Source organism: Coptis chinensis, chromosome 4 (genome assembly GCF_015680905.1).
Source record: "Coptis chinensis isolate HL-2020 chromosome 4, ASM1568090v1, whole genome shotgun sequence".
Classification (NCBI taxonomy): Eukaryota; Viridiplantae; Streptophyta; class Magnoliopsida; order Ranunculales; family Ranunculaceae; genus Coptis; species Coptis chinensis.
Window position 1 is genome coordinate 84166592 of NC_141459.1, and position 72089 is coordinate 84238680.

At 37.7% G+C, this 72089-nt stretch overlaps 2 protein-coding genes, 1 long non-coding RNA gene and 1 other non-coding gene across 5 annotated transcripts; 2 read left to right on the forward strand and 2 right to left on the reverse strand.

Annotated features, from left to right (window-relative positions):
* Nucleotides 1–21107: 21107 nt before the first annotated feature.
* Nucleotides 21108–28112, forward strand: LOC147505222 (eukaryotic translation initiation factor 3 subunit D-like). Its single transcript, XM_086557817.1, has 2 exons — nucleotides 21108–22965; nucleotides 27865–28112. The coding sequence occupies exon 1, from the start codon at nucleotides 21269–21271 to the stop codon at nucleotides 22961–22963; it is 1695 nt and encodes a 564-aa protein (XP_086413943.1). The 5' UTR covers nucleotides 21108–21268; the 3' UTR covers nucleotides 22964–22965; nucleotides 27865–28112.
* Nucleotides 28113–29075: 963 nt separating this feature from the next.
* On the reverse strand, nucleotides 29076–29234 carry LOC147505223 (U1 spliceosomal RNA). Its single transcript, XR_015194036.1, has one exon. It is a non-coding gene; the product is annotated as a U1 spliceosomal RNA (small nuclear RNA).
* A 22276-nt stretch (nucleotides 29235–51510) lies between these two features.
* LOC147505224 (uncharacterized) lies at nucleotides 51511–53480 on the forward strand. Of its 2 annotated transcripts, XR_015220560.1 has the most exons (4): nucleotides 51511–51767; nucleotides 51914–52096; nucleotides 52710–52808; nucleotides 52897–53480. It is a non-coding gene; the product is annotated as an uncharacterized LOC147505224 (long non-coding RNA). The 2 variants fall into 2 exon arrangements; XR_015220559.1 differs by lacking the exons at nucleotides 51511–51767; nucleotides 51914–52096 and having other exon boundaries at nucleotides 52434–52808.
* Nucleotides 53481–59524: 6044 nt separating this feature from the next.
* On the reverse strand, nucleotides 59525–62621 carry LOC147505225 (serine/threonine/tyrosine-protein kinase HT1-like). The gene is made up of 4 exons (XM_086557818.1): nucleotides 62484–62621; nucleotides 61439–62403; nucleotides 60433–60888; nucleotides 59525–59889 (listed from the first exon to the last, which is right to left on the reverse strand). Exons 2-4 carry the CDS (start codon nucleotides 62162–62164, stop codon nucleotides 59662–59664), a joined length of 1410 nt encoding a protein of 469 aa, XP_086413944.1. The 5' UTR covers nucleotides 62165–62403; nucleotides 62484–62621; the 3' UTR covers nucleotides 59525–59661.
* Nucleotides 62622–72089: the final 9468 nt, after the last annotated feature.

Below are 72089 nucleotides of genomic sequence, written 5' to 3' on the forward strand. Positions count from 1 at the left end.
TTGTAACCTAATCTTATTTGTGAAGTTTTGTAATGAAGAGGACTTTTGTTTAATGTTAAATTCTTATTGGTTTTAATTTTCTGCGATATTTAAAGCGTTATGGGTTTTGGAAGTTGAGAGTCGTCACACCTCTTGAAAATCGAAGAGTCGGGAACAAATATTGTTTTTTCAGATGCATTGCCGAAATTCGAGTGTGTAATGATTCGATTCGGGACCATAAAATTTCATTAATTAAGCGCAATAATTAAATATTTGCATATTAAATTAAGGAGGTTCTAATGTATTATTATTATTACTATTACTATTACTATTACTATTATTTTTTTAGTTATACATAGCTTCATGTTTTAATTAAAGAAAATTAAAAATATATATATATATATATATATATATATATATTCATAAATTGGGGCAAATCACAAAACACTGAATAAAGCTCTAAATGATCGGGACAAATTTGGGGGTTTGGAGCGAAAGGCTACAAGCCATTTGTTCCCTTTTAGAATAACGTAATCTCATATTAAAATATTTGCTTTTTATAGTAGGGCCCGGTAATATGTATAAGTTAGCAAGAAAACTGTATACTAGCCAAAGTAAAACGTGTTGTTGACTTCACTGTCACGAGAAACGGATTCAAAATTTTGGTTCCGTTTTGAATGAACATGTGGCACTTTTGTATTCGTCCATAAGCAAACTACGCATTGCGAAATTGCAGCAAAAATGCGCCTCCTTAAATTGTTCAAGCGTACCAATTCTTTTAAAGATCTACTCTTATTGTCTATGGTCTTCAATTCTTCCTCCAAACAAATAATTTTCTTGCTGACGGTGTGCTAGCTTCTCCCTTCTTATTTGGTCCGCATCAACCTCCATACACCATAAGAAAATTGTTTGAAATACATGGCTAACACAATAGAAAATATTTAATACAAAAAGTGCAAAAAGAAAAAAAGAAGCTTACTCTAATTTCATCCTTAGAAGCTAAACTCTTAGGGCATCACCAATGGGGCCTGGATACGGGCCTCTATCTCCAGATTTAACGGACTTTAGCAAAAAACTGTTTCCAACGCAGCCCCTAAATGGACCTCCAATTTAACCATCCTGGATATTTGTCTTCATTTCTACATATGTTTATAAAGAACCTGAAGCCCAAAACTTTGCACATGACTTCACTTAAGTCAGCACGTGACTTCACTTTTTGATTTTTCAGTCTTCTTTCACATGTTATAAAGGAGCAGTCATCTTCTCCGTTGGAACACCCATGATATAGAGTTTTAGGTCCTCCTTATTGACCTCCAAAACGCTGACGTGGCCCTCCAAAATGCTGACGTGGTCCTGGGTTTTAAAGGCCTGCATTGGTGATGCCCTTAAAATATAAATAATCTGAAGCCCGGAAATAGTGAACCTTTGCTGCTTCTTTATCAGTATCAACAGCTCTCTCCCTAGTTCCCTCAAGTTCTTCTATTTTTCTAAGGTGCTTGTTTTCCTCAACTACTGTTTTGCACTCGTGTAGGACTCGACTACGCAAGGTACAAATCTGACCAACATCAACAAGATTAGTACAGCAACAAACTTAACAATGCAATCAAGTATATTGATAATCCGTTAAGTTAAGCTTACTAAATGATTTGGCTCTTGCTCCGACGAACATAAATCGACACCTTTCTCTAGGTTTAAAATACGACCCCTCCGTAACTTCCCCTGAGCCTGTTGTTGAGGTCTTACATCTTCCCTCTTCCACTTCAAAGTTTTCCTTAGTCTTTTGTCCATCCAAATTAAAGGCTCAAGCTGATATATTATGTCAGTTCGTTCAACTTGCCAAAACAATTTGAATTGAAACAAATTATAAGGCCTGATTTGTTTATTACATTTCCTTCCACCGGAATCTCTGTAAAGAACATAGCACAACATATAAGCAACTTTCTACTCATTTAATTGTCTAAAAAAGCAGAAGTAACTGCATCCAAATGACCTGTTTACCTTTGTCATCTCTATGGCTTCACAAATCTGAAATCGGGCTTGATTTTTTTTTAGAACTTCCCATTCAGCTTGATCAATTTTGGACTTCAGGTTTTGCTCTTCATACGCTGGAGACTTCACAAAGTAAAATTGATGGATTGGCTTAGGAATAGGCCATTCATCAACAAGATCACTCGAAATTGTATTAGTGCTCAAACTTATAGTCGTATCTCCATGAACCAGGTCATCCATTCTATTGTGAATACACAATAAATAGATCAATCCTACACAAAGATCGATCATTCTCACTAGACAAGACTTCAACACCCTCCAAGTAATATCCCAACACTTCTCAATATCAAATAACAAACATATAAAGTAAAGATAATAATGCAAAAGAGAACCAACCACAAGACAAGGATATATCGTGGTTCGGCAATTTGCCTACGTCCACACTGGCGAGTTCTAAGCTTTACTAGATGTCCAGAGTAATAGATTACAAAAGCTCTCAATTCACTCACAAAGAATAAACACTCAACTCACTAAGAATTTCTCTCTTGCAATTTCTCTCTTTCTTTCTTTTTGGTTAGGTTAAGTTTTTACAGAAAAAAACTTATATTTATACTGTTTCTAAAAACTTCCGAAACAGTCGAATTCGTGTTGAAAAACGGTGGGAGCTGAGCGCACTTGGGCCAGCAAAAGTCGAAAGCACGGGTGCCTAAAGTCTTCGAAGTCGCCAAAGAGATGGCGCGGCGCGCTTTTGTCCAGCATACATACATAGGGCGGCGCTAACACCAAAGAGAGAAAAAACGTCTTTTTTCCCTACATTCTCCACCTCGGTGAGGTTTTAACACATAAAACCGAGCCGAACACATCCAGCAATAACACATCCATCCGGAACTTCATGAATCAACCGCCTCGAAGGGCTATGCCCACAAAGGGCTCTTTCAAGTATGTAGAATTTGGAGCAAGTCCAAACAGTGTTGGAACTTAACTCCGGTGACAACCTTTGTCAGCATATCAGCAAGATTGTCATGGGTGTCCACTTTCTCAAGTGCTACATCACCATCCTCAACAACATCCCGTATAAAGTGATAACGGACATCAATATGCTTGGTCCAAGCATGATGAACCTGGTTCTTCGCCAAATCAATAACACTCTAACTATCACAATACAAAGCAACACTGTTCTGCTCAATGCCCATATCATCCAGAAGACCTCGGAGCCATAATACCTCTTTCAGCGCCTGCTGCCATTTTGCCATATACTCGCCTCGATGTAGTAAATAGAGCAATCAGAACAGAACTGTAGCATAGACCTTTAACTAACCAAATTGCACCATGCATCATAAACACATAACCAGTAGTCGATCGTTGTCTATCTAGATCACCTGTATAATCTGAATCCACATACCTACTGACATAACAAGTGCCTCCACCATAAACTAATCCCACATCCAAGGTACCCTTCAAGTATCTCAATACCCATTTCACTGCTTCCCAGGATTTGTCATATACCTGCTTACAACACTAACTGCCTGTAAAATGTCTAGGCATGTGTACACCATAGCATACATCAAACTGCCCACTACACTTGCATAAGGAACATGAGTCATATGTTTTTGTGTTTTTGTTCCTCTACTGAACTAGGAGAGAACTTAGCTAAAAGCCTAAAATGCCCAGCTAAAGGTGTCGAAACCGACTTTGCATTCTCCATACCAAAACGAGAAATTACTTTATGAAGGTATTTCTTCTGAGATACAACTATCCGTTGCTTCTTCCTATCTCTATCAATCTCCATGCCCAATATCTTCTTGGCTCCTAAGTCTTTCATCTCACACTCAGAGCTAAGTTGAGCTTTCAACTTGTCTATCTCCACCATGCTTTTGGAAGCAATAAACATGTCATCCTCATAAAGTAGGAGATAGATGAAGTCATTACCACAAAGCCTATGAAAATAAACACAACAGTCATACTTACTTTGGGTGTACTCATGTTGCATCATGAATGTGTCAAAGCGCTTGTACCATTGCCTTGGAGATTGCTTTAAACCATATAGTGACCGATTCAACTTACACACATGATCTTCTTTCTTAGCAACAACAAAACCCTCAGGTTGTCTCATATAGATCTCTTCCTCCAAGTCCCCATTCAAGAAAGCAGTTTTCACATCAAGTTGCTCTAACTCCAAGTCGAAGTGAGCAACTAAACTCAATAACACACGAATGGAAGTATATTTGACCTAATGGGGAAAATACCTCATTATAGTCGACTTTCCTTCCTTCGTAAGAAACCCTTTGCTACCACTTCTTTGTCTTGTACCTCTTTGTCGGACTTCGGGAAGGACTGCGTGTCAATGGGTTTTGATAACCCGATAACCGATCCGAACCAAACCAATAAAAAACGGTTTGGGTTTTAATAATTTAGTTTGCCCTCTACTGACCCAATACCGAACCGAACCGATAAGATATTGGTTTGGTTTGGGTTTGCCCTCCACCGAACCGATATGAATCCGAACCGATAAGATAGCATTTTACTAATATTTATGATTAATTTTGTATATGTTTATCAATTGTGTGGTTAAAATTAATTAATTTAATTTAAAATTTAATTGATTTTATAGTTTTCGGTTCGGGTCGGTTCGGGTTCGGTTTGCAATATATCTTATCGGTTCGGTTTGATTTCAGATTAAACATAATATTATTGGTTCGGTTTGCTTTTGGGTTCCCAATTTTCTTATCGGTTCAGGTTTGGATTTTCCAAAACCCAACCCAAACCGATCCATTGACAACCCTAGGAATGACCTTTTTCTTTCTGAACGCACCCATTTATTGTCGATAGTCCTTTTGCCCTTTGGCAATAAAACTAGGTCCCATGTATAAAGTTTATCAAGAGATTTCATCTCTTCTTGCATAGCAACCAACCAATCTCTGTAATGAACATCTCTAACAGCTTCCTTGAAGCTATCTGGCTCATCATCTTCGATATTCAGTGCATATGCTACTAAATCCACCTGACCATAGTGTTTCACCGGTTTCTCGTGCCCATATTTGTGCACTTCTTTAACTTGTCTCTTTGGCCTAGGGTCAGCCACTACAAGTTGCGGATGCTCATGCTCTTCTTCCTGTTGTTGCGTGGTTCCATGATCTGGTACCTCATCATGAACCAACCAATACGTCATCTGGCTGCAGATCGGACAACTCAAGCTCGGTAAGCTTGAACTTATGGAGACTTCACCATTACGCCCCAATTCTTCAAAACTTCTTGAAAGATAACCACGAAGTCTCATCAAAGGTAACATCTCTGCTGACCAGGAACTTATGGTCTTCTAAACACCACAATCTATATCCATTTACCCCATTTGCGAAGCCTAAGAATATGACCTTCTTAGCTCTAGGATCTATCTTGCTCTCCCTCACATGGTAGTAAGCAGTAGATCCAAACACTCGCAAAATACTATAATCAGCTGGATTACCTGACCACACCTCATAAGGTGTCTTGCAATATATAGCTGGAACTGGTGATCTATTATACAGGTAACATGTCATGGACACTGCATCTGCCTAATACTTTTTGCCTAGACTAGCATTAGACAACAAACATCTTGCTCTTTCAAGCAAGGTTCTATTTATTCTCTTTGCCATTCCATTCTATTGAGGCGTGCACCGATTAATGCGGCAATTCTGCTGGCGTACAAAACTCTTGGAAAGGCCCATAGGTATACTCAGTGCCATTGTCAGACCGTAGAGTCTTCACCTTTCTATCTGTGCGATTCTTAACCCTTGCCTTCCACTTCTTAAATGTCTCAAACACTTCATCTTTCGTTTTCATCATATACACCCACACATAGTGAGTATGATCATTAATGAATGAGACATAATAGCGGTTACCTCCTTTAAAAGCCACTCTGGAGGGTCCCCAAACATCTGTATGCACATAATCAAGGATGCGTTGTCGTTATTGCTTACTTGAACTTGACTCTGCACTGCTTCCTATAGACACAATGCTCACTGAACCCCATACTTAGCTTCTTCATGTCCTTCAAGAACCCTTGTTTGCACAACTCAAACAAACTCTTTTCACTCATATGCCCTAGTCGCATATGCCACATCTTAGTGCACTCAAAATCATCACGACATGCACCCACTGCTACATCGCCTATCAACGTACTACCCATCAAAGTATACAAGGTTCCATGTCTTTGACCCTTCATAACAACTAAAGAGCCACTAACAATCTTTAGGACTCCACCTTCTCCCACAAACTGGTGGCCTTTGGAATCAAGGTACCAAGAGAAATAAGGTTCTTCTTTAGCTCATGAACATGTCTCACATCGGTTAAAGTCCTCACTACACTATCATGTATCTTGACCCGTATAGTTCCAATTCCTACCGTCTTACAAACAACGTCATTACCCATCAAAACGGAACCACCATCAATACTCTCATAAGAAGTAAACCACTTTCTATTCGGACACGTATGGTAGGAACATCCGGAATCAAGAATCTACCTTTCAGCCATATAGTCTTGTGTAGACACACAGAGACTCACATCGTCCCTTTCAGAGCCTGAAACAAAACTTGCCTCAACTTTAGCCTTACCTTTCTTCTTAGCATTATACTTGTTATCTTTATTCAGGTGAGGACAATTACTTGCGTAATGTCCATTTTCATCGCAATTGTAGCACTTCACATGTGTCAAAGGCTTCTTTGACTTGGACATAGACTTCTCATTGCTTGTAGAAGCCTTTTCATGCGACTTTAGCTTCCTCTTGCCACTTGCCCTACTTTGCATCATTGTTATTCTCTACACGTGTCTTCTTCATCAACTCATAAGAAAGAAGTGCACTATGAACTTCGTCAAGATCAACATCTTCTCTGTTCATAAATGTAGTCATTAGATGCTCACAGCTTTCTGGCAAATAGAATATTAAATATGCCGCTTAATCCTCATCATCCATCTTCATACCAACATTCAAATAATCGGTTAGGCGTCGACGAAACTCACTAACGTGCTCTCACATCATTGAACCATCCACCATCATGTACCGATAAAGACGCTTCTTAAAGGTACATCTTGTTAAATCATGCTCTTGGTTATATACATAGATAGATTCTAGTTTGAGCCAAATATCGGCAACGCTTATTTTCTCCCATCACACTATACATGACCTGGGAGTGTAAAAACCGTTGACCCATCATCCGATAAGGTACCCGGTCTTCACCCGCCACCCAAACCCAGACCGACTAAAAAAATAGACCCCCCCCCCACCACCATTTTTCGCAGCGGTCGGGCTATGGGTGTAAGTTCTATGCTCAAATCCGACCCATCAAGCCGCCTGACCCGCACCGTGTCAAAAGCCGTTGACCCGCACAATTTCAAAACTCTAACATATTTTGTTTATATTTTGTTTTAACTTTTGTAGGAATTTGGGAGATATGAACACAAACTTATGAGTTCAACATCAATTTCAAATATTCAAGTTTGAACATTTGGCAAATATCAAAAGTTCAAATTCAACTTTCAAATTTTGGAGAAAATGAATCATTCATCCTTGTATTAATTTCAAATTATTTTAGTTTATATTTATTATTTTGTACCATGGATCCTCACTCCCATCTTCATTTTATCATGCTATGGAAAATAATCAATTTACAAATGGTAAATCACGATAAAGAAGTTTCAAATTTGCAGATATGGTTTTGGGTTCAAGTTCAAGTTTTTTTTATATTTGTTTATTTTTTTATTGATTGATTCTATTTTTTTCTCTATGTTGTGAATTGGAAATATATTACTTGCAAAATTAGAAAGTTTTTTTTGGGTGAAATTGGGTTCAAATGATAATTTCCACCCGACCCGGATGACCCGCCCAAAACCCGCCCCGTAAGCTGACCCAACAGGCTGGGTGATGGTCCTAAGACATGACACTTCAACCCGCCTCCCCCCGCCCTGTCAGGGACCACTGGATTTGTATCCCCTAGACCCGCCCCGCCCCATCACTATTTGACCCGCAGTTGACCCGGCTCGCCCCGTATTACACCCCTAACATGACCTCATTAGCAAGACACAACCAGATTGATGAACAAGCCTGTAGATCGAACTCTTCCTAATCATTATTATTCATAGTCGCAGCCTTTGAATTAATCCCCTTTAAAGCCTTGTGCAAACCTTGTTGGATGAAGATGTCCCTTATTTGGACTCTCCAAATCCCAAAGTTATTCTTCCCATTAAATTTCTCTATTTCAAACTTAGCATTTGATATCTTGGGAGCCATTTTTCAAGTCACACACAATAACCCAAAAAAAAACAATTTCACTTCGGAATTTTATCGAACACCTTATCTGCACAAATTTCGAGCACTATGGTTCTTTACCAAAACTCAAAATCCTAGGTTGTAAATCTGGCTCCGATACTAATTGTTGTGAATATGACAATGCGGAAACAACGTTATCCACAACAAATAGATCAATCCTACACAAAAATTGATTATTCTCATTAGACAAGACTTCAACACCCTCAAAATAATATCCCAACACTTTTCAATATCAAATAACAAGCATACAAAGTAAAGATAATAATGCAAAAGAGAACCAACTACAAGACAAAGATATATCGTGATTCGGCAATTTGCCTACGTTCACTCTGGCGAGTTCCAAGCTTTACTAGATGTCTAGAGTAACAGATTACAAGAGCTCTCAATTCACTCATAAAGAATGAACACTCAACTCACTAAGAATTTCTCTCTTATAATCTCTCTCTTTCTTTCTTTTTGGTTAGGTTAAGTTTTCTGAAAAAAAACTTCGAAGCGATTGCATTTGTCTTTGAAAAATGGTAGAAGCGCTGGTAGGTATCTTAGCCCGGGCAAAAGTCGAGCACAGGAGTGCCTAAAGTACTGGAAGTCGCCAAAAAGATGAGCGCGTGTGCACCCTTGTCCAGGCATACATAGGGCGTGGGCACGCCTAACACCAAAGAGAGAGAAAACGTCTTTTTTCTCTACACATTCCTTTGCCACCAAAATTCATGGGCTCATCAGTGCGCGCTCCTTGATTTCGTTTTGCAGCTTCTTTCTCATCCAAGCAATTGTGTTCATTTACAGACATCGTTTTCAAACTATGTCCCCCGACCCTCGGCAAATAAGTAGAATCTGATAAAGCAAAGGGATCAAACAGTAGTATTGACAAAAAACTTGGCAACACTTAAAGACTACAAATTAAGAAACTAATCATAGAAGAGGAATATTTCATGTATTTGCATTAAGTTGAAGATAGTAACTGAAACAAAATGAATGGTCCATTTAAACAAACAAAGCCGTGGAGAGAAAGTAAGAAATGTAGGAGAGAGCAAGCTAGGAAGACTTTAATTTTGAGTACAATATTTGAGTAGAGCTAACTGCTAAGCTTGAGGTCTGCCGTTGGATTTGTTTGCTTCCTACGGCAAAGGCCGGATTTGTTTAGCTTGCTAGTCACACAACACAAATGGGCTGGGCCACTTAAAATATAAAACAAATGGACCAGGCCAATACTTAAATTCGAGACTAATCGGTCACTGTACGTTCTAAATTTGTAGCCGAAAACACGTTCTTAACTTGTTATGGTTTTTGTTTTGGAAGTATAAAACTAAACAATCTTCCACCACTAGCACTAACAATTGGGAATTTTCGATTACAGTGATATCGTTGTTGGCCAGTGAATGGTTTGTGGCAGCTTTGATTTGGCTACTGTCATTGTAAATTTTAGTTTACGAATTTTATTACTAGAACGTAAACAACTTTGTTACTAGTTACTACTACCGTGATATCGAGTTTTTAGTTCGTACCATTTAACCAGCTTTTACAGTTTTACTCGAGTTTTTTTTTTTTTTTTATTTCATCGAAAAAAAAAAATCAAAAAAAAAAAAGCTTTTACAGTTTTACTTTTTAAACAGCAACAAACTGTTCACTTGGCCTTTTTTATTATCCTATTTTTATTTTTTTATATGTAAATTTTGGTAAGTTGTATATTCCCGTTTTCTATTCAAGGGCTGCTTTGATTTGTTGCATCTTCCTTTTTATAAATTCGATCTATTATATTTAGGCAGTAGCAAGGTGTAGTTAAATATTTGTGTGCTTATAATTGAATTTGAACTGACCTCAAGCCCTCAGCCATTAGCTAGTACGACCCAGCTTCAAACAAACCTTCGAGCCCCGCATATGTTGCTCTTAGTTTTTTTTGTTCTTTCCAGTAAATGCAAGTAGCACTTGACCTCTATGGTCTCTTATATATATTACCCTCATATGCCATATCCATAACTTACTAGTGTTTTGGAACCATCGAAGTTTAGCTCGTCTGTTCCTGACTTCCTGCATTTTATTGGAATGATTGCTTCTTTTCTTTTCCTCCTTTTTTTTACACGCAAGGGACTTTCATTAGAAGAGCTAGAAAGAATGCTACAGAGTTTGAGGTGAGCATTACAACTATTTGGACCCTTTTATCAAACCTATTTAAAGTTTGGAAAGGAGTTTCAAATCTAGTAAAAAAGTCAGGTCTAGAGTCACTCCAAAAAGACACTCCTTTGTGTTTGAGCTTTAATTTCTTTGCAGCTGAGTCAGCTCTAAAGTCGCTTCCCTCCACCATTTTCGGATTGCATCATTGATCCTGCACCACCGGGATTTCATTTCCCGTGGAACTTTATTTCCCTTGAAAGCAATCACTGCTGTCACAGAGTCGCATTCAAGCCAAACGTTCACCCAGTTCATCTCTATTGCCTTTTTTAAGGATAAGATCATTATCCAACATTAGGCATCAAAATTGGTTGCATTTCCAACCCAATAAGCCAGTACACCAATCACTCAAGCTTCACTGTTTCTGAAAATTGCACCTGCGCCACTCCTACCAGGGTTCCGAATGGACAAGCCATCTGAATTTATCTTCCACCAATTCACTGGAGGAGTCCTCCATACAACTTTTTTTTATGGTGGGTGCACCTCGAGGTCTGCAGTTCACCCTAAAAGTTGTCAAGATGCTCAGATCAATTACTGAATTGTGCATGGTCCCCTTGGAGAGCATCCCAGCAACATCAATATCCAACAAAATGCTTCTTTGGATATTCTGCACCCTATACACCTTCTCAAGGATAACCTTGTTGCGCGTTTTCCAGACTTGTACCCAAAGATGTATAACTGCTGCATTCCATATATCGTTGATAATGGGACTTCAACAGTTTTTTTTTTTTTGCTTGGTAAGTTACTTGTGTAAATTAAAATTTAAAAAAAAATACTGTACATGGTGATGAGAAATTCAGGTTCCATGAAGGCACCCAAGTGCCCATATTCTAAGAAAATCTTAAATAGAAAGCATTCGGGTCCTCCCATTTATGTAGGCATGGGGTTCCCTTCATGCATATTCAAAATGTCTTTAGCCAATCTAGAACCCTGGTTTGAGCGGCAAAGTTCACTTCTCTCCAGCAGTGGATCAACAAGAAATAATGCAAATTTTTCTGGCAAACTTCCCATCTACCCACTAGTTCCCATGGAATTTTGCTTGTGCTGCTAGTTCCACTGCTGCTCTCGAGTCAGATTCCATCCATAAAGAGTTCCATCCCTTGCTTAAGGCAATTTCTACACTCTCTAGGATGGCCAAACATCCTACCATATAGTTCGTTGCTATACCAATTCCTTTGGCACAAGTTAGCAATAACTCTCCTTCTAGCATCCCTAAAGGTAGATCCCCATCCAGTCAGACCTGGATTCTCTTCGATGCACCATCGATATTTACTTTTATATTTGGAGAGGGAGGAAGTAACCACCTTTAGTACTTTAACTTTGGTGCACTTGTGTACTTCATGCAAACACCCCACCCCAAAAACTAAGTACCAGAGAATTTGCATTGTTCCTCGTAGTGGCCTTTGAAAGGTGTGAAGCACAACAAATTTGAGTTTTAATATATCTTACGCAGTAGTTAAAGGACACCCCGTCATTCTCAAAGTATACCTTGTTCCTGTGTAACCATAACCCAACCATAGTTACTACAGCTGAAGCGTCCCACATATGTTTTACAATGGGACTGCAGTTAGAAGCTTTCTGAATTTCCTCTTTAGAGTTCATGAACCCAACTGTAACGTTGAACTTTGCAGCTAACCAGTCCCATAATATCCTTCAACAGTTAGTTAAGAGCACTGTCGTATTGAATACACGACTATTATGAGCGTTAACATGCAAAATTTCCGCAATCCAGTTCCACGAATCTCTTCCATTTATCATGCAGTCCAAACTCGTGCAGCAGTGCAGGAAAATTATACAGCTCACTTTGGTGCCTCCTCCTAGTGAAGTAAGGGGTTGTCTTGCGTTGCTTCAGCGCCTTGTTATGTTTCCTAACCAATATGTAGTTTTAACCTCAGAGTATATGTACTTGTATGTATTCTATTGGTTTGGCTTGCAATAGATTATGCATTTATTTTCTGTTGTATTGTGTTTGTATCTGCTTCAACGGTAATGCCTTAACAATTTCCTATTTATTTTTCCACAGCTGGTTTACTTCTGTGGTCTTTGTCTATACTGTGTTTCAGTTGCTCAACTAAAAGTCGGTCCTATCTGCTTCGCCATACACTTGCTTATATAACAAGGAATTGGATAAAGAAAACAGACAACGATGGTGAAGGGTAAAATATTGAAGTCAACTACGCCGTATGCTTATATTCCTCATGATATATTATTTTTTGGTATACTCAATCGACTCCCTGTTAAATCTCTCCTTAGATTCAAATGCGTTAGCAAACTATGGTGCGCCATGATTGTTGAGCCAGAGTTCACTACATCACACTTGACCTGCACAACGGAAAAGTCTAGCTCTTCAATTGCTGGTTTTTTCCAGGTCAAGTACAAGGACTCAAAAAAACAGAGCTGCGATTACATATTTGTCAACAAAGAAGAAAATCCCGAGTATTTTTCTGTTCAACCTAAGCAGTGGCCGGGGACGTCTAGAGCTGGTGATTGTAACGGCTTATTTTGCTTTCGTTCAAGATCTGGTTTCGAGATTTGCAATCCTAGCACACACGAGGTTTTATACCATCCGTTGCCCCCACGCCCCCCTCCGCATTGTGTTGTAAGTTATGGATTTGGTTTTGATCCTTTGAAGAATGAATATAAAGTTGTCCAAATTGTGGATGGAAAAGGAAGTTTTCGTAGGTGCATGGTTTGCACATTGGGGTCTAATAATAGTTCTTGGAAGGGCATTACAGTTGCAAGTAATTTATCAAAATGCTTAAATCATTCATCTCTTCGTGGGTCCAGACGCCTCGGGCTCATTGTGAATTCGGATGGAGCTTTATATTCAAATGGAGCTCTTCATTGGTACTTTCGTTGGCCCCATATAGTTATGTCTTTTGACATCCACTATGAGAAACTCTCTTTGATTCGAGGCCCCAATCGTGAAAATGATTTCAGAAGGTACCGTTGCTTTTTAACCGAGTGGCAGGGCTGTCTGTGTGTAGCCTTTCACAGCGCCAACGGAGCCTTTGCTCTCTTGTATAGGTATAAATTGAAGCATCACGATTACATTATTCCTGGCGGGGTGCAGGGAGATATCTGGGATGAAGGACATGTTGTTCTCCCATACAAGCCTAATTCTTCAATTGGTGTTTTGGGTGGTGAGCATCATCTTTTGTATTGGTTCACTGGCGGACATCTTTCATTGTACTCTCCAGAAAAACGTGACAGCAGGGATACATACCGGTATGGGTCTGAAAGAAAAGTTAAATATCTACTTCCATTGGGTATAAATGATTCCGTAATATGTGAGTATAAATTTTTTCGTCACGTAGAAAACCTCCTCTCTTTAAAAAAGTTGGTGACGTCCAGTCCAAGCCAAGCCAGACGTATGAAGGACAAAGACTTGGTGCAAGTCAAGTCAGTCTCCTCTCTGTAAGAACCTACAATCGTACTGCCTGGTGCGAGCAAAGTCAGATATATCAGACCAAATGCGTGATGCACTGTGCACGTCAAAGTTGGACGTCCAAACTCCAAACCCATCTTTGAAGAACGAAAGAATTTCATAGCTTCACTTAGTGAGCAAAAAGCTGAACAGAGTTTTACGAGTTTTCCAATACTGGGATATCTTTGTGTATTTAGAATTGTTGCTCGACATGTTAATTTGGTACCCATGTGTTGCTAGTTACTTTTGGTAATTGCTTCCTCTAATTGCTATGATGACGAGTAATATTTGAAGGTTTGTGGAATACATTATTTGATGTACGCAGTTAGTGAGTTGTTTCATAAAAATATGGTCTGTTATCTCACTGCAGATGCAGACTGCAATTGGTTCATGTAGGATACCGTTTTGTGTGTGCTTTGCTCATTACTCATGCAACTTGACATTTTGATTTTGCTTTATTGTATTTTATTTTATTTACTTATTATGGGGAACGGAATGGTCTTATGTGTTAGAATAGTTGTATGAACACAGCAACTAAAGTAGAACAGAAGGAACAGTAGCAATAAAGAAACAAGGGCAGCGATGAATTGGGGAATAACCAAGGCGCGGATTAGGCTGTCGCTTAAGGAAAGATTTAAGCCCCTTCCAATGGTGCTTGAGAAGGCAACAAAGGGCGTCTTCCTCACAGGATTCAATGGTTAATGTTGACTGACTTTTGCACTAGAAACGGACTACCTCTAGAACGAGAATATAACTCTCTGGCGGCGGGTGGAAGAAGAGAAGAAGAAAAGGACTGGTTTTAGTTTTACGTTTCTCACGAGTTGAGTTCGATCAAGTCTATTTTCTCTATGGACTCACAAATCCTATTTATAGAGGTTAGGAGAAAGAGAGACCAACTCCTAATAGAACACCAAACTTCTTTCTTTCGAGAAAAAGGCAAAACAAGTTTAGGCTATTGGTCAAACCACTACCCACAACAAGAAGCCCAAGCCGGGGCCGAACCCTACCCGATGTGGTGGATAACCAATGTGGGACTATCTACTATGCACTAAAGTGGAGAGAACACATATGGTTCATCTCCTCACTTTTGCACACTCACAAGTATTTGAAATACACTTAGAGATTCCAACAATCCCCCACTATTTCAAAATACTAATAGTCCCCACTATTTTGGAATAGGATATTACAAAAGAAATGGGTTAACGAAATGCCGAGAGAATCGAAAAAACAATGCATAAGATCTTGGTGCTTTTCGGGCTTGAACCGGTCATAGGGTAACATGTCTTATAATACGTGAAAGTGGTGGATTAAAAATCTTTGAACCAACATTCCTTGTAGTAAAATAGAGGACATGCACCCACATTGCTCTTTCATTATATGCCACATTCAGCGGTGGCGGCTTTTTGGCCCTCAGGTTGCTGTGTTCCATGAATGCTCTAGAGTACTTGCTCGAATACTCATAAGAACCACCAGGTTCTACATTCACGTAGGTGGATATCCATCAAGTGTACATAGCGATTAAAATACACTATCTCATAAAAATAATGGACTATGGATTCCATTAAGAGTAAAATAACTCATCCTTTTCTCATTGCTATTCAAGTTATACAAAGTATACAATAATGCTATCTAGTCATAGGGTGGGACGTCTCAAAGAAAGACAATAGCATACCAGAGCGACGAGGTGACTTGTTTTTCCCTTTGAACCTACTTCATGGGATCTCCAATCACATAGGTGGGGTTGCCGTCAGTGTCGCCCTCTATCTAAGGCAAAAGTCCCATCCCCCTCGACGTATAACCACTTGCCTCCAAAGAAGTGGTGCGGTTGGTTAGACATGTGGCCAAACTAAGTCCAACCTAACATAATCTCTAGCAACTGCTTGGTTAAGTTATATCTCAACTTACATGTATTCTTTTCCCATTGCAGACATAAGTTAACATGTCTTAGCTATTGCAAATGAGGCGATTGCAAAGCATATACACATCGAGGTCATTTTAGAGCCAATGGGAAGATTTGCCAAGAGGTTGCTAACCCACTCAAGATCATCACATGCCTTTTCTAAAGGCGATTAGCTTGGATGATATCCAAGACACTCAATTTCCACCAAAGGTAAACACATAAACATTCTTTGGATCCGGTTTATAACATATTACCCTTCTAATAATGATGGAAATCTACTAAATATCGATCCATAATCAATGGCTCTGCTATAGTACTTGGATAATCTGACAATATACATCAAAGTTCCTTATAAGGACACAATGGGTTATCAGCTCAGTATGCCATTAATGTAGGCAATGTCATGTCTCACATACATTATCCATCAAGTACAATTGGCTACCAATGATATTGACATATTTAGTATGAGAAAACACAAGGAGATTATTTTTCATAAGATGGATATATGCCACAAAAGGTGTTAACACATGCTTACTATCATAATACCCATACTTTTCAATGAAAAATATTTCTACTAAGTGTTATAACAATATAATGAGACCAACATGAGTTTTAATTCCTATATTCACCAGTCATTCAATTCTATAGTGCCTGAAATTCCCCTATACCATCCGGCCGGTCTGGTTTAAGGTACGCTGTGGCCTTCAACCATATTCAAACGTCAACATCTTGACAACTGAATATAGCAGTTACAGAAATGAGTTTAACAACATAATAAACTATCATTTTCAATGACGGTTTATGATGTGTTTCAAATAGGAATTTCTCTGTCTCATACACATTCTCAATGCTAGCACTCATGATATTAAATCATCTAAACAAAAGAGATTAACACATATGTCTTGCTTTGCTCTAAAGAAAGTACACATTTTTTATCAACAACGGTGCTTTGACATCCATATGACACTAATATGTTGTTGAATTGCTCATGCCATTTATAGCGCAATGAATCAACTCATACAAAGATTTAACTAAATTATATACCTTCATTTCTCATCACCGGTACTACTTGGTATTGTAGTTCCAAGACAACTACTCAACTAGAGTCTTTAGAATTCTGTAGAAGAAATTCTAGTTATATGAGCAAGGTTTCAAAATAGTATAAATCTTGTCTCTGATTGAAACCCCTTGGCTATTATTATTAGCATTGTATTTTGCAATACAACTATCACGTTTTAGTTTTCTCTTGAAGATCCAATTCAACCTATAGATCCCCCAATAAATCAAAAGTCCGGTTTAGAGGAGTTGTATCCTTCAAAAAGGACACTTTTCATAGACAGACAACTTCCTTATAGGTTAATGAATCTTCCTCAAGAAACATATAAACATCATCACCGTTAATGGTGGAAATACTCATTGATAGTCTTCCAAATTTCTTGTGCAGAAATAATGGGATTACCTTATGTAGTTCATTATGAACATTCAACCACTCTATGCGATTTCTCGAGAAAGCACAACCTCAAATAAAATTAGCATATAAGACATTCAATAATAGTGTGGTATCTACAAAATTGTTATCACTCATGACAACTGAAAACAAACATCACTATTATGAGTTTCACCAATGAACATCTACTAGATAATTCTAGGTCTAAAAAAAAAAAAAAATCTTTTAGATTCATTCACAATAGCCTTGGCAAGACACCCCCCACATTTTGAAACATTTTTGGATAGACCCAAGACCTTTCCATACTTTGTAGTTCAGTGTCTTTCCAATTATCTTGTGAGATGAACTATGGTAAAACAATGTCATGCATATGGGTCACCACCCCCCACAGTTCAATGGTTACTCAACCTAATCAAACTTATATGCAAAACACATTATACCGCTACAAACACTAAAAGAAACAACAACAATAAAATGCACTCTTATGACAAGAATATACTTTACTCAAGTCTATGATTCTGGATCATATAAACATAGTCATATTATGTTCATGCTATCTATATGAAAGAAAATTCACGAGTGATTCAAATGAATTTTAAAGAATAGAAGAATTAGATGAAAAAGGTTTTACCCAAGATAATATCATTATCATTCTTCTTTTCATCATTCAACATTCCAATTTACATAGAGAGACAATCCACGCACTTGTACATCACCTTGGCTATTTATTCATAGTCATAGGAGGATAATGCCTAATAAGACAATCCACAAGCGTTACATCTCCTTGTCTAAAATAGTCACTGGAGGATATTATCTAAGAAGACAATCCATAACCTTACATCTCCTTGACTAAATTAGGTTTAGGAGGATATTGATTGTTTCTCATATTGTTTCCTCTCATAGACAACGATGCTCATTACTTAATAATATATGACATGGTTAAACTTCATGCCTATGTTAAATAATGCATTCATGCCAAACATGGTTAATATCATATCATAGGTTCAGAAAAAGTAAACTTTAACTGCACCCTCACAACAAAAAGTATACGATATTTAAGCAAATCTAGCCACCTGAATATGCAAAACAACCGAGGACTTCACCTCCTCTTTTTACATGAGCTCAAGCAAGATAGGATACCCTATCAACAAGACCTCAAATACTACCACAACATCTAATGGCTCAACCCATTTAATGTCTTCAACTAGAAAAATTTACTAATAAACTATTATCAAGTTTAAAGTAAATCTCACGATGATTAATATCCAAAACTAGCATGCTACACAACTTTAACATATGCTATATTGGATATAAGCTACAAGTTACTTCATCTAACATGTATTTTTCACAACAAGTACAATTATAACCATCGCCTAACAACACGTTCACTCAATAAAGGTAAGCAATTATGCATTGAATACATTATAATTACTATCCAAGATTTGAGTGTGGTTGATATTAACTATCTTAAGGTCTCTCTTAGACCATCTACATACATCTACATATGTACAAAGAAAATTAATATCAAACTACTTCTAGTCAAACCAATTAATTCCTAAAGTGATAAAACACATTATAATTTGTTGACTAGGTTATTAAAGAAGTTTAAGCTTAGGGATTTCCCTCCTAAGAAAAACTAGCATGCAACTCAAGGCAAGAATATCACCATATAATCAAACCAAAAGAATTGCAAAGAGTGAAAGAATACGATACCTAACCGATTGAAAAATCGGATTACCATATTTTCCTCCTTCTAGAAAAAATAGCTCAAAAGAACTGTAATTCGGAACCAGCTCATGAAGAATTGGGTATCAAGCCTTATACCTATGGAAAGCTCTTTGAATCAGCTATCCAACACAAAAAGCGGATTGCAAAACCGAGCTCTGAGCTGAAAGTTATAGCAGTTTTCGTAACGAGTGGCCAGCTGTGTCAAAAGACGAACTTTGACGTTTTTTCTTGATAGAAATCTCATATTTGACTCCCACAAACGTAGGAGAAAGGTCTACAACCATATAGGGTTTGATAAACCACAAAAGATCAATAAATATTCAATCTTTAATTGGTTTCCCCTACCAAAAACGAAATTATTAGAAAATTTCTAAAGTCATAACCCAATAACACAAACAATAACTCAAAGTAAAAGACTTATCTTTTTGATTGTCATTATTAAAGCACTCTCCTTTGTTCTACTACAGAAATCTTTCCTTAAGATTGATAGAATAGTTGTATGAACACAAAGCAACTAAAGTAGAACGAATGAACAAGAGCAATAAAGAAACAAGGACAAAGAATGGCGGGAATAACCAAGGCGCGGATTAAGTCATCTTAAGGAAAAATTTCGCCCCTTCCAATGGTGCGAGAAAGGCAACAGTGGCGTCTTCCTCACGAGGATTCAATGGTTAACAATGAGCCCCGACTTTTGCACTAGAACGGACTACCCTCTAGAACAACAATATAACTCTCTCGGGGCCGGGGAAGAAGAGAAGAAGAAAAGGATCGGTTTTAGTTTTACGTTTTCTCGAGTTGAGTTTCGATCAAGTCTATTTTCTCTATGGACTCACAAAGTCCTATTTATAGAGGTTAGGAGAAAGAGAGACCAACTCCTAATAGAACACTGAAACTTGCTGCTCAAGAAAAAGGCAAAACAAGTTTAGGCTATTGGTCAAACCACTACCCACAACAGTAAGCCCAAGCCCAGGCCTGAACCCTACCCGATGTGGTGGATAACCAATGTGGGACTATCTACTATGCACTAAAGTGGAGAGAACACATATGGTTCATCTCCTCCACTTTGCACACACTCACAAGTATTTCGAAATACACTTAGAGATTCCAACATTATGTATAGAGAGCTTTCACTTTTCACCATGGGGTGGAAGCTTGGCCCTCTATGTTATTAATTAACATGAAAGAATAATTAAAGATAAGAGATATAATAAATATTGAAACCGCCTTTATTGCTTTGATGTTGATCTTCGAAAAATTACACACTCTAAAACACTCGTCCTCACTAATTAAATGAATTAAAAGTACAAGGCAAATATGTAGTGAAATTACTCAAGATTTTGATTTAATGCATGCTATATGCTAATGTTTGTGATGTAACTAATCTTTGTCTCGCTTAGGATGATAGGATGCAATATTTTTGGTGTTCCTGTTGGTTGGTCCTAGAAATGCTGCCGATGATTTCGGGATTGTTCTTCTTCATATTTTGCTTTGCCGAGAAAAAAAAACATGCATATCATAACTTTGGTTTGTTCCTAATTACTTTTGGTGTGCCTATCACTTTATTAGTTCTTTTATTAGAGTTTGGAATATACTTTGGAATATACTACTGTTAACTACTTTATGCATTATGTAGATCAATAAAGTTAACTACTTAAGCCATTAATTGATACTACTATGTCTATATATATCTACATAATATAGTCAACAATTCAACAAATTGTTAACTTCCTATAATGTTATAAGTCTATATAACATTATAACTTTACTATTATGTGGAGAAAACTATAAAAGATTAATATTGAATGTAAAAAATTAAATTTTTTTGTTATGTTTTTTTTTAAGTGAAATTTTTATTGATAATGATAATGAATTTTACAAATAATTATGACAACAAGCTGCACCGCAAGTCTTTTATGAATTGAGAGTAAAGTGATAAATATAAAACTCAGCCGTTTATTTTATATTCTGATTGAGAGTAAAGTGATAAATATAAAAAAATATAACATAAATTTTTCCTAATAATTTATGTGCGAAATTAAAATAAAAAATTGTAATTTATAACAAAAAAGTAGGAGGCAAAGTTGGAAAAAAAAATTATAAAGTTTTTACAATGGACTGAATTGAGTTTCCCAAACTTAACAAAAAAGAAAAAAAAAGAAAAAAATAGCAACTTATGAGCCAAAAAGAATAGCCCAATATAAGGGTGAGTACGATGGAAGTGGGTAGTTGGTCGAGATGGTTTTGAGCAGGCGAGCCCAGCCCAATTAGGGTTCCAATTTAAAGGTGAAGTAGGGTTTTTTTATCATCTCTGAACCCAAAAAAAAAAAAACAATGGCATTCGAAATCGGCACTGTGCCTTTCAATCCAGACGGCTGGGGTCCACCAGAAACACCGTCAAGCCTCCTATCAAACCACCCCAATAACGTCCCATTCGCCCCCTTCAACCGATCTGATAAACTCGGTCGTATCGCCGACTGGACTAGAAGCAACAACAACCAGAGAAGCAACAATAATAAAACGCCCATCTCAGATTCCCCATTCCTTCTAGAAGACGACGTCGCATCCGGTTTCCCAGACGACGATTCTACGTTCCGTCTAGTCGACGGAAAACCGCCCCCGCGTCCTAAGTTCGGACCCAAATGGAGATTCCAACAGCAACGGCAGCTCCCACAGCGGAAAGACGAAGAGGTTGAAGCCAAGAAACGAGAGGCGGAGAAAGAACGGGCCAGACGTGACCGCTTGTATAACCAGAACAGGACTGGTAATAACCAGCCACGTCGCGAGGCAGCGGTTTTTAAATCCTCTGTCGATATCCAACCTGAATGGACTATGTTGGATCAGATACCTTTTTCTACTTTTACTAAAATGTCCTTTGCTGTTTCCGAGCCCGAGGATTTACTTGTCTGTGGTGGCCTTGAGTATTATGATAAAACTTACGATAGAGTTAATCCCAAGAGTGAGAAGAGATTAGAGAGGTTTAAGAATAGAAACTTTTTTAAAGTTACTACTACTGATGACCCTGTCATTCGTCGCTTAGCTAATGAGGATAAGGCTACTGTTTTTGCTACCGATGCCATTTTGAGTACATTGATGTGTGCACCTAGGTCAGTGTATTCGTGGGATATTGTCATTCAGAGGGTTGGGAATAAATTGTTTTTTGATAAAAGAGACGGCTCGCAGCTAGATTTGCTTAGTGTTAACGAGACCTCTCAGGAGCCTTTGCCGGAGGCCAAGGAGGATATTAACTCTGCGTATTCATTGAGTGTTGAGGCTGCGTATATTAATCAGAATTTTTCACAGCAGGTTTTGGTTAGAGATGGGAATAAGGTTACTTTCGAGGAGGGTAATCCGTTTGCTAGTGAGGGTGAAGAGGTTGCGAGTGCTGCTTATAGGTACAGGAGGTGGAAACTTGATAATGATATGTATCTTGTTGCTCGTTGTGAGGTTCAGAGTGCGATAGAGGTTAAGGGGGAACAGTCGTTTATAACTTTGAATGCACTGAATGAGTTTGATCCTAAGTATTCTGGGGTAGATTGGAGGAAGAAGTTGGAGACACAGCGTGGAGCTGTATTGGCAACTGAGTTGAAGAACAATGCGAATAAGTTGGCAAAGTGGACTGCTCAGTCCTTGTTGGCCAGTGCGGATGTGATGAAGTTGGGATATGTTTCCAGGATTCATCCCCGTGATCACTTTAATCATGTTATCCTAGGTGTGGTTGGTTACAAGCCAAGGGAGTTTGCGATGCAGATCAATTTAAACACTTCCAACATGTGGGGAATTGTCAAGTCTATTGTTGACTTGTGCATGAAGTTGAATGAAGGGAAGTATGTTCTGGTTAAGGACCCATCCAAGCCGCAAGTGAGAATCTATGAGGTTCCTGCTGATGCATTCGAGAATGATTATGTTGAGGAGCCGTTGCCAGAGGATGAGCAGGTACAACCACCTACTGAGGAAGAGGCAAATGCTGGTGAGGCTGATGCCCCAGCCAATGATGCTGAAGACAAGGAGGTTGTTGCTGAATTGTGAAGGTAATGCTCTTTTGTTGTTTTCCTTTCTCCAATTTTGCTGTGGAAGTTTTGAGATTCTATTTTACTTGTTATCAAAGCTTGTGATAATATGCATTGATGAATCTTCATATTGATGCTGTCTTGGGTGGGTTTGCTCTCTCTACTTTTAGCTTTATAGTGTTTGCACTGGGAAAAGAGTAGTAATTTTTTGTTGTTTATAAAATTCCTTCAGAGGATGAACTTTTTGAAATGAACACTTTAGAATATAATAGATAGTTGACAGTGTAAACATTGGAGAGGGGCCAATAGAATATCTTTGAAGCTTCTTGTCACATCTCTAGTTATATTTGAATTTTATAATATAAAACCTGATATTTCCAGCCAGCTTCGACTTCTTTTAAAGCTTTGATGATGTTATAAACTTGTTCTCTCCTTTAATGTATCAGCTAGATGTACTTTCTTTTGGACACTGAAGTCAATTTAAATTACAAGAAGGTGTTGTGTACTGCAAGTGATGTGTTGTATTGTATTCCAAGACCATATGAACTTTGGTGCACCATGGTTTAAATTATCCCATCTAATGATATAGTTAACTGTTGGGAAGTTTAGTACGTAAGATTTTCTGAATAACTTTTAGAGCTGCTTTAGGGTCCAAGAATTTGAGTAAGAGGATTGATTTTTTATGTACTTATGTGGTTGAGAATATCCCATAGTGACTACTCTTGTTATGATGGTGACCTTAACCTAATAGAATAGAGTGTTGATTATTATGTCAAAAATTTGAAATATAAATGATGAACGATTGAATGGTTAGATCTTAAGTTACATTGACATGGATAGGTGTGTCCGTGTCCGACAAGGCGAAATTTAAAATATTGAGGTAAATCACATACTAAATGTGTCCGATATGTGTGTGAGACACGGACACGTGGTTACGTATCCGACACATTTTTTTCTTTCAAAATATGGTGTGTCCATGTAACATAACTTAGATTGAAGGTGAGTAACTGGAGTGCTTTGACTAAATTGCCAGAACAATTTTTTTCGGCAGCAATATGACCATGCCATATAGGGTAGGATATTAGAATTCTAAGACACTGTTCATAGACTATATAAGAGGTATGAATGACTTAATTCTATTGACACTGAAAGAAATAATTCAGATGATTACGTTTGTGTAATTGTGTAATAAGGAGTTGGAACACTGGTTTAGTTAGTTTTGTGCTCTGCAGCAAGATCCTTGATCAATCTTTGTAAGCTTCTCTCATCTTGGTGGGGGACCCTTTTTGGGTGGTTCCTATTGGTTATAAAAATGAAAATAAATTTTCTACTAAGAAATTTAAGACTCTATTAAGGAAAAGTTGGCAGTCCATTGTGTTTGATTGTGAGTTGTGACAATAGCATTAGTTGTTCTTTTAGTGCAACGACTCTTACCTTGTGGAGTTTTCCTTGCAAGGCCAAATTTGTATCATGAAATCCTGGGTGACATAAATGTTTGTGTTAATCTATTGGTAATGGCACATTTCTCATTTTTCTTGATTTAATTATAATTTTGTAGAATTTTTTGAGCATATTTGTGTTTGGCAATGAGGCTTACACTCTTAAGGCTTGCCTTAATCCTCAAGGAGGTTTTTTGTCTTGAGGTTTGAAAACCTGAGGAGTGGAAACCTTTTCCAAAGATTGACTGGAGGTATCTGAAACTTTAATTAGGACTGTAGGATCAATTGATCACATTGAACTTTGATCCGAGATCATGTGCCTTTGTTTTACTGTATATTGCATTCAATATATATATATATATTAGAGCATTGGTTATTGAATATATTTTCACTAGTCTAGAGGAAGAAGAGTCTGCTGAAGATGATTTGAGATTTTGAGGTCTGTATGACACCGAGGATGAAGTGTTGGATTTCGAATTATCAGAGGATTAGTATAGCAGGTTGGTGGACAGCAAAGATGAGGAAGGAGAAATGGGAATAGGGGAGGAGATGGTAGTCTGGTGAAGCTGTGTAGGAGTTGGGTAGGGGTGCCGTTCGTTGCTTTCAGTGTTTTAAAAAATACATCAAAGCCTCAAGGCTCATGTGAGGCTTGAGGGGAGCCTCAGAGGCGCTTGTGGCTTAAGCCTCAATAATAATAAAAGAAGAGTGAGTGAGGGAAAATGGAATTTGATGATGGAAGTATGTGATTTCTAATGGAATGAGGTGTTTTGATGCTCAAAACATAACTTAATAGGGTGTTTTTAATCTTTAAAGAAGTTATGAGCGGTTAAGTAGTAAAAAAAAAGTGAGTGAGGCTTAAGCCTCTGCGTTTATTTTAAACCTTGGTTGCTTTTGATTTTGATTAGCAACTGGTTTTGAACTGTTGCTTGCTATTTGCAATTTTTGCCTCTCTTTTCTGCTTTCTTTTTCCTTGTAATTAGGCTTATGGGGAAAAAGAGGAGGGGGGTTGGCTAATAATTTAAATGTAAATGTAATCCTCTTTGATATTACCCCGCTTGCCTACCAAAAAAAAAGATATTATTAATATTTTTTTTTATTGTATCAAATAGTAGTTATTGAATAAGAGAAGATGGAAATCTGAATTAACAAGAGAGAAACGAATATATGGTTCTTTGTATAGGGGTTTTTCTAAGGTACATTGACACAGATACATGTGCTTGTATCTGACATGTATACGAAGTGTCTGACATGGCGAAATATGAAAAAATGAAGTAGATCACATGCAATATGTGTCCGTGGTGTGTCCAGCAAGGACATGTGGATATGTATCCGATACAGAATATTTTGAAAATATGGAGTGTCCATGTAACACAGGGTTTTTTACATCCTAAAAAAATGGGGAAACGTCCCTCAAGTAAAAGTACTGTAACATATGCCATTTGTCATTGGAAAAAAAATGGAGGCATGATGGAAAGTGAGATTGTAGATCGAATCCTACGTCTGATGGACTAGAATGTTAATATTCTTGATTTTAGAAGAGTTCTGACAAAGAAGGTGATACATCATGACGAGTGTTATGTTTTATTTTCTTCATGTTATGAATTTTTTTGTTCACATGCTCTGTGTTCTTGTTTTCTTTATTTTTAATTTGAGCTTCATAGTGTTATTTGAGACGGTAAATGGCATTGAAGTGTGTTTCGGTTTAACTAATATTTATTTTACACAGAAAATTGCAAAATAAAAGTAAATACAGTATTGCAAGTTAGTAATTTGTCACAGAAACACCTGAATCATCATCCTGCATTGTAATAGTTCAATAGATAAGCAGTTGGAATTTGATGGTGGCATTTAATGAGTCTAACACAGTCTAGCCTTAGTACCTGCGATGATCTAATTTGAGCTTAACATATGGTATTTAGATACTAACCATTTGTCAGAGAGGTCATAATGTTTGGGGGTTATAGTTTGCACAATACTATGATAATGCAACTTTATTTTGGTGATTTTGATGGAAGTCTTTATTATCCAATGAAGTTGTTCTTAGAACATTGGTTCATCCTTTCGATAGAAAATGTCAACTCTGTCCTGCAGGAGTCCATCTTGAACTTTTGTTATCAGTGGAGGACATAATGTTACCAGAGTGTGAAGTCCGATTAATTTGTCATCAAATTTACTTTTATTCTTGTCCAGGAACGTTTAGTAGAACCATTGAATAATTTACCCATCGGTTTTTTGGGGACTGTCTCTTTGTTTGAATTGTTATGTTTAAATATACAGAGTTTTTAGGAACCATGTGCCAAATTGGCATCCTAGGTAGCCCAATTGTGCCTTGGAATATTTGTAAAGGACCAAGGAATGCTTGTTATCTGTTAACAAGTACTTGTTAGGTGAGAAGGAAGTTAGTTTAATTGCTATTGGTATTTAGAAAGGCATCTACAATAACAAGGCTTTGGTCTGGGGTCTAATTTGTGACTGGTATTTCAAGCCATTTGTGTTGAGTGATCACCAGGTCATATGTTTTTTGATGTTTTCATTGCAATGAGTCATTAAGGTTTGAGCTGATGACTTAAATGTGTACCCCTGCCTCTCTGCATAGTCTGTATGTTTCTTATCCTTTTTGTTGACAATGTTTATTAATAGTCACCAGTACGTTTTAGAGAGGGCTAAGAAAACATCTTCATGGAAACGAAGATTCCAATTGGAAGGCTCCTGTTAGTCTGTTATGGTTTGCTATCCCTCTACTGAGGAGGTGAAATTTATATGAGATTACACCAAACAGCAAACTCATGAAACCTTCAAACAAACGACTTACCGTGGAAGCTAATGACGCTCCTGGATATTAAGCACAATCTGTGGGAATGCTATTTTTCTCGTGTCTAAAATTTCAATTGTTGGGTCTTTTATTGGGAACGAAGCTATTGCAGTATGGACATGATGAATCAACCATGAGTTTTCCTGGCAAATGGCTGAGAATAAATCAAACAAGTGAATAGCTTCTTTTACTCTTCCTGGGTGAGGCATCGACTTGTTGAATGAACTTCGAAAGATTATCCGTGTCTTGTCGTGACTATTTATTTTATTACTTGCTGATGTTTAGTTCTAGTTCTTTATTAGTTTTTGGCAAGGTCGATTATGAGAGTGTATTGTTTATAAAGCTAGGAGTAGGTTTCCAAGTTACAGTAAATTGAATCTGCAATTCTATTGAAGGCTAGAAAAATGGTTTGAGACGGTACATTTGGTTGGGATTGTGATACAGTATTTGGAAACAGATGTTGAACTTCGACTATTTGGGATTGACTGAATGTACGAAAGTTTTGATGTAGCCATTATCTTACTGAACCTTTGAGAAACATGATCTTACAACATTATTGTTACTATTGTTTTCTGTATTTAGCTTGTTCTTTATCTTTGAGTACTATTGTCATCTATATAGAATCCACTGTTGTTCCTAACCGTTCACTTATCCGTTGTATATTTCCAGGAAACCTAGAGAGAAGCATTGAATGTGAAAGTCAACTTGATGTCATTCTTGCTGGGTAGAACTTATCTGAGTACAACAGAACGTCTAATTTGTCAACCTATTAACTTATTTTTGTCCTTTTTTTCTCCAGTAATCGACAAGGATATTTTTTGTTTAATTTGTCTTATGACAGTTAAGTTCTTATAGTTTGTTTTTCTGCACATCAACTTTTGTTTGGATTGAAATGATGAAATTGTTATTTAGTTTTATGAGATGTGATTGAATGCCTTGGAGATCTGGAAAATTATACCCCATTGACTGCCATATGAGAGGATAGCAGCTTTCTACAGAGTTATTGATTTTCTGAGCTGGTTTTATTATTCTTATACCATTTTCATTTGAAGCGATTTTATACCACTTGAAATCAGAATCAACCTCGCAATTATTTACGAAGACTAAAGAAGTGCTCTTTCTATCAGAGTTTTAAATCAGGATGGGGCTCATTCTACATAGAAAGGAAAGAAAAACACTTCGGAACTTTGGAAACGCAGCTCACAACCTTAAAGTGTTTGCAGATTAACTGCACCACTTGCATCCCGGAAGTGTTTGAATATCATAGCAACTCGTTTCAAACTTGAAAGGGTTAACAGTATTACAAACAGGTCGTTAATAATGTTTTCAAATCCGTTGATATATGTCAAACAACTCTGTCAAGGGAACCACCGTTAAACTCACCTCACCAAATCGAGCAGAAGCCAAAAAGGCGTGGGCCTTGGCCCAGAGGATTTTCTACTCCTGTTCGTGACTGTGTTTAGTTGCCAGCAGGTGTTAGCTCTTTTTCATGATTGGCAGCGGAGTTGTCCCAAGTGTCATTTGTTACACCTCTTTAATTCATGGACTGAAAGGAACGGAGTTTGGTTGATGATATGTCTTAAAGGAGAATCTCACAAACCTTCAACGTTCTGAACAATGAAGCAACTGAAATATTTGAATTGATGCTTCAAAGAGGTACAATGCCTACTGTCGTTGCATTTCAAATAATTCATATTTATATATTAAATTTGTTCCCCGTGTATTCTTAAAATAATTAACTCGTATCTAGCTTTTATGGTGTTGTGGAGCCACGTATTAAATTCTTCAAATTGTTTTTAAGTTGATAAAATAAAAAGTTTAATTAGTCTGACTCGAGAAATTTACCAGTATTAAAATTTGAACTTTGATTTGGTAGGGGGTAGGGGCCGCGCGAACGCGTACCCCCCTACAACAAATTATGACGTAGACTATCCCACTTGGAGATATCTTAGGCGAGCACCCCTCCAAAGTGCAATGGAGGTCACTAACCTAGGCCATGGACCTTCTTGATCGCCCATTGACCCCGTCCAGGTAAGTATGTTTCAATGTGCATCTGAACATGATTTTATAGCTCCATCTTTAGCTGTATAAACTCTTGCCGCCCCATGTGGGACTAAACCTTCTTTTCTATTTCATGAACTGAGTGTGTGCATAACACTAAATATGATCAGATCCCACCTTGGGTAACCAATTGCCAAATAACAAATTCCAAAACTCGGGTTCTAAGTTTGTGGTCCTTTCTTTAGCAGGATGTTCATTGCCTTGTTCAACTGGCAATGCTCAGTTGGATCATGACCAACCTGATTACACACCCTGAGAATATCACTTCCCAGCCAATTTGCCTCTATACCAAGTAGCTTTTTCTTGGTAAATTTTCCCAATGGAACATCCATGTTGTATACACTAATACACTGACTGTCAATGAAAGATGTTTCATTGAAAGTAACAATGCAAAACTCATGTTACATAACCACTAGGAAGTACTGAAGTAGAAAACAAAGAACGTAAAATGCCTCTGCTTGCTCACCATGGATGCATTTCACAATAAGCTGCGGTGTCATACATGATCTATAGTGCTTGGATTAGTACCATATTGCCATGGGTTTGTCATCATAGAAATGGAACTTAAACCAAACGGATTAGTCTCAGCTTGCTTATAGCTAGCTCGAGCAAATTCATAAATCTATATCATTATATGACATTACCAAGTGTTTGACATGGAGAACCATCCAAAATTGAGGTATACCACGTACAATATGTGTTTGTGGCGTGTCCGACACGGACATGTGGGTAATGTATCCAACACAGATTTTTATAAATAAATTGCGTGTCCATGTAAAATAGAAATCGTCTGCATAGGTGTTAAAGAAAGAATTTACGAATCTTATTTTTGTTTGTAGGGTTACTACTAGATTTTGGACCGGACCTACGCCCGGGATCTATTAAATATTTTGTGGGCTGAAAATGCTTTACAAAATATCTCACACACATTTTCGAATCAGAATATATTTTTATTGAAAATAAATCGAAATACATTAATGACCAATGATTATGGTGCATAAGTACTTGGAAACTAATTAAGAGATCAAATTGAGATAGCCTCATCACTTTGTGGTTTAGGATATTAATCCGTAATTTTCAAATAGAATTATCTTAAACTCGATCTATCTTGTATAATAGTTTTATTATATTTATGGTCATTTAGCGGCAAATTTTCGAATCAGAATATATTTTTATTAAAAATAAACCGAAATACGTTAATGAGCAGCGATTATGATACATAAGTACTTGGAAACTAAGGGATCAAATTGAGATAGCCTATTAATTTTGTGGTTTAGGATATTAATCCATAATTTTCAAATAGAATTATATTAAACTCGATCTAGCTTGTATAATAGTTTTCTTAGATTTATGGTGATTTAGCGGCAAATTTTTGAATCAGAATATATTTTTATTGAAAATAAACCGAAATACGTTAATGAACAGCGATTATGGTGCATAAGTACTTGGAAACTAAGGGATCAAATTGAGATAGTCTATTCACTTTGTGGTTTAGAATATTAATCTGTAATTTTCAAATAAAATTATTTTAAACTCGATCTAGCTTGTATAATAGTTTTATTAGATTTATGGTGATTTAGTGGTAAATCATCACCGTTCGGCTTACGTACTAATGTGTACAAATCACTAAAATAGATTAATTGTTTCCATATCCTCAAATAATACACTACTCCCACTTGAAAAGATTTATCATATGAACGTGTCCTACGAACGGGTGTCGTTATATTAAATTATTCTAAAAAATATTAGCAACTATGCATAGTTATGAGATATGAAAATTATATTAATTACTCATTTAAATTTCTTGCACCACTCTCTATAAAAAGGAAACACCAAATCTTGATAAAACTAATCGATTTTTTTTTTTTTTTATTGTTAGGTTTAATAATTGAAGTTTTGTGAGAATGCCCAATGCGGCGAAGATAATATTGAAGATACTTGAATAGCAAGGTATTCCCAATCACAATAAAAAGAATTATAATAAACAATACTTAAAATGCAAAACTATATTTGTCGAGACATTTATTCCCCTTACATAAAATACAAATATGTTTTAGGGTTATTAGTTCAATGCATTTGCACCAAGTTTATGATTTTCCATTAATTATTCTTTGAGGTTAGTTTAATATAGTATGTTGCATCCCGTTTCTAATTTCTCATTAATTATTCTTTGAAGTTAGTACAATGCAGTTGCATCAAGTTTTCGATTTCCCGTTAATTATTATTTGAGGTTAGTACAGTGCAATTACATCCACTTTATGATTTTCCGTTAGTTATTCATTAAAGTTAATTCAGTACGTACAGTTGCATCCAGTTTTTTATGTTTCGTTAATTAGTCTTTGAGATTAGTTCATTGCATTTGCATCTAGGTTCCAATCTCCCGTTAATTACTCTTTGAGGTTAGTTCAATATATTTGCATCCAGTTTCTGATTTCTCATTAATTGTTTTTCTAGGTTAGTTCGATAGTTTACAATTTCTATACAGTTTGCATACATGTAAGAGTCTATTTTTATAAACTCACTTTCGTTTTGGGTTCATAATTACTTGTAATTACTCATATAAGAAGGCTAAAAAAGTGGATATTTATGCCTTGAGGTCAGTGCGATGCAGTTACATTCGACTTCCGATTTCTAGGTAACCATTTTTTTATGTTATTTCAATGCATTTACATCCAATTTTTGATTTCCCGTTAGTTAATATCTAATTTTACTTTAATGCAGTTACATCCAGTTTTTAGTTTTCAATCAATTATTCTTTGAGGTTAGTTCAATGCAGTTGCATATAATTTTAGATTTTATGTTAATTGTTATTTGAGGTTAGTTCAATGCATTTGCATCAAGTTTCTGATTTCCGGTTAATTATTTTTTGAGGTTAGTTCAATGCAGTTACATCAAATTTATAATTTTCCGTTAATTATTCATTTAGGTTAGTTCAGTGCAGTTTCATCCATTTTTTAATGTTTCATTAATTAGTCTTCGAGATTAGTTCATTGCATTTGGATCCAGTTTCCGATTTCCTGTTAATAACTCTTTAAGGTTAGTTCAATACATCTGCATTTAGTTTCTGATTATTTATGCTTTGAGGTTAGTTCAATATAATTATATCCAGTTTTTTATTTTCCGTTAACTATTCTTTGAGGTTATTTCAATGCATTTGCATTTAGTTTTCAATTTTCCACAAATTATTTTATGAGGTTAGTTCAATGCAGTTGCATTCGGTTTTTGATTTTATGTTAATTATTTTTTGAGTTAAGTTTAATGCACTCGCATTCAGTTTCCGGTTTCCCATTAATTATTATTTGAGGTTTGTTTGATGTATTTGCATACCATTTCCGATTTTCCAATAAATATTTTTCAAGGATTTGCATTCAATTTCTAATTATCCGTTAGTTACTCTCTGTCATTAGTGTAATGCAATTTGCATAAAGTTTATGATTTCCCATTAATTACTCCTTGAGTTCAGTTATGTATTTGAATCCAGTTTCCAATTTCCTTATAATTATCCAATGTGGTATGTAATACCAACTTCTACTGATCCATCTGTAGTGTCATTGAAAACATGACATAAAAAGTAAATTATACTTAATTTACTATGTGGGATCATCGAAGATTATCTAGTTTCCGATTTCTCGTTAATTATTCTTTAAATTATGCATGACTCACTATGTGGAATCTTCAAAGATTATCTACGAATGGGTGTTGTTATATTAATTATTCTAAAAAATATTTGCAAATATGCATAACTATTATATATTAATATTATATTGATCACTCAACCAAATTTCTTATAACGTGAAAACCTCACTCTCCATTAAAAAAAAAAAATCACCTTTGATAAAATTCTTCAACTTCATTTTTTTGTTTAATAATAGAAGTTTGATTGAATTTTTGTGAGATTGCCTAATAAGGCGAAGTTCATATATATTGAAGCTACTTGAATAGCAAGGAGTTCCCAATCATCTGGAAAGAGATAAGATAAACATCATTTTAAAAATGCAAAACTATACCCAACTATGTTTTGACAGCTTAATGCCCACAACATAAACCTGATTTTTTATATTTATTTATATTTTCCCAATTTTCCAATTTCAATTCCCATTATTTATTTTTGTTTTTTGCGGTTATTTTCGATTGATCGTTAATTATTCTTTTCGGTTAGTTCAATACATTTGCATCAAATTCCCAATTTTCTATTAATTGTTTTTGATTTCCATTTATTTATTTCGTGAGATGAGATAGTTTAATGTATTTGCATCAAGTTTTCGATTTTTCGTGTTTATTATTTGATAAAGTTGCATTTGCATCTAGTTTTCGATTTCCGTTAATTATTGTTTGAGGTTAGTTCAATGAGTTTGCATCTAGTTTTTCGATTTTCCGTTAATTATTTCTTGAGGTTTTGCATCCAAGATATATTTTTAGATTAGTTCAATGCGATTTTGCATCCGGTTTTCGATTTTCCGTTAATTATTTTTTTTAAGATTAGTTCAACGCATTTGCATTATGTTCCCAATTTATAATTAATTTTTCTTTGAGATTAGTTCAATCTTTGAGATTTTCATCCAGATTTTCGATTTTCCGTTAATTTAATCTTTGAGGGTTAGCTCAATGCATTTGCATCCAGGTTCGATTTTCCGACAATTATTTTTGATGTTAGTTTGATGTATTTGTATCCAAGTTTTGATTTTCTCATTAATTATTCTTTGAGATTAGTTTAATGCAGGTTGTATCCATATTATGATTTTCTATTAATTACTTTTAAGATTAGTTTAATGCTTGCATTTGCATCCGATTTCAATTTTCCGTTAAATATTATTTGAGGTTAGTTCTATGCATTTGCATCCAGTTTTCCGTTCCCCATTAATTGTTTTTTGTCGTTAATTTCATTCAATATTATATATATTTTAAAATATTTGTCATTATTGCTTTGCCGTTATTTTTTTTTCATTTTCTATTATATATTTTGTATAATTATTTTTAACTATATTTTGAAGCCATGTTAAGGATATATTCGAAATAAGTCGGTGTTTTATCATAGATACTAAAATTGTATGATTTGTAATAGGAAATTAGTTTATACAAATCACCTATTTTTTAGCAATTTTTTTTTTATTTGATCAAATATAAATTAGTTTTTACTAATCACCTATTTTTTAGCATTTTTTTTTATTTGATCAAATATATAAGAATTGGAACACTAAAAGTGTTTGATTCGTATTTCTACAAATCACCTATTTTTTTAGTAATTTTTTTTTATTTGATCAAATATATAAGAATTGGAAATACACTCAAATTCTCCAAATATAAGAATTAGAAATACACTCAAACTCTTCAAAGATCTTTCATATTAGAGTGCCACATAAGATAGAAAAAAAAAAAACTAACTCTCAGATTAGAGTGCCACATAGGAGAGAGAAAATCCTTTTTAAAGGTCTCTGCTTTAGTATATAGATAGTAGATTAGCTCGTACACAAAGTGAGTCCTCTGCTAAACTATGGTTTGCTGTATATTATTATGCATATTCCTTGTATTTCTTGAGCTATTCTTTAAGAGCATTAACGTGTTCCATATCCATGGTTTTCTGTATATAATCATGCATTCTTTGCTTTTATTGAGCTATTGTTTAAGAGCACTGACGTATTTGATGTTCTATTGGAATACCATTTTAGTCAAAACTCAAAAGTATGTGTGCAATCTTATGTGTATGCATAGTTTTTTGGAAGATTTTCCATCTGTTTTCAGGGAAGTCTTGCATGTGAGATAGTCTTGCATGTGAGATACCGTAGCATAGTACTACGAACTAAGAAAATTAACCTATAGTCACAAGTTATATCATATATGATAAAACCTAGGACATGGATACGACGAGGACACGTAAATGATATAGGTGTATGAAAGTGTAAATGGTTGGTTGCAGAAGCAACTTGCTGCAACTGAAATTTGACTTTTGTTATGCCAATGACCCTATTAAACTTGCTGGTAGTGTTTATCGAAAAAAAACTTGCTGGTAGTGGATAAGGTTTTCAGAAGTAGCAATTCACCATTAAAATCTAAAACTCCGGAAAGAAAAAAAAAACTTTTCAATTACTGTACAACCTGTACATTTCATGAAAGTGACATGTCCAGAAGCCATTTCCATGTTAGAGTTTCTTTTTCGTTTATCCGTGGCTCCCCATAGCAAACTCGCAGGGAGGTTGAGTAACTGAACCATTGGATCTACCAAATGCCTATGGAGTATGGACAACAACTAGTATCGTTTGGAAGCTTAAGCTAATAGCAGACAGATCAAGGCGATGATAGGTCCCAGACTGCGATTAGGTTATCATAGTGACTGGATTTAACATTAGTTGCTTTTATGACGCATCCTTGGCCATATTCATGAAGACGAGATAGTTGTTGAAACTCGTGGTAACTGAGTTTCACGGTCAAAGGTTGTGACGCCCTCAACGGAGACTATAAGAGAAATGGTTTGAAAATTTATACGACTACACAGAGAGGGGGTTAATTTTGCTTCAGAATGCTGCTGTAGGTTTGCAGATGCTGTGTTAGAACAGATGTCAAAGAGAGATCAGTAAGGAAGTCAGGCAAGGTTGACATTTAAGCTTTCCATGGCTGACTGAATCTTGTTGTGGAGATTGGGTTTAACAGCAAGCCAGGCAAAGGTCCTTAAATGAAGGACTGAGTGGTGCAGACCTGACATTGGTATTATTGAAGTGAATGTGGATTGCTCTTCATTCTCCAAGCGTAAACCAGGTCTGGCTAGAGTAGGTACTATGGACATTTCATGTTGGGGTTTATATCAATACCAATCGATTCCCCCACTACACAGATAACTTGTATGAACACACTTCAACTCCAGATGAATTCTAAATATCACAAACTACTTATACTAACATGCCCAACTCGCTAAACAACTATCAACAACAGATAATAATGTAAAGCAGTAAAAGCAAACCACAACACAAAGATTTACCGTGGTTCGGCTAATGATGCCCCGCTTCCACAAGAGCCGTTCTTAATAAAATGGGAAGAAGAAAGATTACAATCTCTCCTTTCAGTCTCTCACCTTACTAAATCACTCTTATCTCTCTACAGGGTTGTATCTCTGTAAAGGTTATCTCTCTCTTTTGTTTTAGTCTGGATTCCAATCCTTCTGACTTGTTTGGTTAGGTTTTCCAAAACCTTGATTTTTTGGTTTTATCTCCAAAAACCAACTTTCGCGGAATCTTGTAGCAAGCCCACGAAAAAAGACTGACTGGGCCAGCCCATGTGGCCTTGAAGTCGCGACTAAGACACGGAAGCCGAAAGCGGGTCACCTCTATGAAGCTGGTCGCCTCTATTCTATCGGAACCCCCCGAGAAGGAAGTCGCCTCCATTTCTGGCATTCCACGCCGATTTCCAACCCGTTTACGTCGGCTTCTGTTTTCTCTCCTCCTCATGGGGATAACTCCGACAATCCCCCCTCGAGCGGTGAGGGGGATACCTCCATGCAATTGCCAAATCAGCAGGGAGGGTGTCTTCGCCATTAAAGAATAGCACAACAAACATCAAACTTACTTTTCGGTAAGACTTTGGTCATCATATCCGACCCGTTCTTGTCGGTATGGATCTTCTCGATACACAAATGCTTGTCTTCGAAAGTACTTCTCTAATCCATCGATAACGCATATGTATGTGCTTGGATCTAGAATGAAAACTTCGGATTCTTGCTCAAGTGGATGGCGCTCGATCGGTATCACATAGGACTACAAAACCTGTTTCGCGGTTTTAGCCCTAGTTCGTCGAAGAACATCTTCATCCATAGCAACTCTTTGCAACACTTCGATTGGCTCGCAATATACTAAACTACGTAGTGGAGAGGGCAACACACTTTTGCAACTTAGATTGCCAAGAAACCGCTCCCCCCGCAAAAGTAACCGGATAACCGGAGGTGGACTTCATCGAGTCAACATCACCGCCATGTTCCGCATCGGTGTAGCCTTCAAGTAAGGGCTTACTTCCACCAAAGCACAAACATGATTTGGAAGTGCCTTTGAGATATCTCAATATCCACTTAACACCTTCCCAATGCTCTTTTACCCGGATTTGATGAAATCGCTTACAACCCCAACGGCGAAAAGCAATATCGGGTCTAGTACACACCATGGCATACATCAAAGCGCCCATCGGATGCATAAGGAATCTTTTCCATCCGACTCGCTCATGCTCACCCTTAGGGACACATCTCTTTGGTCATGCGGAACTAGCCACCGCGGATTAACCGACCGGCGGCGATTGATCCATGAATCTCTTCAACACCTTCTCAATGTAGCTTTCTTGAAAGCCACAACTTCCACTCTTTCGTCACGGTGATCCACATCCCAAGTATCCGCTTTGCTTGACCCAAATCCTTCATCTCAAAGGACTTACTCAAGTCTTTTCTTCACTTGGATATCTTGTTGATGTTTGGGCCAACTATCAACATATCATCCACATACGTGAATAAAGACAATGAAATCCCCATCCGGAAATCTCGAACAAACACACAATGATGATCGGAAGCGGACTTCTTGTATCCTTGCTTCGCCATAAAGGAGTCAAACTTTATGTACCAATCGTCTCGGTGCTTGTTTCAACCCATACAAGCTCTTTATCACTTGCATACTAGGTGCTCCTTGCCTTTGACCTCAAACCCTTTGGGTCGGGTCCATGTAGACATCTTCTTCAAGGTCTCCATGAAGAAAAGTTGTCTTAACATCTAGGCTGCTTTCAACCTCTAGGTTCATACTTGCGGCCATACCCAATACCACCCGGATAGAAGTCATCTTCACTACTGAGAGAAAATCTCATCAAAGTCAATCCCCTTTCCTTTGACCGAATCCCTTCACAACAAGGCGAGCTTTGTGCCTTGGGTGAGGATTGTTCTCCTCATGCTTGATTTTGTATATCCACTTATTCTTGAGAACTTTTCTCCCCGTGGGTTTCTCAACTAACTTCATAAGTGTGATTCTTATGCAAAGAATCCATCTCGTCATGCATGGCCTTCAACCACTTTTCTTTTATGCGTACCTTCAAGTGCCTCTTGATAGTACATAGGTTCTCCACCATCCGATAGTAGCACGCACGCATTATGTGGTGGATACCTGGTTGAAGCTATTCTCCCTGTCGGGACCTCCTTGCCCCATCGGCCGGTGCCGGGGAGGTTGCAGACTTCGCTTTGCTCGGTGGTGGTTCATGCATCTCTCATCGCATCTTCTATACCAATAGGTTCTATCCCATCATGAAGCAATAGGATTCTCATCATGAGCTTCAAACTCATGGTTCTCTGCATTCTCAATGCCTTCGCGACGTTCCACGGTAGGAACTTTCGGTTCGAATCAACAAGATCATTGGTGAAAGCCTCAGCTTCTCACCCTCCTCAAAGTCTGCTATGGTTTGGTCTTCTAAGAACACAACATCTCGACTTCGGATTACCTTCTTGTTAATCGGATCATAGAGTTTGTAACCAAACTTTTCATCTCCATAACCCGGAAAAATGCACCGCTTGGCTTTGTCATCAAGCTTGGATCTCTCATCCTTCGGAATATGCACAAATGCCCCGCACCCAAATACCTTCAAGTATCCATAATCAACATCTACGCCGACCATACTCTCTCGGATAATCACTATTCGGAGGCTTTGCGGCGACGGGTTGATCACATGCACTACCACATACACATTGCTTCTACCCGGTAGCTTCTAGGTAGCTTAGAGTGAGATAGCATGCATCTCATCCCTCTACAACAATGGTTCGGTTCATTCTCTCGCTATTCCATTATGTTTGCGGTGTCTTGGGAACGGTCCGCTCATGACGAATCCCATGACTCGGCAATACTCTTCAAATGGCCCAATGTACTCACCCCCATTATCGGCGAATACACTTCAACAACTTCCCGGTCTCTCTCTTTCCACCATCTTTGTGGAATTTCTCAAACACGCCAAGTACTTCATCCTTGGTCTTCGCGGACTATAGGCCCATATCTTTCTTGACGATCATCAATGAATGTCAAAAAGAAGCTCCACGGTGGGACTTCACTCTCATAGGACCACATAAGTGCGGTGCACTAGCTCAAGGGCGATGTCCTTTCTATGAGACGGGAATCTTTGGAAAGACACCCGTGTTGCTTTCCTACCAAACAAGTGAGTACATGTATTTAAATGTGTACCTTTAATAATCCGGCATGGCCTTTTGCTTGGCAAGAACTTCCATCCCTTTTATGCCCATGTGACCGCGTCTCTCTTGTGCCACGGTTCGGATGAAGCTTCTTCTTACGCGCGTTTCGCTTCGCTTTACACAAACTAGCCTGTGTTTTGTAAAGAGAGCAAGTTTTCTTTCCTTCCGGCTGCTACAATGGAACCTGCGCTTTCGGTTTCCATACCCCGTTACCAAACGAGTTTACAAAGCCATCGTCATCTAATTTCCGGCCGAAATTAGGCTTAACCGTATGTCGGGGACATGTCTTACATCCTTGAAGTGTCAAGGTGTAGCCGACATTGGTTTCTATATGAACATCTCCAATGCCTATAATCTTGAGACGTAGCATTTACCCATCCTCACTTCACCATATTCACCATTTGTAGGTAGTGAAGAATCCCCGCGGCGATTGTGGCGTGATAGGATGCTCCTATCTATCACCCACTCGTATCCCGACATGAGGTACTAAGGCGGACACACCACATCGACCTGATTCCCACTAGGTCGCCGACTAGTGCGGTAGTATCTCGGCTGTGTTTCCGTTCCTCGCACCATGTCTTCTTCATGTACGGTTATTCTTCTCATCCCTCTTGTTATTCAAGACTCATATCTGAAGTGGCCTTTTTGGCACAATAGTAACATTGCCTCTCTATCTTAGGAGTTCTAGCTTCACCCATAGATTTATACGTCATCACCTCTAGAGCGAGATGGTTTTTCTGTTTTGACCTCTCCCCGTTTCTCGTGAAAAGGATCTGCGAGTGAGAAGAGCGCTTGCACTCCTTCTAGTCTCCTCATTCAACAAAGGCGTGGTAGCCATCTCCATGGTAACAATTCCATCCTGGTCGCTCCATGTAGAGAAACCGCTAATGTCTCCCAACTTTTCGGGTAGAGAGCCTAATAGAAACAAAGCCTCAACTTCGTCTCCCAAATTGATCTTCATCAAATGCATCGATTGATGATATTCGTACTTCATTAAGATGCTCGGACATTGAAGAACCTTCTTGGTACTTCGTAATGCGCAAACTTCTTAACGACTAGCACTTTGTTTCCACCGACTTCCTCTCATAAAGGTCTTGAAGTTTCTTCCATAGACTGGAAATTTTGTAGTCTCTTGGGCCACATGGTGAAAGACACATGTCGTCAATCCATTTGTCGAATGTATCCAATCGCTTTTTTCGTCAAGCTTTTTCCACTCAAATTTCATCGATCTTTTTCGGTTTTACTCCCTCATTCTCAATGGGAAGTGCCAAGTCCTTGCGGTATAGCAAGTCTTCCATCTTGGCTTTCCCGGATGGTGTAGTTCTTCCTATTCGGACTCATCATACGAAAGTGTTCACGGAATGGTCCATCTCTACAAGTTATTTAACCTCAAATCTTTCTCGGGAATTTCGTCAAACACCGACCAAGATTCGATAACACCAAGGCTAGGATAACACCCTTGTTGGGGTTTAGGCTATTCTAACCAAGGCTCGATGAACCACTTGAATTGGGGTTTATATCAATACCAATCGATTCCCCACAACACAAAGATAACTTGTATGAACACACTTAAACTGGGAAGGAAGATGAATTCTAAATATCACAAACTACTTATACTTAACATGCCCAATCTCGCTTGTTTGGTTAAACAACTTGATTTTTTGGTTTTATCAAAACCAACTTGATGATAATAATGTAAAGCAAGAAAAGCAAACCACAACACAAAGATTTACCGTGGTTCGCCAATGATGCCTACTTCCACAAGAGCGGAGGTTCTTAATAAAATGGGAAGGAAGATTACAATCTCTCTTTTTCTTTTTAACTAATCTCACCTTACTAGATCACTCTTATCTCTACGGGGTTGTATCTCGTAAAAGGTTATCTCTCTTTTTTTTGAGAAAATGAGGGTGAGCCACCCAAACAACCAAACATACAAAAAAAATAATAATAACTCCTTCTTTTAACTTGTTTGGTTAGGTTTTCCAAAACCTTGATTTTTTGTTTTATCTCAAAACAAATATATAAACCAACACGCGATGCAAATTCCTTCTTGAACACTTAGAAATAGCTACCAAGCCCTATTAACCAAGAAATAGACTAACGAGTAACGAAGTTCATTTCCACAACCTTTGATCAAAAGTCATCATATCCACATAAGAACCTATTTATCATCATTATTTTCCAACCCTCGGCATGGATTGGAACATCTTCAATCTTCATTCTACAATATAGGATCCATCCGCCATAAAACTCATCCCTAAGTCCCTAACACAACCTCTATTGACTAAAAAAGTAAAATCTACCATTTAATTAAACACACCTCAAGTCCAATTCGGCCCGTAATAATGACAACCATAATTAAAACTAGAACACATTGACTCTTTCTCTCCTCATGTGAGGGATAACTCCAACATTTCAAGTATTTTGCACAACGGAGGTTTCATGGGAATTGATAAAAAGACATTATATAGTGGAATGTTTGACAATACAAGAGAGCATAGAGGCTGCACTTGAGTGAGGGTGGAGCCGCCGTGGAGGTCTTTACAGATGGTGTTGGATTTAAAAAGCTGCTGTTCAAGCTTTTAGCTTAGAGTCTTGCCCTTGTTCAGGCAAGCAAGATATGTAAAGAGAAGGGTGCTAAGCTGTGTTATCTCTTCGACTTGGAAGTGCTAATGAAGCTGCTAGAATGGCAGTCATAATACAAAGCCAGAATCCAATTTTAATTGAGCAGAAACTTGTATGGATTAATTAGAGCACAGAAAGTTCAGAACAGGAACTACATCAGATGTTAGTTTCTGAGGTGGTTGTTGCTTGGACGCCCAAGTACTTCGGTACTTCCTAAAGCAACACTAATCTGACCAGCTTGAATCTGTCCAACAGTCTCTGCACTTCATATCCTAAAATGAAATGCTGTACGATGCAGCTGCTGAGAGCTCTTATTCTTGTGTTTACTGGATTTTTTCATGGCTTTGGGTTTTTTTCAATCGTTTAATTCGGAATTGACCCTTGCCTTCCAATTTCCTCGTTGAGTATTTGCTAGAGAACATTGTAAGTCAGTAACATTTGGGCTTGATGAGGCTTCCATTTTCCTTTTTACTCAATTACTAGGATCCCTTGTCCAAACGAAACACTATTCTACGGTTTTATCCATGTCAAAAACAATGGACTGCTCAGGAGTCCAATGGAGTATTGTTCCACTTAACACTGATCAACTGCTACTGCCATTTGGGTCGGGTAGGTTCCGGTTTGCTGTATTCGGAAATATTCTGAAATGTGGGTTTGAACTTGATGTTGTTATTTTCAACACTGTACTTAAGGGTTTGTTTTTGGAAGGCAAACCAGCACCAGCTTTGGAATTTTTTAATACAATACTGAAAAATTGATATTCCTCGCGATGTAGTCACTTATGGGGTTGTGATCAATTGGTTTTACAAATCGTTAAATTCGGATTCTGCCCGTAAGTTGATGAGCTCAATGGAAGACGAAAAACTCGTGCCTGATGTAAATATCTATAGTATGATTATAGATTGCCTTTGCAAAGAGGGTAGGACCAATGAAGCACTTGAGTTGTTAGAATTGATGCTTCAATGAGGTAAAATGCCTAATGTCATTACATTTACTTGTTTGATTCATGTCCTATGTGTTTCTAATACTTGGAACAAGGCAACTGAATTGGTACATGATATAATGATATGACCAGTCGATGAATCTGGCCAAATGGAGCACATGAACTATTAGAAAAAACATCACTCAAAGAAACGGTCCCCTGTACAATGCGTTGATGGAGCAAGGTTGATGGTTCTACACTCTGTTCAATATTATTGTTCAAGGTTATCTCGCGCAAAGGATTTTCATAAGTTAGTGCAATATCTTTATACGATGGTGCAGATACAGAAACAACTTCGCCAATATTAAATTTGCTATTGGAAGATGAACTAAACAAATGACGTACGGATAGATTTGTAATTTATTGGGACAAATGCGGATGGTATTCCTACGCAATTTATTTGTTTGTAGTTTGTGTGTGTGAAGCTTGCAGCAAATGCAATATTTGTAGAATGGTGGAGGGTGAACATTATTTGGCTGTTTTTTGCTCGTTCACAAGCAGGAGTGTCACACAAGATGTTGGTGGTAAAAAAAACATCCACATGACACTCATAGTGTCGCTTGTAGTAAGTACACAATGGATTTGGCAGCTTTGGATTTTCTATGCAACTTGTGAAAAGAAAATGCAAAAATTCTAGAAAATTAGATTATTTACTACAGCCAATTGAAGGGAAAAAATGGTGTATGCGGCATGCTCCATTTTCTATACTTAAGTTTTACACTTTTACCTAATGGTAGTGGATAAGTGGAATTTGAAGGAATAAGTGGGCCTTTGCGTGTGCTTCAAGAATAAGATGTCACTCTTTGGCTCAAGAAACAAAATCTGACGGTGACCATAACCTCCTCACTGAAAAGGATTTAGTCAAAAGAAAGAATGAATGTGAGTTTTAAGCAAAGTGGTTTGTGATTTGATGTATAATTCGTTGTTTAAGTGATGAGTTTGGTAATGTGTGTTGCTTGCATTTGGTCACTTTGTGTGTTTAGAATGCTAATACTTAATACCAGATTTGGGGATTTCGATCACTAGTCCGTTTCTGTAAGGGTTTCTGTAATGACTGATCCTATGAAGTTTGACTCTGACAACATGGATGGGCCTGTAAAAGGAGAGAAATTTTGGTCTCGAAGCACATGTACTCCCAAGAGATGCTCCTTATAGATGTCATGTGCCTAAGCAAATTCATAGTATTTATTTTGTGAAGTTACATGCGAGTGAAGACTGACTGGGAACTTGTAAAGAGAAATCAAGCCCAATTTGAGATGGTTGAAGCGATAAAGATGAAAAAGGTAGAACAAAAGGGCGTACTTGGATGCTGTTATTCCTAAGCTTCTTTTAATAATGGAGTAAATATATTGTTGCATACACAGTGTTTGTTTCATTTAATGGTATCTACTGCTTAAGTACTTGATATATGATAACTGAAAGTAATTGGACAAAATGAACAGTTGATTTAGCAACTGTGTTTGATAACTGTAGTGGTATGTACACAATCTGAAAGCAACATTCAAGATGCTTAAGGTGTAGTGGTATCTACACATACGGAAATCAATATTGCACAGGTGCAAGGTGGTGTTATTGGGGACCAAAGAGATCTTGAGGAGAGCATTATAGTTACACCTATCCAGAGTCACGAAGATAGGATTACTTCTCTTCCCCAACTACCCAATAGCCGAGAAAGAAATATGTATGAAGGGTTAGTTGCTGAAAATGAGGAGGTAGATGATATGGATGACCTATCAGATTATGAGGAAGATATATTTAATGACCACTTGCCTAAAAACAGGTCGAGGCATGAAACGTCTTCAGAGGATTGGTCAACGGTAAAGCCAAAAAAAAGCAAAAGAATCCAAAAGCGTTCTTTTGGAGAAATTGAGCCTACTCTCGCAATGATGAAGAAGGTAAAGTCACTAACCAAAAACAAAAAGAGGTATCTTGAGGGTTATACGAAAGAGTTTTGGGACGACACTATGAGACTTACATACGTGTGTTGTGTTTGCGGGTGTTTTTTCTGTGACTATGAGAAAACACAACTTTATCTTAGGAAAGATCATCCTAAGATAGTAAAGCAATTGAAGGCTAAAAAGTAAGAGATCAAATGAGACGATTCCTATGAATACTTGCTTGTGGTATGTGTAATGATTAATCTGATTTGTGTGAGGGCTTCCTGCCTATTGTAGTCTTTGTATGCTCCCTTTGTTTTTGTTTGGGGCTTGTGGATTGATGGCAGATGGTCCCTCAGGCTATGGTTAATGGGGTTGCTGATTGTGGTTTTCTTGCCAGTGTTTGTTCCTTCCGGATTTATGCGTGTAGGGAGAAATTCCAAGTGTTTTAGGTTTGATGCCTTATGTTACTCTTAGAGAGGGTATGTAATGTTTCCCTATGTGCAATAAATAGGTGGGCCCCAGCAAACTTTAAAAAAAAAAAAAACTGTAAACAAGGGCACATTGCCAAACATCTAATTTTTGTAACAAAATCTTTGGGCAGGTCGAATGCATTCAGGTGATATCTAACTTAGAGGCACTGACCCTTGAGAAAAAGAGAAATAAGAAAATACTCAACTGGAAAAGGATGGAAATAGAACCTGCGGAAAAAGATCTTGAGAAGGCGGTACGCTTGCATGCATTGCAAGCCAAGAGAGAGCTTTTGCTCTATGCTCGTTGGAGCAAGAGCATAATTATCCAATAAGCTAAACCAACTAAATTTTATTTAGATTCTTTCCATATATTGTCCGGTTCCAACCTTTTTCAGATATATGTGTGTGGGAGTGTGTGTGTCTTGGCGTGGTGACTTGGGGTGTGGGGATTCATTTTCAAAACATTTGCTCTTTGCTTCATTATATGCAATATAAAAGCATAACATTTCTTGAAGAGAAACAGTTCTGTGAAAAATTACGCAACTTGAGATATGCGATGGGGAAAGGTGTATGTGAGGATCTTTTTTTCCCTGAGCTTCTTGGGTAAAGAAGTGAGAAAACTGTTGCATACACAATGATTTTTCTTTCACTAATGCTAGCTATTTGTCATGGGATTGATAAATGAAAGTAACTTTATGTTGTGAATATAACAGTGCGGAAACAACGTTACCCACAACAAACGGATCAATCCTACACAAAGATTGATCCTTCAAACTAGACAAGACTTCTTCAACACCCTCCAAGCAATATCCCAACACTTCTCAATATCAAATAACAAGCATATGAAGTAAAACAATTAATATAAAAGAAGAACAAACCACAAGACGAGATATATCGTGGTTCGGCAATTTGCCTACGCCCCACGCTGCGAGTTCAAGCTTTACTAGATGTCGAGGATAGCAGTTACAAGTCTCTCAATTCACTCACAAAGAATGAACACTCAACTCACAAAGAATTGCTCTCTTGTAATCTCTCTCTTTCTTGGTTTTGGAAAAGTTAGATTTTCCACAAAAACTGATTTTGTTTTTATACCAAAAAACCAAAACCGCGGTTACTGTAGCGAAGCCCACAAACAAAAGGCTCGGCGGCTGAGGGCTGGTGGCGCTTCTTCCGGCCGGGTCGGCTAAATTCATGGACCATGGCGAAGTCGCGCCACTGAATGTGAAAAGCAGAGAAAAACTCGTTTTTTCTCTACATTCTCCACTTCGGTGAGGTTTTAACACATAAAACCAAGCCGAACACATCCAGTAAGAACACCTCCAGCAAGGAAGACTCGCAGTCAACTGCCCCGAAGGGCTATGCCCACACAGGGCTCTTTCAAACATGTAGGATTTGGAGCAAGTCCAAACAGTGTTGGAACTTAACTCCGGTGACAACTTTTGTCAGCATATCAGCAGGATTGTCATGGGTGTCCACTTTCTCAAGTGCAACATCACCATCCTCAACGACATCCCGTATAAAGTGATAACGGACATCAATATGCTTGATCCGACCATGATGAACTTGGTTCTTCGCCAAATGAATAGCACTCTGACTATCACAATACAAAGCAACACTGTTCTGCTCAATACCCAAATCATCTAGAAGACCGCGAAGCCATAATGCCTCTTTTCTTCGCCCGCGCCAGCGTCATATACTCGGCCGGTAGTAGATAGAGCAGCGGTGTAACTGTAGCATACACCTCCAACTAACCGGTGCACCATGCATCGTAAACACATAACCAGTAGTCGATCGTCGTCTATCTAGATCACCTGCATAATCAGAATCCACAAACCCACTGACATAACAAGTGCCTCCACCATAAACTAATCCCACATCCAAGGTACCCTTCAAGTACCTTAGTACCCATTTCATCGCCTCCCCAATGCCGCTTCCCGATTTGCCATATACCTGCCGACAACACTAAGCGCCTGCGGAAATGTCCGGGCGTAGTGCACACCATAGCATACATCAAGCGCCCACGGCACTTGCATAAGGAACATTTGCCATATGTTTTGTTCCTCCACCGAACTAGGAGAGAACTTAGAATGAAAGCCCGAAATGCTTGACTAAAGGTGTAGAAACCGACTTTGCATTCTCCATACCAAATCGAGAAATTACTTTCGAATGTATTTCTTACGAGATACAACTATCCGCCGCTTCTTCCTATCTCTGTCAATCTCCATGCCCGAGATCTTCTTGGCTCCACCTAAGTCTTTCATCTCAAACTCGAGAGCTAAGTTGAGATTTCAACTTGTCTATCTCCACCATGCTTTTGGAAGCAATAAGCATGTCATCCACATAAAGCAAGAGATAGATGAAGTCATTACCACGAAGCCTTCTAAAGTAGACTGTGAGTCATACTTACCCGGGTGTACTCATGTTGCATCATGAATGTGTCAAAGCGCTTTGTACCATTGCAGGCGATTGCTTTAACCCGCGATTGACCGATTCAATTTGCATACATAATCTTCTTTCAAAGAAACGACAAACCCTTCAGGGTTGTCTCATATAGATCTCTTCGTCCAAGTCCCCATGCAAGAAAAGCGGTTTTCACATCAAGTTGCTCTAACTCCGGTTGAAGTGGGCAACTAAACTTAATAACACACGAATGGACGTATATGTTTGACCACCGGGAAAATACCTCATTGTAGTCAACTCCTTCCTTCGTGAAAAACCCTTTGCTACCACTCTTGCCTTGTACCCGATCTTTGTCGGACTCGGGGAAGGACCTCTTTCTTTTCGAACACCCATTTATCTGCCGATAGTCCTTTTGCCCTTTGGCAATAAAACTAGGTCCCATGTGTGATTTTTATCAAGAGATTCCATCTCGCTTGCATAGCTACTAACCAATCTCGTAATGAGCATCTCTAACGGCTTCCTTGAAGCTATCGGCTCATCATCTTCGATATTCGGTGCATATGCCACTAAATCCACGACCATAGTGTTTCACCCGGCTTCGTGCCCATACTTGTGCACTTCTTTAACTTGTCTCTCGTGGCCTAGGGTCAGCCACTACTACAAGCGGATGCGGATCTCTTGCTCTTCTCTTCTTTCTGATTCGTGTGGTTCCATGATTTGGTACCTCATCATGATCTAACCGGTCATCTGGCTGCATCGACGACAACTCAAGCTCATTAGCTTGAACTTCTATAGACTCACCATTCGCCCGACTACTTGGAAACCATTGAAGATAACACGGAAGTCTCATCAAAGGTAACATCTCTGGCGACCCGGGGAACTTGTGGGCTTCTAGACACCACAATCTGTATCCCTTTACCCCATTTGCGGCTAAGAATATGGCCTTCTTAGCTCAGGATCTAGCTTGTTGTCCCTCACATGGTAGTAAGTCAGTCGATCCAAACACTTCGCAAGATACTATAATCAAATTTGGGTTACGACCACACCTCATAAGGTGTCCCGCAATCTATAGCTGGTAATCGGTGACCTATTAATGCGGGTAACACGCCATGGACACCGTGCATCGCCTAATACTTTGCCTGGGCGGCATTAGACAATAAACATCTTGCTCTTTCAAGCAAAGTTCTATTCATCCTCTCGCCATTCCATTCTGGCGTGGCGTGCCCCCGGTATCCGATTAATGCGGCAATTCCGTCATATTTTAACGAGAACTCTTGGAAAGGTCCATAGGTATACTTCAATTACCATTGTCGGGACCAGAATGTCTTTACCTTCCTATCGTGCGATTCTCAACCCTTGCCTTCCACTTCTTAAATGTCTCAAACACTTCATCTTTCGATTTCATCATATACACCCACACATAGCGAGTATGATCATCAATGAATGAGACATAATAGCGGTTATCTCCCTTGGAAGCCACCACGGAGGTCCCCAAACATCCGTATGCACATAATCAAGGATGCATGTTGTCGTGTCTTTGGCTTGACTTGAACTTGACTCTGCCTTTGCTTCCCATAGACGCAATGCTCACGGAACCCCATACTTGGCTTCTTCAAGTTCTTCAAGAATCCTCGCTTGCACAACTCGGACAAACCCTTTTCACTCATATGCCCTAAACGATATGCCACATCTTAGTGCACTCGAATCATTACTACATGCACCCATCGCTACATCGCTTTATCACCGTACTACCAATCAGAGTATACAAGGTTCCATATTTTTGACCCTTCATAACAACTAAAGAGCCATTAACAATATTTAGGACTCCACCCCAGCCCCACAAACTTGTGGCCTTTGGAATCAAGGTACCAAGAGAAATAAGACTTTTCTTTAGCTCGGGAACATGTCTCACATCGGTTAGAGTCCTCACTACACCATCATACATCTTGACCGTATAGTTCCAATTCCTACCGTCTTACAAGCAACGCGTCATTTTACCCATTAAAACGGAACCACCATCAATGCTCTCATAAGAAGTAAACCACTTTCTATTCGGGCACATATGATAGGAACATCCGAATCAAGAATCCACCTCTCGGTCATATATAGTCTTGTGTGGACACACGAGTGAACTCATCCTCTTTGAGCACGAAGCATAATTTGCCTCAAATTTTGCCTTACCTTTCTTCGACCATCTCTCTTGTTCTCTTTCTTGGTGAGGACAATTACTTGCGTAATGTCCTTTTTCATTGCAATTGTAAAGATTTATACATGTTTTAAAGGCTTCTTTGACTTGGACCTAGAATTATCATTACTTGAATAATTTCGTTCGGGGAATTTCCTCTTGCCACTAGCCCCGACTTGCATCAATGCTATTCTCTACACGTGTCTTCTTCATCAACTCATAAGAAAGAAGTGCACTCGAACTTTGTCAAGATCGGCGACTTCTCGTTCATGAATGTAGTCATTAGATGCTCATAGCTTTACGGCAAGGAGAATATTAAACATGCCGCTTGATCCTCATCATCCATCTTCATACCAACATTCAAATAATCCGCTAGGCGTCGACGGAACTCATTAACGTGCTCTTGCATCGTTGAACCATCGACCATCATGTACCGATAAAGACGCTTCTTAAGGTACATCTTGTTAAATCATGCTCTTGGTCATATACATAGACTCTAGTTTGAGCCAAATACCGGCAGGTATTTTCTCCCATCACACTATACATGACCTCATTAGCAAGACATAACCGGATTGATGAACGGCCTGAAGATCGAACTCTTCCCAATCATCATTACTCATACTTCGCCGCGCTTAGATTTAATCCCCTTTAAAGCCTTGGCAAACCTTGTTGGATAAGGATGTCCTTTACTTGGACTTGCCAAATCCCAAAGTTATTCTTCCCATTAAACTTCTACTTCAAACCTTGCGTTTGACATCTTGGGAGCCATTTTTCAAGTTACACACAATAACCCAAAAAAAGGTTTCACCTCGAATTTAATCGAACACCTTGTTTACACAAATTTCGAGCACTAAACTCAAAATCCTAGGTCGTATACCTAAGCTCTGATACCAATTGTTGTGAATATAACAGTGCGGAAACAACGTTACCCACAACAAACGGATCAATCCTACACAAAGATCGATCCTTCAAACTAGACAAGACTTCTTCAACACCCTCCAAGCAATATCCCAACACTTCTCAATATCAAATAACAAGCATATGAAGTAAAACAATTAATATAAAAGAAGAACAAACCACAAGACGAGATATATATCGTGGTTCGACGAATTTGCCTACGCCCACATCGCGAGTTCCAAGCTTTACTAGATGTCCGGAGTAACAGTTACAAGTCTCTCAATTCACTCACAAAGAATTAACACTCAACTCACAAAAGAATTGCTCTCTTGTAATCTATCTTTCTTGGTTTTGGAAAAGTTAGATTTTCCACAAAACCGATTTTGTTTTTTTATACCAAAAACCAAAACCTTGATTCTTGTGAAAGCCCACAAACAAAAGGGCGAAAGGCGGCCTTCGCCTTTGGGCGCGTGGGTGCGCTGGTGGCGCTTCTCGAGCTGGTCGCGCTTAATTCATGGACCATGAGCGAAGTCGCGCCACTCTGAGCGCTTTGGCTCGAATGTGAAAAGCAGAGAAAAACTCGTTTTTTCTCTACACTTTACAAAATGTAAAGTTGATTTTGCAATGGCAAGTGATGATATTGAATTCAGCTGTACATTATGTGCCTTTTACAAAAGAATTTGGGCAGGTAGAACTCCGTCAGGTGATATATGAGCTACAGGGTCTGACACTTGAGGAAAAAAGATGTAAACAAATTCTCTATGGAAAGAAGAAGGAAATGGAACATGAGCAACAGACTCTTCAGAAGCTGCGTACTGCCTGCATTGCAAGGAAAGAGTGGGCTTTTGGTCCTTGCTTATCAGAGGAAGAGCTTAACGATCGAGTAAGTTCACACCATCTTAATACTATTTGGATTCTTCCATTGTCTTGTTTTAACCTTCATATCTATGTGCGGATGTACGGTCTGTGTGATTGCTTGTGTGTGTGGTAAATTCCGGATTGGGATATAAACTCTCAATGGATATGCAGTTTGCGCCATCATATGCAATCTAAAAGCAGGACAGTAGTCGACGAGAAATGACTCTTGCGAGAAACTAAACCACTTGGAGATACAAGGGAGAAAGTAATTTCTTACCAAGCAATGGAAGAGGCAGCAATACAATATTCACTGACTTGGTTATCATTGTTCAACGACCAGCTATTCAGGAGCAGGTAAAAGTAATTATTTGTTTTGATTGTTCTTTTTATTTGTATTGTTTTCAGCTGACCTTTGTTCAGATTAATAATGTAAACTTAGACATAAATATTTTTACAACCTACCAAATGCTAATCTGGACATAGTAAGAAAGGAAAAGCATGCACTTGGCAAAATGATTAAGTAAGGCCATCCACAAAATTACTAATTCATCAAAAGAAGAATTGGTAGAACTAACCAAGAGAAGGATTCAAGCTTATGAAGTCTTTATTGAATTGAGAAACCAGCGCATTGAATGGGTAGAACAACTTTAGTCCCTCACTTTTTGGTCAGTGTTGAGATTATTAATTCCACATCACGTTAGGTGTCTAAAGCCTAGCCAATCAGTATATGAATCCCGGTGCCATTCCACTTACTACCAATTGGTTTTGAGTTAAAAGCCCCACACCAGAGATGAGGCCCAACTGTGGATTGGACTCAGTGGTGGCTAAGCTGGGGACAGTAAATATAAATAAATCTTCGCCCACGTCGGGTGTCTAAAGCATTGCAAATCAGTATATAATCCTGGGGCCAACATAGAGAATACCGTGCGCTGATTTTTTTCTTTTTTTTTACCATTTTTTCTTTCAGAATGCATACTACAATCAAAGCCGCTCTCTCTTGGACAATACCAGAAATATGGCTGCAAAGAATGATATAGCAGCCTTGCAGAAACTTTCTCAAACAGAGGTTTGTTAGATTCTGTTTCTTAATTTCAGTCTATGATTATTGTGAAGGTCTTAGCCTATGTTGCCTTTCCTCCTTTCACTGATTTTAGGGTGAGCAGTTCATGTTGCTAGCAGAAAATTGAGTAGAGATGGAAGAATGAGGAATTCTGAGGAGAAACCTTCAAGTTCTTTTAGCAACAGTAGAATCACGGATGACAATGCTCCTTTCATGAAAAACAGTGATGAGCAGGAACATTAACAGTTGCTACCGGTCCTAAAGAGCTTACCGAGGAAGAGACACAGCATAGTTGAGGGCTTGAAGCTCCAATTTCATTAAAGGATAAGTAGAAATTCTGAACACCATCGAAGACAGCAGTGAAGCAAGTCCTCAAAATTAATGTGATTGTAGTAGTCTTGTTAGCGATCATTGCTTGTAGCACTTAGAGGAAACGAAGGCCTAGATGATTGGTAATGTGATTGTTGACCGCTTGCTTTAGCTGCAGGATGCAACTTGTAATAACCCTGTTCTCTACAACTAGGTATTTTATCTGCATATTAGCAATTTAGCATAGCTCTGTATATTAAACCAATACGTTCCAACCCAAGCAACTAGGTTTTAAAGAATGATGTAAGAACATATTTATTAATATGTTAATCATGTTATCAAATTGCGTCTCTGGAATGTGTTAATCCCAACTTACAATGAGGCGATCTAGATGAATGAAAGCTGCAGCGGAGGCCTAACTATCAGTTCATATGCTGAACTTCGTGTAAAATGTTCCTAAACAGTAAAGTACAAGTAGAAATAGAAAACTTTTAAAATTTGGTTTATCGAAATAATCTTGTCAAAGATATCTGAATACAAGATTATTAACAAGATAATTTTTTTGACAAAAGATCGATACCTCCATATCTTTGACAAAGAAAAATGTAAGCATATATATTCTAAAAGGAGAATAACATGACAAGGAGTCGACGGATCCTTACTCCTCACATAGCTGATGCACGTACTTGCGCACGTTTAAGGTACTATCCCCAGACCCCAGTTGGTGATCGAAAAAACCAAATGTGCTATCCCTAGTCCCCTACAACAAACGACCAATGCATACACCTAAGGCATGGGGCATTACTATTCTACCACTACTGCAAAGCAAAAAAAAGTTTTACAGCATTCCACTTGGCAGACAAGGCACGACCAACTTTTTTTTTTTTTTTTTTTTTTTTTGTTAATCATCAGATATTTATATATATATATATATATATTATAATCCAAAGATTACACAAAATCTATCACTGTTCAGAATATTCCATAGCCATGGTGGCGGGTTTTCAACCTATTATGTGAAAACAGGATCTGGCATGCACTGCAAGCATGTGGGCAACTTTATTTCCAGTTATGTTCACCCATTTTGTACAGTAATTATCTACAGTAGATAATAATTCTAAAGCATCCAAAAGTAGTAGTTGAGAAGACCATGATATGTTAGCATTCTTCTTCTCCAAAAAGGTAATGACAATTTGGGAGTCAGTTTCCACTTCCAAATTCTGTATGTTAAACTTTAAGCTCCATTTGATGCCTTGGAGCACTCCTCTGCATTCTGCTTCTTCTGGGTTGCTATCTCTCCCATGTTCTATTCCTGCAACAAAAAAACGTCCATTAGAATCCCTTAAAACAAACCCATAGCATGAGGCTTTTCCTTATATGTACGGTGCATCAGTGTTTAGCTTGACATGATTAATGGGAGGCGGTCTCCAGTGCATTTCCTTCTTGGGATTCAATTGTGGTTCTTGCAAGTTCTGGTTCTCAGTGGAATCAAAAAAATATTTAACAAGCAGAGAAATTTTGAAAAAGTTTGGTGCTCTTTTTTCATGAAAAACAGAGCATTTTTCCAACCAAAATTTCCAGTACAAGTACAAACAAAATTTGGTCCAAAGTTTTCTATTTATGGGCCACTTTGAAGGTGGATTAAACCAAATCTATCCACTGTTTTACCTGCAAGTGCTGAAATTGAGATAATCTGACATTCCAGGAGATATTTGCCCATATTTTCCTAGTGAAATGACAAACTAACAATATATGATGTACAAATTCCACAGGCATTCCACATAGTAAACAAGATTTGTCATTGATATGAATAATTTGAGCAAGATGTTTCCTAGTTGGTAAGATTTCATGATAACATTTCCAAGCAAAAAGTGATTCTCTTGGGCAATGATGAGTGTTGTGCCAGAAAGCTAGGTTGGTTGTAGGAATGATTGGTTGTGTATTTTGAGAACTCAGTAGGTGATACATTCACTTGATTGAGTGGGAACCTTTCTTTGTGAGAGACCATTGAAGTTTGTCTACTAGTTGTGATCTTGGTAGGTATATTTGTTGTATGTGGAGGATGGTTAAGTGATCAAAGAGTTGATTAAGTAGGTTGATATTTCAGGTTCTGGTAGAGTGATTGATGAGTTCTGACACACATTTGTAAGACTGGTTTGGTATAATAGAGTTTGGTACTCTCCCTTGATGCATACCTGGAATCCAAGAGTCTGTCCACATGTTGATAGTATTGCCATCTCCAGTTTGCCAGATAGAGTTATCTTTTATCTTATTAAGAATTTGCTGCATATCATACCAGAACCAAAATCTATTATGTACATGTGGTGAGTTTAAGGCAGTAGAGGAGTTGAAATACTTACCTTTCAGCTGCTGTGCTAAGAAGGATGAAGGGTTAGAAATGATATACCAAAGAATTTTACTTAAATGAGCTAAATTATCTAACTATACATTTCTAATACCCAAACCACCATGTCTTTTAGATTTACAAATGAAACTCCAATTTTTTAGACATAGGGGATGCTTCTTACCAATACTAGTTCCCCACCAAAAGTCCCTTTGAAGGGCATTCATAGTTGTTGTGACCTTTAGAGGCAGAAGAAAAGTACTCATTTGGTATGTAGGTATAGCTGATGAGATGGACTTAATGAGAACTGTTCTAGCTACTTGGGAGAGCAGCTTGCTCTTCCAACCTGAGATCATATTATTAACTTTACAAATAAGACTGTTGAAAATCTCATATTTAGGTGCCCAAAAAAGAGGGGAGAGCCAAGATACTTTTCCCCAACTTGGATGGATCTCATATTCAGTAATTGCTTAATACTATGGGCTTGGTCCAGGGGAAAGTTCTTGTTGAAGTGAACCCCAAATTTTTCAAAACTTATCTCTTGACCCGTGGCATTACCAAATTGCTCTAGAGCATGAAGAAGCTCATTTGCTTCTTCCATGTTAGCTCTACAAAAAATGAAAGCATCATCTACAAAAAGAAGATGTGATATAGCAGAGATGTTTCTAGAAATCTTGATCCCATGTATTTTATTTTCAGAGATCTTCTTTTCTAAAATTCTTGATAAAATCTCCATGCACAAAATGAAAAGAATAGGTGATAGGGGGTCTCCTTGTCTGAGACCCCTAGATGATTTGAAGTGACCAGTTGGAGTGCCATTAATAACAGGAGAGAAATGAGAGGAGTTTATACATTGATTTACAAGATGTACTATCTTTGGATCAAACCCCAGAGAATGAAGTGTGGAGAGAGTGGTACACCAGCTGACTTTGTCGAAGGCTTTAGACATATCAATCTTTATTGCCATAAGTCCAGATTTGCCTTTTTTATGTTTTAAAGTATGCATTATTTCATGGGCTAAAATAATATTATCACTAATCTGTCTTTGTGGCACAAAAGCACTTTGAAAAGGAGAAATGCACTCTGCCACAGATTTTTTCAACCTGTTGGAAAGAAGTTTTGAGATGATTTTATAAGATATGTTACATAAACTTATAGGTCTGAAGTCATCACAAGAAACTGGATTTGAGCACTTTGGAATCAAAGAAATGTTGGTGTGATTGATGTGTTCTAAAGAATGACCTTCAGAGAAGAAGTTTGAAACCATATTATAAACGGTCTCACCAATTAAGTCCCAAGACTTGTGATAGAAAATAGTTGGGAAGCCATCTGGCCTAGGGGCTTTCAGACCTCCAATGCTAAAAACTACCTCTTTAACTTCTGCATGAGTGACTGGTCTTTGAGTATCAATATTTTCCTCATTGGAGATAGAGCTGGTGAAGAGGTCATCAATGAGCATGGTATTAACAGTGTTATGTTCAGTGAGGAGTGTGTGAAAGTGTGTCACCACTATGTTACCAATATCTTTATGAGAAGTGAACCATATACCTTTAGAATCTTTTAAACACTCCATCTTATTAAACTTTCTGTGTCTTAAGGTTTTGATGTGAAAATAATGAGTATTTTTGTCACCTTCTAAGACATCTTTATCTCGCGATTTTTGCTTCCACAGTTTCTCCTCACTGTCAAGCAAACTATCAAGTTCCCTGAGGGCCTTATGTTCTAAATCAACATTCTCTTTTGTTGGACTTCTAGTTTGAATGCATGCATTTTTTTTTTTTTAAGAACAGAAATATTATGGAAAATGTTGCCAAAAGTAGTCTTATTCCAACACCTAAGGGCTTTTTTTTTTATGGAAGAGAGATGTTTCCCAAATATCAGATATGAGAAAGCAATGCTAACAAGCAATGCTAGAATACAATTTGAAGGGGAAAAATGCGAAAATACTCCAATCATTCACAAACCAATATAAGCACAAATTAAAAGCCTACAGACAGAAGAGATTTTCAAAATTAAGTTTCATGACAGATTGACAGAAGGATCGTTTGATCATGCTATCTTCCAAAGTTACCACCATGAACAGCATTAAGGAGCCTCACCATAGCAATTTGGAAAATTCCAATAGAAATGGCATATCACATTAACTAGTACAATCTATCTAATAAAAAAAGGTTGGTGTGGGGGCCTGAGGCCCCATCCAACAGGTTCATATAGCGTTTCACAAATTGTGACATGGCGGATCCAAGTAATTTATGGGTTTGTGCAATTTAGTTAAAACAAATCAATACCCGTGGAATCCATCAAAAAATCACTCAAAAGTCTACAATGGCAGCTGGGCTTATAAACACTATTGAGCCTCCAAATTTTGCTTAGTATTGTTCTTTTTGCATATAAGGCTGGTTGGGTTTACTGGGCTGGCCCAATTGATATTATTGAGCTAGCTTATGGATAATGGAGTGGCCATGATTGGGTTTTCTGGCGAATATAGCGCCAAAGACGTGACAAGTTGTTCAATGCCGTACGGCACAGGCAAGGCAAACCCTAGTATAACTACAAAATTCCTTGTCATGACATAAACTAGTAGTCCCCACATCAACATGATATCTCATGGTATAAGTTTAGATCGTGCTAAAATACAAACATATCGATCATTTTAAATCACAACCTCTTTAAACAAACCAAATTATTTGTTGTTTTTAGCATAAAGTCTATTGTCTAGATATTGAAATATTGTTTTAACAAAAATATGTGGTGAGCAATGTCGTTGTCTCATAAATTTGTCATTCTTTCTCCAAGTGTAGAATGCGAAAGTTGTCTTCACCACTTACAAAAATAAATAAATAAAATAAAATAAAATAAAAATTAACAAAATGCTCATTATAGGTTTCCTTAGCTAGAGACCTAGGGTTACACTAAATAGGTCAACTAAAACAAGGCATGCCACTGAAATTGGACATGCGACCTTAATATCCTCTAGAATGCCCCTTGATTTATAGGCGCAAAAAGGTTCAAAAGTGGGATTGAACCATCAGCCTGAGACGCATCCTCAATATTAGAAACCACCGATTTATTATTCTGTGGTGGTGGAGATCATATTAATAGTTTTCTTTAGTTAGCAAAGAAAACCTTGGTATAAATAAGGGCTTCTAATTCAGTTTAGAGGTTGATGTTTAAGAGTTTATGAGATATCATAAATAAAAGAACAACATTTGGGTTATTGAATATTTTCTATAAAATGTGGATTTTAATTAATTGTTGCTTTTGCCAATTGTTAATCCATATTTCTATTATTATGGTTTAATTGTTTTTAGTATATCCAAAAATACAAAAAACAATAAAACAGTAACAATAGTAATACGGATTAACAATTGGCGAAAGAACAAAAAAATTATGTTTTTTTTTATTAATATTATTTAGACCTAATTAAAAGTGTTTAGAAAGCTAATTCATGAGTTCTTGTAGTCTTAGAAGTTACTATTATGAATTACAATAAAGATGAAGTATATAAAGTTAAAACTTGAAACTTTAGGGATTAGGAAAAAAAAAACTTACATTGGAAATAGAGACAACCAGGAGAATGGATTCAAGGTCATCCCGCTGTTGGAAATGAGGAACAAATTTGCTCGTTAGGTGATTTCAGTGGCTTATTCGGCGCTATATCACACAATTGAATTATTTCTTACAGTGGTAAATTATTTCAATAACACCGATTAAAATGCTTCACCTAACATTGCCTTATTAGCAAAAAAAAAAAAAAAATACATGGTTTTGCAATTCTAGAAATGATAACAGTTGTCTAGGTGATTCTGTCGTAATATCTTTTAACCACTCGAATTTGGAAAGACATTAACAAAAGTTAAATACTCTACCGCATTCCTTATTTTAATTATATAATGTTTTCCAAGAATAATCACAAAAACATAAACATTTAAATTCTTAGTTAAGAAGAAGATATTAAATATCAAGATCTGTAGACCACAATCCATGCTTTTGTTTATATGTACAATTTTCATATAATTCAAATATTAGCGTGTATAAGAAAAGAATAAAAGAAAAGGTAAAGATAAAATTTGAATAACATGTAACCTGTTGAAACTAAAATAATTCTAGTATATAAAGAGTTGCAAAAAAAAAATATAAAACAATAAACAAAATAAATCCAATATATAAAAAGAGTTGGAAATTTTAGGTATGGGTACACAAGATTCAACCACGTTTCTGAATCCAATTAAGTAACCCCCTTTTGTGATCCTGACTACTCAAGGGATGACCAAGGTTCAATGTGCCATCATAAGCAAATGAGGATTCAAATTCTTCTAGCATCTTTACAATCTGATAGAATTCGGGTCTCTTTTCTGATCGCAAAGCCCAACACTGTTCAATCAAAGTGCGCAGAGCAGGGGGGCATTCCTTCGGAATAGCAGGCCTCAAATTCTGAAATACCAAATGATTCTTTTCAAATGTTTACATAAGCTAAAATGATATCAATAATAAACAAAGCTGATTACATAATAAGAGCTGGGGAAAAAACATGGACACCGTACCAAGAGATCCTAGATAAAGATTAAATCAATATATTTATAAGAACAAATAATCACAGAAAACAATTACTCCCAAATCAAAAAGTGGCCTAAGAATACAAATTTTTAAACCCAAACAATCTTTCAAAACTAAAAACATGCTATATGCTTCTTACACAAGATAGCATTTGGAAGCTAATGCGTTATATGCTTCTTAGTGCTAGCATTTAAGTAGCAATGCAAGAATAATATTTGAAAAGCTACAAGTCTACAACATCAACATGTGTATAGCTTCCATAGGATGACGGCAATCAAGGCCACAAAAGCCCAACATGAATCCAAAGTATTCATTTAAATAGTCTCAAATAACAAGAAAATGAAAAAAAAATTATCAAAAAACATATTATTGAATATCAAGTAGAAATAAAAAGAATAAACTAAGGAACCATCAGAATACCTTATTTACAACAGCAAATGCCGCTTGAATAGGAGTCATATCCTCGTAGGGGATCGCCCCAGCCAACATCTCCCATAACAAAAGTCCAAAGCTGTACACATCTACCTTTCTTCCATAAGGTTTGTGTTTGATCACCTCAGGTGCCATCCAACGATACGTCCCTGGGTCCTCAGCCAAAACATCACAATGTGATTCGCCACAAGCTATTCCGAAATCAACAACCTTCAAATGGAAATCCTGATCAAAAATCACATTTTCGGGCTTAAGATCTCTATGAATAACACCTTGTGAGTGAATGTATTCCATTCCCCGAGCAATCTCAAGAGAAAACGCAATCACTTTTTCTAGAGGAAGAGATTTGTGATCGAGCTTGTGCAAGAATGCCCTCAAGGAACCGCCTGAAAGATACTCGGTGATAATGCAGAAGACTGGTGGCCTTCTGCATGCTGCTACCAACTGCAAATATATTTCAGAGATATCCATTAATTAACTAAAAAGATGGCACAAAGACAAATAGCATTACAAAGCAATATGAAAATAACCGTTCAAAATATCAATACAGACAATTGATCAATAAGTAAGTGTAAAATTCGGTAAATATCTGCACTAATTGAGTCAATTTTCTCATTCAAAATAAAGAAGGGGTAGAAAATGTAAATTAAATCTAGAATGTTGAATCATCTTTTGAAAAGAGCATACCCATTTGCAATCAATAAATAATTCCAGCTAAAGACTTAGTAAATCCAACTATTTGGACACAACTTGCTACATACTTCAAGGATTTTCACAGTCATGATTGGGTGAATTTATCTGACAACAACATCACTTTGTAACCAGATTGAATTGAATGATTATCACTATTGACTAATATGAATATTAGCAATTGCAACAACAACTTTCATATCATATTTTGCAGAGAAACTATATGTTCTTATCTTGAACCAGCAAAATATTGTATGTAATATCAAATTAAGAGAGAAAACAAAGAGAGGAAGGAATACATTACCTTTATTACATTATGATGGTGAAGATGTGACAGAACAGTAACCTCTCTACTAAATTGCTTCTCTAATCGAGCCGCCATGGCTCCATTTTCGTCATCATCGGGCAGTAGTATAATCTTTACTGCAACAGGCTGATCCTCATATTTACCATGGTAAAGTCTACTGTGTGCCCCTATAGCAAACCTATGCCCAAGATACAATTTGGACATATCAACTTCCCATTCATCAGCCGTTTCCAAAGCTGTCACCCGTCCCCCTCCATGGTCGAAATATTTTGTCCACGCAGAATCCTTACGGTTCTTCTTTTTGTCAGACAGTTTCATGTCAGAAAACTGTTTGAGAGGACTAATGTTTCTGGATGACAGAGAATCAGATGATTGACTTTTTTTAGAATTTTTGTTGAACAATTTACACACGATCCCCTTCTCATTAGATTTTCCACGAGGTGTCGGAGTGGTACATCTCTTTCGATCGTTTCTTGCTTCCTTAAACGTCTCTGGGATCACAGTTTTCGATAGAGGAGAGAAAGACCTTTGTTTATCAAAAGTAGTAGTAGTCTGATCGCAACTAGTACTTGATCCACGTCTAGACTTCAATTTTGTAGGAAGGGGAGGTAATTCTGACAAAGTAATACGTGGCAAATTCAAAGACTCCAGCCTATGGTAAATAGTATGAGAATAATTTGCCCTTGTAATCCATGAGGACCCAGATTTTTCATCCATCGACATGCAAAACTAGCTAGACCCTCAAAGTTTTAAATCAAGTAATCCAAAAAAAAACCTATTGCTAAAACATCTTCAGCTCATATTCTATATACCCATCTTCATAAACTCTAAAAAAACACAGCGAATTCATGCCTAAAGTATTCACAAGCAAATCTCTCATACCCATTTTCAATATCAAATTTTTCTTCAACCCCATCACCTAATATTTCATCTTCAGCAGCAAAGTCAAATACCAGCAAACCCTGAAATATTCAACACAAAAAATATATTGAATCATTCATCATAGCCCAAAAGAAATAGAAAAAAGTACAAAAAACTGTACCTCAAACGTATGTCTACTTAGATATTTGTTTCAGTTGTATTTAAGTTTGTTTCTATCTGCAGCTTTTATGGACTTTCTGTTGTAGTTTTTGACAAAAAAAAACAAGAAAGGATAAACAGATCTAACTTCAGATTGGATTAAAAATTAAAAAAAAAAAGAGCCGTACTTTGCGGAGAAGAAATCAAATTAGTGGTGGGACCTACTGTTCGTAAAAGTCAGAAAAAAAGAGGCCGTGCTAACATGCAACCCTTAAAAAGAGCTGTATCATGTGATATCTTTTAGTGATTTTGACAGATGGAATGTTTTTGGTATTTGTAGTCGAATAACGTTGCTTCTGCTGAGAGTAGGGAAGTTAATACAGAATCTAGCTGTCGATGTCTTGAAATGATTCTGGTAGACGGCAAACAAAAGTTACGGAGTACGGAATATATACGACATACGTGTATGACTGAGATTTGAGTTTAAGGATACCACTTTAATACCGGCACCTACTTGAATATCACCCAACTAGATTGTCAATTACTCCATTTAATCACCGTCACCTCCTCCATCTCTGGGAAGCTTTATGCCTTCATGCCACCAGCACCCATAACTTCTCGAATTATGTAGGCCAGAGTTTTCGTATATGTGAAATTTTGACAAGTCAAATACCTCAAAATTCAAATTAAATTTTCGGCCTATTCGAGTATTAGCATGTGTCGGTATTTTAAGTAATATGCCATACTAAATTTCTGAGTTCTCATAATTTTGTGGAGTTATAGCATTTTGAACGAAATTGATGCTTTACGCAGCTGGAGTTCTAGTTGGAACAGCATAGGTTGATGGAAGCCTGGAATCAACCGCAAGTCTAGAAGCTAAGGTAGGCACCCACACGGCCACAGTGCCAGACCCGTCTAGCAAGGACGAACCAGGATGTGCCCAAGCAGTGGCGGAGCCAGGAATTTGAGTGAGGGTGAGCCACGCACCCAAACAACCAAACATACAAAAAAATAATTAATAATAACTAATTTCTTTTAACTAATAATTCAAACTTAACCCAACCACAAAATAACTATATTTCGAACATCAAATATCTTAAAAAATGATACAATAGGAACATTGGATCAAGAGTCTCTAAAATGTAATGTCCAGAGAAGAGGGCAAGAGCCGGTAGAAAGCAGTAGACAACTAGACAACAAGGAATATTGAAGTGAGCGGGTAAATGCCAACGCTAAGGTATGCAACCCTTTGCAGAAACTTGAGGCAGGGACTGGCAAGCAGAGTATTGTTGCGAGAGTAAAAGATCTCAATAGGAGCATTTTAACATTTTAAAACCCACTACTGAACAAATATATAATGAAAACGCTAGTAGAACAAGATCACGGTGCAAATTCCTTCTTGAACACCTACAGAAGCAGCTACCAAATGTCCCATTAACCAAGATCACATACGGAGTTTACTAGCTTCACTAATGAGTAACGAGTCCATTTCCACAATCTTTGACCAAAAGTCATCATATCCACATACCACATAAGGACCTATTTACAGTTATTATTTTCCAACACCCTAGCATGGGTTGGAACATCTTCAATCTTCATAAGGAACACCAATATACTGGGATCTTGCATCTGGCATAAAAACTCGTCCCTAAGTCCCTAACACAACCTCTATTGACTAAAAAAAGTAAACTCCACCATTTAATTGAACACACCTCAGGTCTCAGTCGGCAGTCACAATAATGACAACCATAATTAACACTAGAACACATTGACTCCCCTAAAAAACTCCTAAATACAACCAGAAATAGACCTAAAATAGACAACAGACAAATTGCTCTTACAGTTGCAAACCTAAGTATTTAGTAAATTTACGACAAGAAATTAAGTAAGAGTTGCCATTAAATAATATGGTATAGGAATCAGTACAAAAAGATAAAAAAGAAGACAAGAAACTAAATAATGTGAGTCTTACCTAGTTACTCTACAAGAAATCAAGAAGAGTAGAAAATTTTTAGTAGAATAATTGAGAAGGGAGTTAAGGAGGAGAAGTGGAGTGACTGAGGGGTTTATTTTGTTTGGGTTTATGGTGTTTTTTTTCCCCTTTTATTTTGTTTGTTTGTTTTTTTTTTTTTTTGGTTCGACTGATAGTATATATATTTTTTCGGAAAATTGAGAGTGAGCCAGGGCGTACCCTGGGCCCCCCCTGGCTCCGCCACTGTGCCCAAGGGTTAAGACTACTCCAAGAGTGCACCGCTTAGGCACTTACAAGTTACAAGAATACACAGTAGTGATGCACTTTAACCGCCTCGAATAACAGTTACTGATGTTGTTTTGCTTGCTTCACTCAAGGACCAAAATATCGCCGATATATCCGATATATTGTCGATATATCCAATATATCACAGATATATATTGTTTTTTGGTACACCGATATCAATATTTCCAATATATATTCACCGAATATTAAATTCTTTTTTCGATATATATCAAAATTTCCGATATAAAATTTTATATCGCCAATATAATTGATATATACGATATTTATGATATATATCGTTTGACTTTTTGACTATTTTTTAATATAAATCCGATATTTCTAATATATTATTGATATATTTCCGATATATATGATATTTTTGATATTTTAAATAGTTTGGACTGGTCACAAAAAAATAGATATATCCGATATATATCGGTTTTTGAGTACACCAATATATTTACCGATATCAATATTTTGGTCCTTGGCTTCACTATCCTTACCAGAACCAAATGTTACGCAACTTGGAATAGACCATAGGATTAGATTTTTAGAAAACAACTTAGCTTATCTAGTTATCTGCAATCAATGATCAAATACAAATGGGTGTTTATTTCATTTATTTGTCCAATTCTTTCATCCAAGCTACCTAAAGTATAACACCCCGTGTTTTTATTCTTTTATTTTTCCTAATAATAATAATAATAAATAATAGATAAAATAATATAGGATAACTATCAGCTTATGGATAAAAGTCCCGTAAGTAATAGATAAGTGTTGTCCTTAGCTTGTTTTTTGGGGAGTTTTCTCACGTAGAGTTTTTGGGGAAAAACACAGTGAGAGTTTTATACATAAAAACGGGATTTTACTGAAAGAAGAAAAAGAAGGTTTTTCTGGTAGCTGGTTGATAGTCAGAGCGCGCTAAAGGTGAGTAGATATTTTATGGATTTTTATTTTATAAAATCTTTGTTACTGTCGATTTCTTTTCTGTTGAAATATGTCATGTTGTTAAAACTTAAAACTTTGAAATTTGATATTGAATTATCGAACTGTACTACTGTGTGGTGGTGTGGCTATGTTTATTTGGAACTGTTAGTATAGTTTTGAAACTGTTTGAACTGTTGAAGCTCGAAAAAAGCGTTAATGGCGGCGCGAGCCAAACCAACGTTTGTCCGGTATATGGTTGTGGGAATAGCGTGGGTTTTGATGTTAGTTGAAGTTGGATCGGGTGTTGTCGGGATTGAAACTTGGTGGGGGCTGTCGAAGCTATGAAACAACCAAACAGTTTTTGGCATCGCCTGCCCGAATTGATGGAGGGTCGAACTCCTACTGCCGTGATTAAGTTTGATGTAAACTTAGTTGTTATTGGGAAGTGTCGGGTATGTGTTTTGACGTCGGGAGGAGGGCTGTTGAAGCTTGTAGAAGTCATTAATGGCGGCACGCCCAGACATCCTCCAGTAAACTAATACGAACTATTTTTGGTTGATTTTGGTTAGTTGATTGATAATGGGTTGAAGTGGCTAGTGTAGTGTGTGTGAGGGCTGCAAATGGTGGTGGTGGAAGCTTGAAACAAGCGTTAATGGCGGCGGGAATTATTTCCAGATCTAGTTTTGGTGAAGTTTGGATTTAAGGATTGGAGGTGTTTGCCTTAATTAAAGTTGGAGGGTTTGTGTTTAGGAGTAATTTCGGTTGGTATTTGGATGGTGGTGATCGGAACTGGTGGTGGCCGATTTGGTGGCTGCTGGAGGGAGAAGATGACCGGCTGGGCTTGGGCTTTGGGCCCAAAGCCTTTTGGTTTTGGTTGGGCCGAAATCTAATTTTCTGTGTTAGGCCGAAAACTAAGTTAGTTAGTTGGGTCGGAACCAAACAGGTGGGCTTATGTGTTGTAAATTTTAGATTTTCTTTTGGCCTTAAGTTTAGACTATGGGCCTTAGGCTTTGGGCTTTTGGGGTTAGAGGAGTTTAGGTCCGGTTGACTGTTGTTGACCTCATTTGGTTGACTAGCAGACCATGGGCGAGTTGACTTTGATGTTTTTGGGGTTGACTTTGACCAGTTGATCCAAATTTGACCTTTTAACTCGGATTATGATTTGGGCTATTAGGATAGGTCTAGGACTATTAGTATGCTTGGCTTTAGGCTAAGACCTTTCTATATACGTGTGTATGTGATTCGGATCGACTATATCCATGCCCTTGATCCATTTTTCAATACAAAAAAACCGTGATCCGGATCCATGACCGAATGGATCCAAAATAGGATACCATATCGAACCATTTTTGTAAATGGGATAATCGGATCCGACCGACCCGACCAATTACGAACCACAAGTTCTCAATCACACTGCGTGTCTACAAACAAGAGAGACCTATTATTATTTTGGAAGATATATTAACAAAATTTTATATTTTGGATTCGGATCTAGGAGGATCCGAACCGTTTAAATAAAACCATATTTGAATCGAATAAAAATGGATAATCCATATCCAACCCATTTTCTTATTAGGACTCATTATTAAGGTCCAAACCGTTAAAATGGGTTTGGATCGGGTCGGATTCGGGTCAAAACCCGCACCATTTCCAGCCCTACGTGTGTATGTGTATTAACTGCTATGTGATATTTCAGTTTTTATGATATGCAATGCTATGACACTTATACATCCATGAAATTAATAACGCGTAAACCAAAAATACATGAATCAAGATACTCCTTTGTTCTCTGAAATAATATATGCAATAAAGTTCAATAATGCGTAAACAAATTTACTGCACTCTTTTAGAACTCTCCACGCCTCAAGTTTTGGAAATGAGACTTATGACTGAAGATGTCATGTGATAGGTGGGCATTTATTGAATGTGTCATAAATGGCTGTTAGCGTTATAATTGGGTATTCATTGACTGTGCCATGAATGACCCGGGTATTCATTGAATGTGACATGAATGACCAGATTCTTTGGACTGCCCTAGAGAGGAACTAAGGTATTCACCTTGCGGGTTAGTTGTATTCATTAAGTGTACGGGAATGTAGAGTTAGGTATTCCTTGAATGTGGCGGGAATGACCTAAGGCACATAGGTTATGAAATATGTGTATAAGAAAAGTAATTGATTAATTGATAAGAGAAATTGATTTGATTATGTGAGTGTTTGGGTTACTTTTGAATACCTAATATAATATCTACATATGTTATATAGAAGTTCTAACTTTCTTTTGCAGGAGGGTAGGCCTTAATAACATTTTGTGCAAGGACGCGGTCCTACCATTATACAGCAGTGGATATCGGTAAGTTTTAATTCAATGATTTAGATAGTAAAACGAGTTATTAGAATGAGTTAATATAATGAAAGTTTTGCTTAGGAAGAAACTATGCCGGTTGAAATGACGGAACTACCTATCTTCCAAGCTGAGAATGATTAAATTATGGGAAAATATAAAGTGATTGTTTGGATAATTAAAGTATGACATTGTTTTTATGTGGTTAGTCTACTCATACCATCAAATTCTATTTTTGCTGACCCATGTTTGCTTTGTTTTGGCAACGTGGGTGTGTTATTGGGAACATAGGTGGAAGGCAGTGGAACCGCGGCGTGTGATTTGGATTTTGCCTGGAGCAGTCCGTTAGTTTTTTTTAGGTCTGATTCTTATTGGAATGATGTAATAACGTGGTTTACTTTTTAGCATGACATGAAAATACGATGTTGAAGACCTGTTATTCTTAGAGTGGTTGGATATTTTATTGGGACGGAAGATAGACTTTTTATAAAGTAATAAAGAGAATTTTTGGAGATTATTTTTGTTGTTAAGATTCTTTATGATGTGGGTTTTCGGTTTTGGCATGTGTTGTATCCACTCCATCATAGCCTGGGTTTTTAGACAATTGAACATAGTGATGTTTGAGATATTTATATTTCAAATATTCATTTTTTTTAATTGTTTAGAAAATTGGGCTGTGACATAAAGTTCATCAATCATCACGCTAAAACAAAACTTGAGTTTCTTCTGTGCATGTTCCTTAATGGGCTTTAGATCTCTTACGAATTACGGGTGCTCAAACTGCTCATAGCCTCAGATGTGCATGGCTTGCTACCCATGGGCCCTTGTCCTTGAACCCCAACTTAAGTCATTAGAATCCAATTGGATCTTACCCAGCAGCTCGGTTCAGAACATTTGCATAGGTCCAAAAATGATATGAGTGTCGATCTCTGTGGCAGAATGGATGCTCGATTGAAATATTTCGGTTGTCTAGACGGTCACCTTCTTGGAGAGTTGGAGACTCTATCCTGGCGCCACATTCTTGATGCTACACAGCTACAGCCTACAGGGTAGTGTAATTTGAAGTATCGATCAACTTCCTTATAAGACGATGACCAACCGAATTAGAACTCCTTTCCTAACCATCTTAAACCTATTGTTAAACTGCCATAGGGAGCATACGCCATAAATACTAGCTGCTGAGGTTTGCGACTTTCTGTGATTCCCTAAAATGTGGAAGCACGTACATTCTGCAATAATAAGGAGTTTGACATTTTATGCAACCTCATTTTCTTTTCTTCATGGTATGGAGTATGAACCTATGACCTAAATATGATTCAAAATAACTCAATGGTGTTAGATGTGGTTTAGTTATCCAACATCCTTAACTATAGGTTTTTGAAGTCAATCTAGCTACTCAGAGGTCTATAGGAGTTGTTAACTTGTTATGACAAACTTACATTTCATTATAAAAAACTATTTAAGTATGGATCAAAACCCAAAATAAAAAACTAGCGCCAGGGAGCTAGCTCATTAAAACAAAATCGAGCTCATTAAAACCAAAAATAGATCTGATGAGTTTGAACTAGCGCCTATTATTACCACCCGACTCAATCCTCAAGACTGCACCCCCATTGATCACAAAGGTTACAAATAGAGTCCAAAGCTGGAAAGGAAAGCTTCTTTCATATGGGGGAGATTGCAGCTGGTCAAAGTTGTGCTGAATCAATTGAGTGTGTATTGGTTTTCTGCTTTTATTATACCTAAATGCGCTAGTAAAGCCATTAATAGTATCTGCAGGAACTTTCTTTGGGGAGGCCCAGACTGCACTCAGTCACATGCACTAATTAGCTGGGCAGATGTACGCTACCCTTACGGTGAGGGGGGTCTTGGCATCAGGGATTTAGATACAGCAAACCAAGCCGCAATTCTAAGACACATGGAAGTTAGTCAACAATAAAGACACTATGGGTGAAGTGGGTACACAATAATCTCATTAAAGGCAGGAACTTCTGGCAGCTTAAAGTCCCTCAAAACTCATCTTGGAGCTGGAGAAACCTTCTCAACTCACGAAAAGAAGTATCTGACATCATAATGCACCAGATAGGAGACGGGCATCACACTAAATTCTGGCTCGACCCATGGCACCCAGCTGGAATTCTGATAGACTTCTTTCCTCAAGCTTTGATTCATGACTCATCATGCAGACTCAATTCACCAGTAAGTTCTCTGATTCGAAATGGAAACTAGCATATCCCTCATCGTGTCAGGAGACATCTGCCAGATATTGTTATTCTCATGGAAGAGGTTGTCAGCATCATAGGAGGAGATGACAAACCCATATGGACAGTAGCAGAAAGGGGAGAGTATACAATGAAAGACACTTGTGACCATTTAAGAAGCACAAAACATGAGCTGAGTTGGCACAAATTGGTGTGGTTCACCAACAGGATACCACGACATGCATTCATTGCCTGGCTAGCTCTCAAGGAAGGACTCAAAACTCTGAGTAGGATGAAAGAACAGAGGGTTGTGAATTCTAACACTTGTGTGCTATGCTGGAGGCAACAAGAGACGGAAGAGCATCTGTTTTTCGCGTGCACTTGGGGTCAATACATATGGGCTTCTCTCTTAAATCATGTTGGCTATGATAGAGTCAGGCCAAACAGTTGGACGAAAGAATCGGAGGAATAGAAACAAGCAAAAGGATACAAATGCAACAGAAAGCTCTAAAGCCGCATGGGTCCAAAAGACAATGCCAACTCAGGTGGAAATGGGCACGAACAGGTTTCAAGTGCTTTCCGATGACTCTGAACCGGTGCTTGTTGACAACACTGAAGAAAGAGTTACTGGAGCCAGCATAACAGAGATAGTCGATGTAGCCCCAACACAAAAGGAAGCTAATTTGGGATCAATTGAAGTTGTCGCTGCTGAAACAGTTGAGAAAATTGTGGAATCTATTGCCATAGATGAACCATATGAGGCTGTTGTTAATAACAACTCAGTCGCCCATAGTCTTGCCTTGCCCACTCATGTCGAGAAAAATGCTTTAGGATTCCGACAAGTTGAAGGACTTTCTACAGCTGCAAATGGAGAAGCTTTCTTCGATGCTGTCGCTGAGGAACTGATAGAAACAGGGTTAGCAAGGGTTACAACTACTGCAACTGTGGAGGAGAAAAATGTTGCTAGTTCTCTTATGGCTGCCCATGACACTCCAGTGGCAATTTTGTTAGGTAGCCCATCAAGAGTTATCAGATTTGGTAACCATGCGGAGAACGACAATGCTATTTCATCTACTTCTCTTTCTGAGCAGGAAGGGGATGCAAATACACCAAGTTTTCCTACAAAAAATATTGCTCTCCTCGAAGCTGAATGCTTGCTGAACTCTCCGATTTGGGCTGATCAAACTGAAGAGGAAAAATGGCAGGAGGGTGGTCAGAAGAAAAGAAGAGGTAAGCCCAACAGGGAAGAGATGGCTCCCATCCCTCTTCCACCCAGGGCTAGAAACACTCCAGCAAGATTTAAATGAATTTCTCAATGAGAGTTATCTTTTGGAATATTAGGGGTGATAGGAAGGAAAAAGCAGTAGAAAGACTAAGAGATTTTGTCAAATCTCATAGACCAGATACTTTGTGTCCTGCTGAGCCTTTGATCAAGCCCGACACTTTTGCTCTCAAACAAAATGGTTTGGAATATTTTGAAGAAGCCATTACTCATAATGACTCTGACATAAGACTTGGTAACATATGGATTCTCTCTCGAAGGGGTATCACTGTTCAGAAGCTTCACTCATCTGAACAATAGGTCACAGTTCTAGTTAATAACTCTGTCATTACTGTCATTCATGCTAGTAGTCTTATTAGCATTAGAAGAAGGCTATGGAGGGAACTCAGCACTACAACCACCGCTCTGCCCTGGCTTGCAATTGGAGATTTCAATGCTGTGTTAAGATGCTTAGAAAAAAAAGGTGGTAGAAGGCCTAACAACACATCAATGGAAGACTTTTTTTACTGTGTTAACCAATGCAGTCTCATGGAGAGCAGTTTCGAAAGGAATGAGTTTACTTGGAGCAATAATCAGTTCGGGAAGAAACGAATGTGTAGCAGGATTGATAGAGCCTTC

Bases quoted from the DNA above. Each gene is read 5' to 3' on its own strand.
- LOC147505222 (XM_086557817.1), top strand. From the start codon at position 21,269: ATGGCATTCGAAATCGGCACTGTGCCTTTCAATCCAGACGGCTGGGGT.
- LOC147505225 (XM_086557818.1), bottom strand. From the start codon at position 62,164: ATGTCGATGGATGAAAAATCTGGGTCCTCATGGATTACAAGGGCAAAT. The intron at 60,889-61,438 runs GTAATGTATTCC...ATATATTTGCAG, and splicing joins ACCATCATAATGTAATAAAG to TTGGTAGCAGCATGCAGAAG. The intron at 59,890-60,432 runs GTATTCTGATGG...TTGGTATTTCAG, and splicing joins CATTTGCTGTTGTAAATAAG to AATTTGAGGCCTGCTATTCC.